The sequence below is a fragment of the Odocoileus virginianus genome, chromosome 12 (assembly GCF_023699985.2).
Source record: "Odocoileus virginianus isolate 20LAN1187 ecotype Illinois chromosome 12, Ovbor_1.2, whole genome shotgun sequence".
NCBI lineage: Eukaryota > Metazoa > Chordata > Mammalia > Artiodactyla > Cervidae > Odocoileus > Odocoileus virginianus.
The window spans coordinates 31,434,417-31,506,505 of NC_069685.1; the positions used below are offsets into that span (position 1 = coordinate 31,434,417).

At 38.0% G+C, this 72,089-nt stretch overlaps 1 non-coding gene across 1 annotated transcript; it reads left to right on the forward strand.

Annotated features, from left to right (window-relative positions):
- Positions 1 to 33,741: 33,741 nt before the first annotated feature.
- On the forward strand, positions 33,742 to 33,813 carry TRNAC-GCA (transfer RNA cysteine (anticodon GCA)). Its single transcript has one exon. It is a non-coding gene; the product is annotated as a tRNA-Cys (tRNA).
- The last annotated feature ends 38,276 nt before the right edge of the window (positions 33,814 to 72,089 follow it).

Below are 72,089 nucleotides of genomic sequence, written 5' to 3' on the forward strand. Positions count from 1 at the left end.
GCTAAGTTGCTTCAGTTGTGTCTGACTCTTTGTGACCCTACTAGGCTATAGCTCACCAGGTTCCTCTGTCCATGGGATTCTCCAGGCAAGAATACTGGAGTGAGTTCCCATGCCCTCTTCCAGGGGATCTTCCCAACCCAGAAATTGAACCCGAGTCTCTTATGACTCCTGCATTGGCAGGCAGGTTCTTTACCACAGCCCAGTTCTCTGCTTAGAATAATATAAACACATCAGGAAGAAATACTGACTGAAGTGGTGCTGGCAACCTTAACACGTAAGGGGCCACAGTGTCCGTGATGTGATGTGATTTTCTGAAATGATGACCTACTCTTTCTTGATAGAGTTCTAAGCAAAAGAAAATACAGTCTTTTCTCAAATTATACAGTTGTTGCATTTCTGGATAGCATAAAATATATGAAAGATGTGCAAAAATATTCAAGATTATTTTTAGCTACAGCTAGCTATCAGGCTCTGTTGCTGCTGCTGCTGCTGCTAAGTCGCTTCAGTCGTGTCCGACTCTGTGCGGCCCCATAGACGGCAGCCCACCAGGCTCTGCCATCCCTGGGATTCTCCAGGCAAGTGTACTGGAGTGGGTTGCCATTTCCTTCTCCAATGCATGAAAGTGAAAGTGAAGTCGCTCAGTCCTGTCCAACTCTTCACAACCCCATGGACTGCAGCCTACCAGGCTCCTCCGCCCATGGGATTTTCCAGGTAAGAGTACTGGAGTGGGTTGCCATTGCCTTCTCTGAGCTATCAGGCTCAGGTAGTTGTAAACAGGTTTTTCATATACACAAACACAGGGGAAGACATTTGAAAGTCATGAGTGCTATGGAACAAGTTTTAATTTTGCTGTACAGCGCTGTGTTTGCAGGATATCTAGCAAACCTGATTAATATCTTGTATTGACTACTTATTGCCTTCATGACAAATTCTATGGACCCAGCTGAAAATTGAGAGGAAAGTGTGACAGGAATGGATCTGAAGGCATAGAAATAATATTCTTTGACAAAGTCTGCCTCTTTGGCTACCCAAACAGACACTTATATTCTTCCCATCCATAGAACACACCCTTCCTCCATGCCCAAGAAACAACCCTGAAGTTTATCTGTGATTCATTCAGCTCCAGTCTGGAGATCTCCAGTCATAAAGTGCTTCTTGTGGTTTGATGATATATAAACTAATATGCAAGATATCTGTGTCCAATATGCCCATACAAAACACTGAGGAAAGAACAAAATTACCTTAGTAAGGACACTCTCTAAATTCAGTAAGGTTGTAGGTGTAATGGCTTCCAATCCATAAAAACTATCAAATCTTGCTAGGCAGGAAAGCAAAGACTCCAACCCCTAATGGAGGAATAAACTCCCCACCTAGAAGCCCTAGTTTACTTTCTCTGCAAATTTTCTGTATGGCAAATAAGTTTTTAAGTGGCCCCCATAATCTGGATTCTGGGTGCTCAGACCCTGGTGGAGTCCTCACTGCTAGAGTGTGGGTAGGACCTGCAATTTGATTCAAACCAGAATATGGCAAGTGTGATGGGATGTCTTTCCTGTAGTTCCATTCATTCTATAAGACTCCGTATTGCTAGCCGACTGACTTGTCCTCTCAGTTCTCTCTCCCTCCACTACAAGCTGTCATGAAATAAATGGCCACTCGGAGAAGCCTGCAGGTCAAGGAGTCACGAGCAGTCTCTAGAAGCTGAGACTGGCTTCAGCAATAAACTGAAACCAACAGTCTTGCAGCCACAGAGAAATGGATTCTGCCAACAATCTGAAGGATCCCAGGAGCAGATTCTCCCCAAGTCGAGTCTCCATATGAGGACACAGTCCAGCTTCCCCTTCAGAGACTCTGAGCCATGGATCAGCAAAGTCACGCCTGGTCCCCTGAATCACAGAAACTGTGAGTAATATACATGTGTGCGTGCTCAGTCACTTCAGTCCTGTCTGATTCTTTGCAACCCTATAGACAGTAGCCTGTCATCAGACTCCTCTGTCCATGGGATTCTCCAGGCAACAATACTGGAGTGGGTTGCCATGCTCTTCTCCAGGGGATCTTCCCAATTCAGGATTCGAACCCATGTCTCCTGCATGGGAGGTGGATTCTTTACCCACTGAGCCACCTGGGAAGCCCAAGTAATACATGTTTGTCACTCTAAGTCACTAAGTTCACAGCAATTTGTTATACAGCATTGAAAACTAATACGCACCCCTTTATCAGTTGTCCTTGAGACCAGTGGTTCTGCCCTCAGGAAGATTCTTGCTTCTCCATAAGTGTGGTGTGAACTGGGTGAAGCTCAGGGTCTGGAAACTGCTCACCTCTTAAACCTCCTTCCCGCAGCTTTAGGCTTGCAGTCCAGCTACTCTCAGCCAGGTTCTAGGCTTGTTTGTTGTGTATGTTTGGTTGGTTTTGTTTGGCACTGTGATCCTCTCTAAAACTCAGTACACTTCTTTTAAATTGGCTTTGATTCAATCCCATGTTTGAATAACTACAGCCAAGTTTCTTTCTAGAAGTGGAATTAAAACACAAAGTCTCTTTTCTTTCATTTAATGGCCTCTTAGCTCTCATTCTCCCAGCTGCTCCATAGAACCGCTACTGATTGGAGACTTTCTGAAATAATGGCTTTGCATGGAGAGGCAATATAGTTAATTTAATCTCTGCCAGTAGATTGTTTATAGCTTACATTGATCTCCTCCCTTTTATATTCATTGTTTATACCTGCTTCAAATTGGGGTACAGAAACAGTTGAATTTTTTGACCCAACGAGATGTCAAATTATAGGACACTTGAGCCATTTAGACATCAAGCAGAGTCAGATACAACCTGCCCCCTCCCCCCAGCAAAATCACGTTTTCTATTTCTGTTTGCTGAGTGGCGACTGTGACTTGAGTTCCTTTCTTTGCATATAACTTTGCTCCACCATGACATAATGAATCTTCCCAACACCTTTCCCTAATGCCATGGCTGCTGGCAGTTCTTACAGGACCTTCTATTCTAGGTGACAATCAATATCCAGGGGAAAAAAAGTGAAATTATTTTACTTAGTAAGAAGAAAGAATAGATGCTAGTGATGAATACTAACCATGACTGCCATGAGTGTTAGTTTTAGCTAGTATCATTCACTGCAGAGCAAATCATCCCATCAACCCTGAAGATTCATTGGAAGGACTGATGTTGAAGCTGATGAAGTTCCAATACTTTGGCCGCATGATGAGAAGAGCTGACACATTAGAAAAGACCCTGATGCTGGGAAGTATTGAAGACAGGAGGAAAAGGAGACAACAGAGGATGAGCTGGTTGGATGGCATCACCGACTCAACAGCCATTCAGTTCAGTTCTGTACAGTCTCTCAGTCGTGTCCGACTCTTTGCAACCCCTTGGACTGCAGCATGCCAGGCTTCCCTGGCCATCACCAATTCCCAGAGCTTACTCAAACTCATGTCCTTCAAGTGAGTGATGCCATTCAACCATCTCATCCTCTGTCATCCCCTTCTCCTCCCACCTTCAATCTTTCCCAGAACCAGGGTCTTTCCCAGTGAGTCACTTCTTCACATTATGTGGCCAAAGTATTGGAGTTTCAGCTTCAGCATCAGTCATTCCAGTGAATATTTAGGAATAATTTCCTTTAGGATGGACTGGTTGGATCTCCTCAGAGTCCAAGGGACTCTCAAGAGTCTTCCCCAACACCACAGTCAAAAGCATCAGTTCTTCGGCACACAGCTGTCTTCATAGTCTAACTGTAACATCCATACATGACCACTGGAAAAACCATAGCCTTGACTAGATGGACCTTTGTTGGCAAAGTGATGTCTCTGCTTTTTAATATGCTGTCTAAATTAGTCATAACTTTTCTTCCAAGGAGCAAGCATCTTTTCATTTCATGGCTGCAGTAACCATCTGTAGTGATTTTGGAGCCCCCCAAAATAAAGTCTGTCACTGTTTCCACTGTTTCCCCATCTACTTGCCATGAAGTGATGGGACCAGATGCCATGATCTTAGCTTTCTAAATGTTGACTTTTAAGCCAATTTTTTCATTCTCCTCTTTCACTTTCATCAAGAGGCTCTTTAGTTCCTCTTCACTTTCTGCCATAAGGGTGGTGTTATCTGCATATCTGAGGTTATTGATATTTCTCCCTGCAATCTTGATTCCAGCTTGTGCTTCATCCAGCCAGGTATTCCACATGACGTTCTCTGCATATGAGTTAAATAAGCAGGGTGACCATATACAGCCTTGACGTGCCCCTTTCCCGATTTGGAACCAGTCTGTTGTTCCATGTCCAGTTCTAACTTTTGCTTCTTTACCTGCGTACGGATTTCTCAGGAGGCAGGTCAGGTGGTGTGGTATTCCCATCTCTTTCAGAATTTTCCATAGTTTGTTGCAATCCACACAGTCAAAGGCTTAGGCATAGTCAATAAAGCAGAAGTAGATGCTTTTTCAGAAACTGTCTTGCTTTTTTGATGATCCAACAGATGTTGGCAATTTGATCTCTGGTTCCTCTGCCTTTTCTAAATCCAGTTTGAACATATGGAAGTTCCTGATTCATGTACAGTTGAAGCCTGACTTGGAGAATTTTGAGCATTACTTTGATGTGTGCAGTTGTGCAGTAGTTTGAACATTCTTTGGTATTGCCTTTCTTTGGGATTGGAGTGAAAACTGACCTTTTCCAGTCCTGTGGCCACTGTTTAGTTTTCCAAATTTGCTGGCATATTGAGTGCAGCACTTTTGCAGCATCATCTTTTAGGATTTGAAATAGCTCAACTGGAATTCCATCACCTCCACTAGCTTTGTTCATAAGGATGCTTCCTAAGGACCACTTGACTTTGCATTCCAAGATGTCTGGCTCTAGGTGAGTGAAAACACCATCATGGTTATCTGGGTCATGAAGATCTTTTTGGTATAGTTCTTCTGTGTATTCTTGCCACCTCTTCTTCATGTCTTCTGCTTCTCTTAGGTCCATACTATTTATGTCCTTAATTGTGCCCATCTTTGCATGATAATATTCCCTTGGTAGCTGTAATTTTCTTGAAGAGATCTCTAGTCTTTCCCATTCTATTGTTTTCTTCTATATCTTTGCATTGATCACTGAGGAAGGCTTTCTTATCTCTCCTTGCTATTCTTTGGAACTCCGCATTCAAATGGGTATATCTTTCATTTTCTCCTTTGCCTTTAGCTTCTTTTCTTTTCTCAGCTATTTGTTAGGCCTTCTCAGACAACTATTTTGCCTTTTTGCACTTCTTTTTCTTGGGGATGGTCTTGATCACTGCCATCCATCATTCTTCACGCACTCTGTCTATCAGATTTAATCCCTTGAACCTATTTCTCACTTCCACTGTATAATCATAAGGGATTTGATTTAGGTCATACCTGAATGGTCCAGTGGTTTCCATACTTTCTTTAAGTCTGAATTTGGCAATAAGGAGTTCATGATCTGAGCCACAGTCAGATCCCGGTCTTGTTTTTGCTGACTGTATAGAGCTTCTCCATCTTTGGCTGCAAAGAATATAATCAATCTGATTTCAATGTCGACCATCTGGTGATGTCCATGTGTAGAGTCTTCTCTTGTGTTGTTGGAGGAAGGTGTTTGCTATAACTAATGCATTCTTTTGGCAAAACTCTTAGCCTGCTTTGTTTTGTACTCCAAGGTCAAATTTTCCTGTTACTCCAGGGGTCTCTTGACTTCCTTCTTTTTTCATTCCAGTCCCCTATAATGAAAAGATATCTTTTTTGGGTGTTAGTTCTAGAAGGTCTTGTAGGTCTTCACAGAGCCATTCAACCTCAATTTCTTCAGCATTAGTGGTCGGGGCATAGACTTGGATTACCATAATATTGAATGGTTTGCCTTGTAAATGAACAGAGATCATTCTGTCATTTTTGAGATTTCATCCAAGTGCTGCATTTTGGACTCTTTTGTTGACTATGATGGCTACTCCATTTCTTCTAAGGAATTCTTGCCCACAGTAGTAGGTATAATGGTCATCTGAGTTAAATTCACACATTCCAGTCCATTTTAGTTCACTAAAATGTCAGTGTTCACTCTTGCCATCTTCTGTTTGACAACTTCCAATTTGCCTTGATTCATGGACCTAACATTCCAGGTTCCTATGCAATATTGCTCTTTACAGCATCAGACTTTACTTCCATCACCAGTCACATCCACAGCTGGGTGTTGTTTTTGCTTTGGCTCCGTCTCTTCATTCTTTCTGGAGTTACTTCTCCACTGATCTCCAGTAGCATATTGGGCACCTACCGACCTGGGGAGTTCATCTTTCAGTGTCCTATCTTTTTTCCTTGCCATACTGTTCATGGGTTTCTTAAGGCAAGAACACTGAAGTGGTTTGCCATTCCCTCCTCCAGTGGACCACATTTTGTCAGATGGACATGAGTTTGAGCAAACTTGGGAGATAGTGAAGGAAAGCCTGCTGTACTTCAGTCTATGGGGTCACAAAGAGTCAGACACAATTTAGTGACTGAACAACAATGACAAGAAATCGTGCCAAAACATAGTGAGTTTAAAATAATCAGTCATTCCACGTGCTCATAGTTCAGTGAGTCCATCTGGAAAGTCTTTTGAGTCTTTTCTAGCTAATTAATGAGGTCACTCATGATGCTACAGTCCATCTGTGGGTTGTGTAGGGCTGGTTGGTGTAGGAGTCTGATCAGGGATGGCTCATTTCCCAATTTTATCCTCCAGCAGGCTGGCCTAGACTTCCTCACATGGTGACCTCAAAGCAGCAAGAGAAAAAAATTGGAGCTACAAGGTGTCTCAAAGCTTAATATCAGAACTGGCTAGTCATTCTAGAACATTCTGTCTGTCAAAACAAGACTTAAGACCAGTCCAGAGTTAAGAACATGGTGAAGTAGACTCTATGTCTTGATGGGAGGAGTTATAATGTGTTCATTCTGAATCATTATAGATATTAAATCAATATATGTAGAACAAAGAAAAGGATTAGTAAATGGAGGAAGAGAACAAAGAGAAAAAAAGATGAGAAAGTGACAAAGAAGGGGGAAAAAGGGAGATAAAGAATATTTTCAGACACATTGAAAAATAAAATACAGGGACATATTCAGGGTATAATAAAATCAGTGCCCTTAAAGCATAGGAAAAAATTTAGTAAAGTTTAAATAAAGTAATGATCATAACTTTAAAAAACCATGAATTTCAACTATACTTGTGACATTCAACCTGTTTCAGTTGTCTAAAGTTATGCAGAAAATTAGCCTAAACTTTATGGCAACAGCAACCATCTATTATGCTCACAGATTCTATGGGTCCGGACTTTGTAAGAGCTTGGCTGAGGGGATTTTCATGGGCATCTATCAATTGCAGTCAGATGTCAGTTGGAAGAATTTTCTCAAAACTTGTCTGAGGCCAGAAGCTCCATTTCCAATGTGACTGACTCTCATGCCTGATAATTGGTACTAGTTGTTGGCCCAGGACCCCATTTCTCCACCAGTACCTCGCCAATGATAAAGAACTCAGAAGAAACCAAACCTGCTAACACCTTGATATTGAACTTCCAGCCTCCAGAAGTGTAAGAAGATAAAAATCTGTTGTTGAAGACACTTTTTGTGGTATTTTGCTGTAGCAGCTCTAGAAAACTAATGCTCCCACCAATATTTAAACTACATTTGAAATTAATGAGAAAAATGTTTGGTGACTTAAATGTAAAATTGGATTCCCTGTTTAGGGATTTAGATTCCTTGTCCAGTAATTAATCTTTTGTTGTTGTTCAGTTGCTAGTCATGTCTGACTCTTTGTGACCCCATGCACTGTAGCTTACCAGGCTTTCCTGTCCTTCACTATCTCCCAGAGTTTGCTCAGACTCATGTCTATTGAGTCAGTGATGCCATCCAACCATCTCACCCTTTGGGATGAATTTTTTGACATGTCTCGATATAGAGATAACTACGGCATAAATTGTAATAGCCAGGGACTTGGATTTGTGTTAATATTAAATAATCAATATTTGGCAATCTTAGCATTTCATCCAAATATCTCATATTTTTCCATGCCTTGACTATCTTTTTTTTTTAATTAAGATATATTTTTCAAAATAGGCTCTTAGATTTTCTGTTTTGAAGTACGGGTATGCTTTTCAAGCTCTGGCCATTATTGAAACCAGAGTTCTACTGCCATCTGAAAAGCTATAACAAAGGGAGGGCCGTTGGGTAGGAAATGCTTTTTCTGGTTGCCAGTGGAGATGGGAAACTGTCAGGCTGTTTCATGAGTGTACTGCCCAGCAGGTGGCCTTGCCTAAAGCTTCTTGTCTTCCAGACAATTGTTTTCAAAGAGAGCAACCTTCTTTTGCAAAAGTCCCCAGACTAGCAGAATTAGGCCCCTTTGATATACCTACTTCCTCTCAGTTGTATTTACCTAAGAAATTTTACGCACAGAAAGGAAAGAATAGAAGAATAGTCAGCTACAAGACAGGAGTGAGATTTTGTTGTCACTTTCTTTAAAGTATCTTAAAACACAGCTGAACGGAGAAGGATTATGGGGCAGTAAAATACTGTTCAAAATATTCAGTGAATGAATAGCATGAGACATTTATCATAAAAATAACACTAACCAAAGAAATAATTCCCTCACTGAAAGCAACCACAATTAACTTTAATATGGCTGTGAGCAATCTGCTAATAAGTGGCACTTTCATGGTCATAAAACTTTTCACTTTTGTTGAGTTTTAAGAGTCCCTTCATAAGGATAGTAGTCATTTGTCACTGGAGTTTTATTTGTTAACATTTGTCACAATTTTTCAGAAATAAGTCATTGTAGCTTATCATCTATCTTAAATTTATCCTAGGGTTAATTTAGTTTTTAAAGTCTAAACTTTGAGTGTGTTGATTTTACTCATTAGGACCAGAAAAAAAAAATCATTTTTGTCACAATATTCTAGTTTTTAGAGTCTTGTCTATGTGAAAGATGTGTGTTATTCAGATTAATTAGACCATTAGCCAACAGAAAAGAAATAAAGAAGTGGAACAGTTTGTATTTTTTAAAGTGAGATCTGGAGTTTAGAAAGTTCAATTCTGGTCCCAAAAGAGTTACTACCAACTATATGATGCTTAAAAACTCACTTTGCATCTTTCAATTCAAAGATTCTTCTTTGTCTAATATATCACTTGCCCTCAATAGAGGGCTTCCGTAGTGACTCAGTGGTAAAGAATTCGCCTGCAGTGCAAGAGCCACAGGAGATGTGGGTTTGATCCCTGGATCGGGAAGACCACCGGAGAAGGAAATGACAGCCTACTCCAGTATTCTTGCCTGGAGAATTTCATGGACAGAGGAGCCTGGTGGGCTATACCATCCATGAGGTTGCAAAGAGTCAGACATGACTGAAGTGACTTAGCATGCATACCCCCAATAGAAGAAGCTACCACATTAACAACCACTTACAAAGTGGCTGCTACTCCTGGTTCCAGCACTGTGCCTGTTGAAGAGGCAAAAAACAATTGTTATGTAGCTAAGGGGACCCAGTAGACAGCTAGAGGAAGGACACGCTCAAGGTCCAGAGTAAGAACACACACCAGCATGGTGCTCACACCATTGGAGGAACTGCTTGGAGGAAAGAAAAGATAATTGGTCCATAAAATAATACCCAAAATACAAAACGTATAAGAAGATGAATGATGGTATGTGAGTGTGCACACACACACACATACTTACACATATACACAAAACCCTTTCTGGGACTTAGGAAATAAAGCATGATTTTTTAATTAAAAAAATAGGATGGTGAATTAAAGAGGGAATGATAACAATACAAATGAATGATCAATTTGGGGTGAGATCTCATAATATAGAGGAAGAAATACAAATATAAGGCAAAATATGAAAAGATATACAAGAACTGGATGAAAAGAGAACATCATGATAGATTCAGGAGAACATAACTATGTTATTGATAAATATCCACAAGTAGCATCACTGACATAAAGATCAGGGCCAGGGCCACAACTGCTTGGGTAAATCAAACCAGTTGTGCTCATCTAAAGGATTCAGAAGAACATCAGAGGAGTCATAGTACCCAACAGAAAGATCACTTTTTTCTGAGGAAGACACACATCTCCTGGCCTCCAAAGGTCTTAGTCAAGCCTATATGGTTGTAGTTAGCATCTGAATCAATCAGGTTCACATCAGACTGTCTGAAAGCATACTTGTCCTCTTCTAAGCCTGGCCTGATACACATAAGCCGAGAGTGCTCCAGGATGGAGCATTGTCTGGAAACCTGCCAGAGACTTCTTCACCTGGATCAAGTACACCTCATTAATCTTGAGGTACATAATGCACCATATGATGGCTACAGGACCATACTCAATACTCTAGCCTGCTTGTCAGGCATGTTTGCAGCCTGTACAGCCTAACACAACTTGATCTAATTACCCTCTTGAATGCTGAGCCAGTTCCCAGGGGTTTCTAGGAGACTCCAACTATAGCACCTGTCATCCTGCAAGAGAACTGAAAATGGGAAAACAGGAGTTCCGGAAAGGGGAAAAGTAACAGATGCTGGAAAGGAAATCATTAAGCCCGTAACTTTTAAATTTTTCTCTGAGCAGAGAAAAGACTTGAATTTTCAGGCTAGAAGGGCTCAGAGAGCTCCAGGAAGGGATTATCAGAGAAGATGTGCGTGGCAGCTAAGTCGCTTCAGTAGTGTCCAACTCTGTGCGACCCTATGGGCTGTAGCCCATCAGGCTGCTTTGTTCGTGAGATTGTCCAGGCAAGAATGCTGGAGTGGGTTGCCATGCCCTTCTCCAGGGGATCTTCCTGACTCGGGTATTGAATCCTCATCTCTTCTGCGTTGGCAGGCAGGTTCTTTACCACTAGTGCCACCTGGGAAGCCTATCAGAAAAGACACATGTTAATTAATACTACATTCAAGGAGCTATTTTAAGCTTCCAAAAGAAGTGGTTATTTTCAAGGAAGAGCAAAAACATTTAGGATTGAACTTTTATCTGCTACACAGGAATTAAGAAGGGATTCAATCATTTGCCAGTGTCAAAAGAAAAAAAAACAAAACAGAGAGAGTGAGCTGTGTAGATATACAAGGATTCAAACATATAAAAAAAGGTGTGTTCCATTGGAGGCGATTACTAGGCAAAGGATTCTAACCAAACAAAAATTTAACCAGGACAGAAACCTCAAGAAAGGAGAATGCAAGATGAGAAAATTACTGAGAACACTCCCTCTACATTATTTATATTCCCTGATGGACGTGGGGACTGATGAGTCAACTTAAACCACGTACACAAGTTTCAAATGATGTTTTGGCAAAAATTAAAATCCTTTTGCAGCAAACTCAATGGCTCTTCATTCCCAGACATTTTATTTGATACTCGAATATCTCTGCTCTATAGCAAGACATTCCTTAACTTGATGTCAAAATGAATCTTTTAAAATGTGCCCCAAATACATTTTGCTTGATGATTAAAATCTTCCAAACACAGAACCTTGACAAAATAGCCCAAGTTAATTATAACAGGAAGAATAATGAAATGAGTAGCTCTCTCAAGCTGTAAGTATGAAAGAAAATGAAGATCCTCTTGTCAAAAGTATGTCGTACAAAGTTAAAATATTAGTCAGTGATCAGGAATGAAAAACAACCCCAGTCTTTCTCGGAGTACAATGTGAAGTTGTAGTATCTGCCAGCCCTGTTTCTTTTTCATTTGTTCTTCCTTTGAGAGAATTTGCAAAACAAATTCTTCATACATTAGATCTCCTTCAGAGACTCTTAAAAGTATTGGCACCATAGACACAAAATGTACCATAAAACATTCCTTTATATTTCACATAGTTCCATGGGAAGGAATTTATGCAAATCATAATCACAGACAAAACATATCCTGGTGACATCATGATCTCACTGAAAACTTTCCAACACTAAAAAAAAAAAAAATGTTTCTTCCATCATATCCTCCCCCACCAGTGACAACAGGCACTTCCAGCTGTTGTTTTTAGAGAAGGGAGACTATGTGTGTAAGCACCACCCTGTTTTTGCTGGGCTCATCCTCCAGCATAGTTTTAGAGTGCTAAAATCACTTCCTCATGTTATGGTCGAGGTTGGAGCTCTTTGTTCTATAACTCCCTTCTGATTAAGATTTTCAAGAAGTTAATAAAAATAATAAACAAAGAATTTTAAGCAAATGTTATTAAGAGATACACATATTCTTGCTCGCCATCCTGACAAAATTCTAAACAGTTGAAAGCTGTTATAACAATGAATCTATAATTAAAAGCATAAGGCAGATAAATTAAAACCATTAAGAATTTCATCATAGTAAGATATATCAAATTCAAAACAAGATTGTAAACTGATTTTGGTGGGGACATTGTAAACGTCATACTTCCTAACTTCATCATCGTGGTTTTAAGTAAAAATTTTTTTGGCCAGTGCAGATTTAAAAATATGGAATGTGATCATTTTCTTCTTAGAGGAAAATAACCCTATCGGTATGATTGTTATTATAGTGCCTCATAACAAAATCTTCACCGCTTCAGCCCAAAATCCTGAAGAGAATTAGTGAAAACACAGAAAAATGTTTTCTGTCCCTTTTAGGCCCAAAAGAAGTTTCTGAACTCCCTGAGTGGAGGCCACAGTGCCTAACACAGTGTCTGCTTTTACAGTTTCACAATGTGTAGTGTAACATAGATAAATCACACACCCTAATTTGAATATGCAGTGATTCTTGGAGAAACAGGTCAAATGTAGGTACATATTTTTTTCCTTTTGCATAAACAAAACCACAACCACAATCTGAAATAATGAGTCTCTGTTGTAAAAAGATTTGTTTTGCTTAATTTTTTGCTAAACATCTATTACATGGCAATTAATTAGACTAGAATTCAGAGGGTGAATTTCTATTGCCAGATGCTTCATAGGCCCATCTGTTTAACCAACAGTGACAAGGATAACTTTAACAGCCTGTTAAGGATGAGTTAGAAGATGACTGGTGGAAATACTAAGAAAAATTTAAAAACAGTAAAAGGCTTCACTTCTGATGTTCTCCCTTAGGTATTTGGTCACTTAACTTTTGTTTGGTTTCTTTTTCTGTACAACTAGGGAGTCAGACTTGAATTGGTGGTTTTTTCAGTTCTTTTAGTGGTACAGCCATTGTTCAAAGAGCCCGGACAAGACACAGGCAGTGGAGCCGCTGAGATTAAGGCAGCATCACTCTCAAAGTCCCAGCTGTGGGTCTAGCTGCTCTGGTGCAGAGGCTGAGAAGGTCCCAAACACAGTCTGACCAACAATGCACCAGACAATTAAGAGACTATAAACGTTTATAACTTTACAAGAAAGGATAGAAGGGGTGAGGAAACAAGTGCCTAATAGTGCCTATCTCCAACTTTAAAATGCTACTTTTAGTTTTTAGTTACAATATTTAGAAACCATGGTTGAAATTTGCTCATTGCCACTTTTTACAAGTTAATTTTTAATAAAATAGATGCAGAGGATTTTTATCATCTCCGAGTTGTAGCAGTTTCTTTCTATCCATTTCAGAGAGGTAACTTGGATGATACTCCTTGCTGCCAGTGAAAGAAAGTGTTAGTTGCTTGGTTGTGTCTGACTCATCGCAACCCCATGGACTCTAGCCCACCAGGGTCCTCTGTCCCTGGCAAATTCTGGAGTAGGTTGTCATTTCCTTCTTCAGGGGATCTTTCTGACCCAGGGATCAAACCCACATCTCCTGCATTGCAGGCAGATTCTTTCCCATCTCAGCTGCCAAGGGAAGCCCTTGCTGCCAACCATCTATTTCTCCCTCTTCCTTTCTAATAAAACCTGAATATTTTTCAGCATTTCAATGTGTCCCCTTGAAACTAATCACTTAGTTGATATGATCCACGTGCAAAATTCTGGCTAATGAGATGAAAGCAGAATACTAGGTGGTGGTTTCAGGAAAGCTATTGTTTTATTGATTTTTTTTTAAAAAAAGACTCATTTATCATTAATTTGTTGAGTGAATTGGTGACATACATCTTTTACTCCCCACCCTTTGTTGCTGAAGCAAAATTTAGGCCACTCTCCTGTATGTGCACAGTAAAGCCAATACCATCAGACTCTTGCTATACTACCATGTCCCCTAGTCCCCCCACCACATATACCCCTCATCAACCCACATCTGTGTTCTCACAGAAAATGCCCTAAGTTGATGGAGAAGGGAAAAATACAAGCCCGATTTATAGATTGCTGGTACCAGCCATAAGGGTACTATTACTGTGTTAATCTATTCAGGGTGGCCCCAAAGGACTGTGGTGGGGAGAAGTCTTTCCCCACAGGTGGCAAAACATAAAACACCACATTTCATTGTCTTTTTTCCCTGAAAAGGAGAAATGGCCTAAGGTGCAGTTCCAAACTGAGTCATAAGCAGTTGGCTAACAATATGGCAAGCGATTAGGAAATTGGAAGGAGGGATTCTGGACAATTGATGACAGGAATAACTGAGAATGGGCCTAATGTATTCGTGTCCCATAGAAATGTTCCTCAAAATACTGTCACTGTGCTAGAAGCTGTTAGTAATCAGAAATGGACAATGTGCCCTGTGTTCAGTCTGCATCCTGTCCATCCTCACTGTGTGCTCAACAAGATACTGATCTTTGCTATTCCTACAGAATAATGGTAGTCACATGTCCTATATGTTTGTCAAAACCCACAGACCGTCCCATACCAAGAGTGAACCCTACTGTGACTGTTGATGATGATGTGTCAATTTAGGTCCATCAGTTGTTAACAGATGTACCACTGTGGTAGGGGATGTTATTAGGGGCAGAGGCTTCTGTATGTGGGGGTAGGGGTATACTGGGAACTCTGTACTTTCTGCTCAGTTTTGCTATGAACCTAAAACTACTCTAAATAAAAAAGTCCAGTTTTTAAAAGTCTGGTCTGTTTAACACTTCTCTTCATAAAGATTGACCCATCTCTCATTTGGAACCATAATCCGGTGAGAACAACACCCACCACGTATCAGGTAAACCTCTTCTATCAAATAGTGGGAAGCAATTTGTCTTACCGGCTAATAGATAACTTGTGATTGACATTTGTTTGGTAAAAACCTTCATGATAATGCATACAACGTTGCTTTTTTTTTTTTGTATTTATTTTCATTAGTTGGAGGCTAATTACTTTACAATATTGTAGTGGTTTTTGTCATACATTGACATGAATCAGCCATGGATTTACATGTACATATACACCATGGAATATTACTCAGCCATTAAAAAGAATTCATTTGAATCAGTTCTAATGAGATGGATGAAACTGGAGCCCATTATACAGAGTGAGGTAAGCCAGAAAGATAAAGACCATTACAGTATACTAACACATATATATGGAATTTAGAAAGATGGTAATGATAACCCTATATGCAAAACAGAAAAAGAGACACAGATGTACAGAACAGACTTTTGGACTCTGTGGGAGAAGGCGAGGGTGGGATGTTTCGAGAGAACAGCATCAAAACATGTATATTATCAAAGGTGAAACAGATCACCAGCCCAGGTTGGATGCATGAGACAACGTTGCTTTGAACAGCAACAACAACAACACTCACTTTTGCTCATTACATAGCAGCCCAAACTGAAATGTGAAATTTAGCTCTAACTTTGAAAAACTGAATAAAAACGTGGGTGGATTAGAGAGACAGAGTTGTTTACCCCTCTCTTTACCCAAAATTGATTTCTTTGGAAAGAACATAAAGATATGGAAAGTTAATAACTGATTCTGAAGAGCAAGAATTGAATTTGTGGGCAATACTTTAAGAGACTGTAGCAATGCATTCTTAGCAAGTAATAAAGACCATCCAATAAGACCTATGTAGATCAAGTTTGGCTGAGGCCCCCCCCCCCAGGTAGCTAAACTCAAAACTTCAAAACTGAATTTAAAGAAAAAGAAGACAATTATGGATAGGAAACAAAGTGAAGAGAAAGAACTGTTTTCAGTTTTTATCTATTATAAATTATGCCACTCTGAACAGTTTTCTATAAACATATAATTCTATTTATTTTTTTAATAATATTAAGACTTTTATTCTAGCTTCCCATGCACAAAAAGGATAAAAACAGAATAATACATTTCAAAGAATAATAATGATGTATTAGAACAGGTTTTATAGTTTCAAAGCTTTTACTTGCTTGTCTTTGCTTTTTTTGTTTGTCCTTTTTACATTTTTATTGAGGCATAGTCGATATATGTTTCCGAAATATTATATGTTTCAGGTGTACAACATAGTGATTCACAATTTTTAAAGGTTATATTCCATTTATAGGTATTATAAAATATTGGCTATTGTCCCTGTGTTGTGTGGAATATCCTTGGACAATATTTTTTTCTGTACAGAGTAGTTTGTGCCTCTTAATGCCCTACCCCTATCTTGCTAGGCCCCCTTCTCCCTCCCTTCTGGTAACCTCTAATTTATTCGCTATATCTGGGAATCTGTTTCTTTTTTATTATGTTACCTAGTCTGTTTAATTTTTTTGGATTCCACATTTAAGTGATATCAACAGTATTTATCTTTCTCTGTCTGACTTATTTCACTAAGCATGATACCCTCCAAGTCCATCTACATTGTAGCAAATGACAAAATTTCATTCTTTTTTATAGCTGATTAGTATTCCATTGTATACATAGACCACATCTTCTTTATCCAGTCATCTTTTGATAGACACTTAGGTTGCTTCCACATCTTAGCTGTTGTAAATGATGCTGCTGAAAACACTGTCATGCTTAGTTGCTCAGTCGTGTCTGATTCTTTGCAGCCCATGGACGGCAGCACACCAGGCTCCTACTGGAGTGGGTTGCCATTTCCCCCTCCAGAGAGTCTTCCCAACCCAGGGATCGACCTAGGTCTCCTGAGGGCAGGTAGATTCTTTACTAGCTGAGCCAGCAGGGAAGCCCTATAAACATTGGGGTGAAATGTATATTTTTGAATGAGTGATTTGGGGGTTTTGAGGATATATACTCAGGCACGGAATTACTGGGTCATATGATAGTTCTATTGTTAGTTTTTGTGAGAAACTCTCATACTGGTTTCCATTGTGCTGTGCCAGTTTACATTCCCACCGGCAGTGAACGACGTTTCCCTTTTCTCCATATCCTCGCCAACATTTGCTATTTGTGCATTTTCTTAGTGATAGCTACTCTGACAGGTGTGAAGTGATACAGTTCCTCCTTATTTTGGATGGTTACTCTTGGCTATGTTACCCACAATAAATTTACTCATTTATAGCATATGACATCATTATTACTCTTTTTATTCATTCTAAAATGATTGTTTGAATCTATAATGCCAAGGGCAACAAAGAGGAATGCCAGTTTCAACATATCCTTCAGAGTATTGGGTCATACTGCCTCTTTTTACATTTATATCTGCCTATCTATCCATCTGGGCTTCCCAGAGGGCTCAGTGGTAGAGAATCGGCCTGCCAATGCAGGAGGTGCAGGAGAAACAGGTTTGGTCCCTGGTTCAAGAAGATCACCTGGGGGAGGAAATGGCAACCCCCTCCAGTGTTCCTGCAGGGATAATCCCATGGACAGAGGAGCCTGGAGGGCTATAGTCCAATGGTTTGCAAAGCATGCGACACAGCTGGGTACACACAAGTCTATCTATGTCTGTCTATCTATTATGTACTTATAATTCGATAGGCAAAACTTTATCTCACAGTTCTACTCATTCATTAATTTAATCAGTATTTATTGACTATCTACTATGTTGCAACCATTATTCAAGTTGCATTTCTTTGAGTTATAAGATTCTATGGCCCACATTTATTCTTACTATGTCTTTTCCTTGGATTTGACCATCATGTTTTTCTGTTTGTTGTTGACAGTCATTGTGCCATGAATCTAGATTTGTTCTGGCTGATTGAATAAAGTGTTAGTCACCTAGGAGGGAAATTCTTATGATCTTAGAAGCAATAAACAGAAAGGAAACGATGGTTCAATTGGATGATAGGTTTTAGAAAACTAATTTCAAAGGTTGAGAGAAAATAGAGCATGATTCCACTGTATCTTATCATCTGCTTTCACAGAGATTAGTGTAGTTCTGAACACACAACAGACCCTTGGCAAATATGCTATTTGCCTCCTTTGTAATCCTCTGTGAGCCTCTTTTACCCTGTTCTGAACCTCACTTTCTTTAGTCAGTAGTGTGGATGAAAATAATGCCTGCACAAGAGGAAGCATCAAGGAGAAAATGGGAGAATTCATTTTATCATCTAAACAGCATTTGAGGAATGCGAGGGATGAATAGTAGGAAGCTGTGTTCATGTTTTCCTTCTCAAATAAAATGCTGAAATTCAGAATGCTGGAAAGCCTTGCCAGTTCTCACTGGAAATTTTCTGTTGAATAAAGTAGACAGTCTACATGGTAGAAGAAGACATTTTCCTGAAGTGAAAAACATTCTTTTTCACTTTATTTTGAATAAAGTTTATTCATTTTGAATAGAAAAGATAAAGCTAGTGAACATTTTTATTTTTCCTGAGCTTGACTTCGTACGAAAAGCAGATGTTCCACCATGGACCAAAAAGGAGTTAAAAGAGCAGAGAATAACACTATGAATTACTGGCAATGACAAAGTTGCACAAGGCCCCTGACCAGACACCAGGGAATTTGAAATAGTAAAAGACTAAGCAATAATTTAACCTGAGTCCATGAAGTAACATAGTCTAGATAATTAATACCTGTTTTGTTATTATATATTATGCGTTTATTGTGGAATTTCATGTGTGAATATTTTCTTAAGGATTTTTATGAGGGAGATTGGTCTATGATTTTCTTTTCTTGTGGTATCTTTGTCTGATATCACAATTGTGCTGTCATCATAAAACAAGTAGAGAAGTGTGCTTCGTCTATTTTGGGGGAAAATTATATAAGATTGATACTATATCTTCCTTAAATTTGAGAGAACTTACCGTTAAAACCATCAAGGCTTAGTATTATCTTCATGTGGAAGTTTCTGAATTTTTCTGATGGATATAAGGCATTTATATTTCCTGTTTCACCTGGTATCAGATTTGGTAAGTTGTGTGTTTTTAAAGAATTTGTCAACTTTATCTACCAAGCCAGATTCATTCACAAAAAGTTTTCCATAGTATCTAAAATCCTTTTGATTTCTGTAGGATCTGAAGTAATATACTATCTTTCAAACCTTAATCTCAGAATTTTGTGATTTCTCTTTATCACTCTTTCTAGAATTTATACATTTTATTAACCTTTAACAAAACTAACTCCTGGTTTTGCAAAACTTTTCAGTTGTGTCTCTTCTCTATTTGTTTGAGTTTTGATCTAATTTCCTTCCATCTATGAATTAAATTTTTATATCTTTTTCTAGGTTCTTAAAATAATCTTATGATAACCTTAAGTTAATCACAATCATAAGGCTCCTTAAAATAGAAAATTATTAATGTTAAGGCTTTCTCTCATTCTAATATAAATATTTAATGGTATAAATTTCCCTTATATACTCTATAAGCTCCATGCCACCAATTTTGGAATGTTGCAATTTAATTAGCATTTGGTCCAAAATATTTTCTGATTAATGATTTCTTCTATGATCCATGTGTTAATTAGAAGTTGACTGTTAAATTTTCAAATATTGGAACTTTTCTAGATATCTTACTGAACAATAACTTAATTTCATATGGTCACAGAATATAATTACTAATACTGTCTTGTCTTTTGAACTTCACTGAGACTTACTTTATGGCTCGGTATGATTTATCCTGGATCATAGTTCATGTACACCTTTAACGAATGTGGATTCTCAGTTCTAATGAAATGGATGAAACTGGAGCCCATTATACAGAGTGAAGTAAGCCAGAAAAATAAAGACCATTACAGTATACTAACACATATATATGGAATTTTAAAAGATGGTAACGATAACCCTATATGCAAAACAGAAAAAGAGACACAGATGTATAGAACAGACTTTTGGACTCTGTGGGAGAAGGCGAGGGTGGGTTGTTTCAAGAGAACAGCATCGAAACATGTATATTATCTAGGGTGAAACAGATCACCAGCCCAGGTTGGATGCATGAGACAAGTGCTCGGGCCTGGTGCACTGCGAAGACCCAGAGGGATCAGGCGGAGAGGGAGGTGGGAGGGGGGATCGGGATGGGGAATACATGTAAATCCATGGCTGATTCATGTCGATGTATGACAAAACCCACTGCAATATTGTAAAGTAATTAGCCTCCAACTAATAAAAAAAATAAATTAAAAAAAAAAAGAATGTGGATTCTGAACTTGTGTTAAATGTTCTATAAATGTCTGTACAGTAGAGATTGCAGTTGTTCAGTCACTCAGTCATGTCCGATTCCTTGTGACCCCATGGACTGCTGCATGCCAGGCTTCCTTGTCCTTCACCGTCTCCTGGAGTTTGCTCCGACTCACGTCCATTGAGTCAGTGATGCCATCTAGCCATCTCATCATCTGTTGCCTCCTTCTCCTTCTGCCTTCAATTTTTCCCAGAATCAGGGTCTTTTCCAATGAGTCAGCTCTTCACATTAGGTGGCCAAAGTATTGCAGCTTCAGCTTCAGCACCAATCCTTCCAATGAATATTCAGGGATAATTGCCTTTAGAATTGACTGGTTAGATCTCCTTGAAATCCAAGGGACTTTCAAGGTCTTCTCCACAGTTTGAAAGCATTAATTCTTCAGCACTCAGCCTTCTTTATGGTCCAACTCTCACATCATATGTGACTACTGGAAAACCACAGCTTTGACTTGACAGATATTTGTCAGCAAAGTGATGTCTCTGCTTTTTAATACACTATCTAGCTTTGTCATAGCTTTTCTTCCAAGGAGCAAGTGTCTTTTAATTTCATGGCTTGCAGTAACAGTCCACAGTGATTTTAGAGCCCAGGATACTAAAGTATGTCACTGTTTCTATTTCTCCCCGTCTATTTGACATGAAGTAATGGGACTAGATTCCATGATCTTAGTTTTTTGAATGCTGAGTTTTAAGCCAGATTTTTCACTCTCCTCTTTCACTTTCAAGAGGCTCTTTAGTTCTTCCTTGCTTTCTGCCATTAGAATGGTATCATCTGCATGGAGATTATTCATATTTCTCCTGACAGTCTTGATTCCAGCTTGAGCTTCACCCAGCCTGGCATGATGTACTCTGCATATAAGTTAAATAAGCAGAGTGACAATACAAAGCCTTGACATACTCCTTTCCCAATTTTGAACCAGTCTGTTGTTCCATGTCCGGTTCTAACTGTTGCTTCTTGACCTGTATACAGATGTCTCAGGAGGCAAGTAAGGTGGTCTGCTATTCCCACCTCTTTAAGAATTTCCCACAGGTGGTTGTGATCCACACAGTCAAAGGCTTGGACTGAGTTATAACACCATCTTTACTGGTTCTTTGATTTATAATAACAGATTGTAGGATTTCTTAGTCTCCATTACCATCCATGAGAGTCAATTCCTATAATAAATCTCCATATATACATATTGCCAACAAACGTCAGTCTAGTCAAAGCTATGGTTTTTCCAGTAGTCATGTATGGATGTGAGAGTTGGACTATAAAGAAAGTTGAGCACGAAAGAATTGATGCTTTTGAACTGTGGTGTTGGAGAAGACTCTTGAGAGTCCCTTGGACTGCAAGGAGACCCAACCAGTCCATCCTAAAGGAAATCACTCCTGAATACTCATTGGAAGGACAGATGCTGAAGCTGAAACTACAGTACTTTGGCCACCTGATGTGAAGAACTGACTCATTTGAAAAGACCCTGATGCTGGGAAAGATTGAAGGCAGGAGGGGAAGGGGACGACAGAGGATGAGCTGGTTGGATGGCATCACCGACTCAATGGACATGAGTTTGTGTAAGCTCCAGGAGTTGGTGATGGACTGGGAAGCTTGGCATGCTGCAGTCCATGGGGTCACAGAGAGTCGGACATGACTGAGCAACTGGACTGAACTGAACATAAAACATATGAGCTTCCCTGGTGGCTCAGATGGTAAACAATCCACCTGCAATGAGGGAGACCTGGGTTTGATCCCTGGGTTGGGGAGATCCTTTGAGGAAGGGAACGGCTACCCACTCCAGGTATTCTTGCCTGGAAAATTCCATGGACAGAGGAGCCTAGCAGGCTAAAGCCCATGGGGTCGCAGAGATGGACACAACTGAGCAAATTTCACTATACTCTACTATGCTGTATATAATATACACATATATTCTATTGGTTCTGTTTCTCTGGAGAACACTACTAATAAAATAGTATTAATTATGTTATCTCTTTTCTTACTCTGATTATTTTTGGTTACTTTTATAACTACTGGGATAAATGTGATAAAATTTCCAAGTATGTTTGTGTTTTTTGCCTATATTTCTCTTTTTATCAGTAGTTGCTTCATTTTTGTCAAAACTGTTTTAAACACATACACATTGAAATTCTTTCTGATGTATTCGCCCTTGTTATATAGCAATTCAGGTCTATTATGAATAGTATGTCTATGATATATAGTTTTTCATCCTTTATAATTTTTAGCTCTTTGTGCCTTTATAATTAAAATACATCTTTTTAGGGACAGCATATAGTTGTGTCTTGCTGCTTTATACAGATCAATAATGTTTGCTTTTTAATTGTAAAACATAGTCCATTTACATTTAATGTAACTATTGATATACTTAGACTTAAGTATGCCACTTTGTGTCTATTTTTTCCCTCAAATGATTTCGTTGCTGTTATTATTGCTTTTCCTTATCCATTTCTTCTTTCCTGCCTTATTTTCAGTTAATCAATTGTTAGTATTCCATTTTTATTCCTTTTTGGTATATCTCCTTGCAATTTTTTAAAAGAATTATACTGTATATCTTTAAGTTACTGCAAACTTTGTGGAGTCAGTATTGAACTGCTTCATATAAAATATACGGGAGCCTTGTAAGAATCCAATTCAACACCCCCATATTTGTGCTTTTTGTGTATATATGCAAATATCTATATCTATATCCATCCATCTATCTATATACATACAGGTAGATCAACATGTCCAAAATAAATTAAATTTTTGTTTTATATGGTCTTTATACATCTTTTAAAGCAGCCGTACTCCATCAAAGACAATTTTGACTCCCCAGAGACACTTAGCAATATCTAGAGATATTTTTTATTTTCACAACTGTGAGAGGAGTGCTGCTGAAAACTAGTGGATAGAGGCCAAAGATGCTACTGAAAATCTTACACTGTTCAGAACAGTCCCCACACACAACTAATTATCCATTGCAAAATATCTATAAGCCTATGGCAATGAAGTTTAAACATATAGAGCTCACTTTGATTACTTACATTTCCAGCTAATTAAGGACATTCCTTTACCATACTCAAAGTTCCTCCAAACATAACATTTATATTCAAACTTAAAGCATTAAACTCCCTAAGCTCATACAAGGCATTTATTAGCTGATGATCAATCACTGAGTTTGCTGAGTGATTTAAATTTTATGTTGTGTGGTTCCACATAAGGAATTTAAAGGCAACTGGAAAGAAGCCAGAGTTCCAAATAAGGAATTCCAGTACCAACTGTCTTTTTTCTTCTTTTTCTCTTGGTGTGAAAATATCATCCAAGTAATTGTTTTAAGGTTTATCTTTCCTTAGGAAGAATAGACACACAAATCTAGCAAATTATGTTTGCCTTTTAAATAAACCCTGATAATTTAAACATTTTTGCAAAAAAATTGTTACACATTTCTTCAAGTACAGTGTGTGCTTTTCTTTTTCAAATTATCACCATCAGCTTTATCAGACACACTGATTAAAAATGATAATGAAGTAAAGTTGAGAAAAGGGCACAGAATTTCAAATTAGATCTGGATGTGAATCTCTGGATCTAAATTCAGAATGCTTGTCCTCTCAGCTCTCCTCTAAGCATTATATTACCATTTTTTTAATCTGTAAAATGGAAATAATGCCTATCTCATAAGGTAGTTAAGAAACACTCTATATGTAGTCTAGCACAAAAGGAGAATTTAGCCAGTCCAAGACTTTGTTCTAGCTTGGGAATCCAGTCTATTGGCCCTGTGACTTGGGTCCTGTGTATGAAGGATGTATTCCTAGTAAACTGAAGTCTGTGCTGAGCTATCTATTACAAGCAATTGAACCTGTGCCTCTAGAGACACAGATCAACACTAATGAGATAAGTCCAGATACACTCTGTCAGAGATCACTCATTTCAATTAAACCTACAGTGAGCAAGGGTAATGGTGAAGGGTGGTCACTGCATCTTTCCCATCTTCCCCGGGAAATGGATTTTGAGTTCATTCTTGGAAGAGTTTGGATAAACTGTAACCTGCAGCAAGTCAACTTCTTGTCCAGATGTCACCACGTTCTACAGCTCACCAGGGTTTCCCTGGTGGCTCAGAGGGTAAAGCGTCTGCCTGCAACTCAGGAGACCCAAGTTTGATCTCTCGGTTGGGAAGATTCCCTGGAGAAGGAAATGGCAACCCACCCCAGCATTCTTGCCTGGAGCATCCCATGGACGGAGGAGCCTGGTAGGGTCCAGTCTACAGGGTTGCAAAGAGTCAGACACGGCTGAGCGACTACAGCTCACAGACCTTTTAAATTGCCCAAGGAAGGCTTGGATTACTGGGTATTCAGAAATCCATACAGGAACAAAGACTGTAGGTCCAAGTAGTCAGCTCTTCATTTTACAGGGCAGCCTCAAAACTGGCAACAGTACTAAAGTCACTTTCATACCAGCTCCAAAGGTTGACTAGAGGGGGCCTTCTCTAGTCCTGGGAGAACCATCAGATTGAAAAACACTTGCTCACACAAGCACATGGGCTCAAACAAATGGCATATCTTCCACCTCATCCATTGACTGCCACAGCTGCTGTCCCGACAGGGCATTCAATCACGCAAATGTCTTCTGTTTGAAGGCTGTTTCCACCTCCAGTCAGGCAGGTTGTTTTTAGCACATCTGACAAAATAGGCCAGATCTGCACAGCAACCTTTGAGAGGAAGTGCAACAAAAGACATCCAGCTGTACCGAATTAAAAGGTCTTCATTCATCACCTTCCATCAGTCAAAAAGCAAAAGGAGGCTGACGTTATTTGTAAGAAATTTAAGGGTGTTATTATTCACCTGTAATTAAAAAGAATGGTTTGATTTGGCTTACAGCCTGGAGGAGAATGAATGCTTTTATTTTACCAGGTTATGAATTTTTCCAAGTAGTGAATAGGCTCTGAGAATGAGGCAATGAAATGGAGGAACTTCATAAAGTAGAATTTCCCTCAACCTGTATTCACTTGCTCTTTTTAAAATTCAGTGTTTCTTTACCTTTGCTCTTCTGATTTGGAGAATTGCTCCCAGAGAAGAGAAATCAAGTGTGTTTCAAGTCCCTCAACATCAGAAATTCCATGTAAAAGGTTTTAGATGTCTCAAGAAGACCCAATCTGAGGAAATTTATTACAGATGCACGTTACTGTTTTTCTCAGATATAGTGCATACTCAGATAGAGGAGAGAAATAAAGACTTCTGTGTTATATCATGAAAAAAATACACATTCTAAGAAAACTGAAGATAGTCTTTTAATATTTTTATGCATCCAGAATTCTGGAGGATGGATGCAAGGATTTGCCAAGAGATTTTTAAAATAAATGCTTCTTCAATCATGCTTGTTATGCATGGAAGTGTTTAAGGCAACTTGAAAACACATTAAAACACAGTGTTAATATTAATTGAATGAGAAGGAAATGCAAAGTAGGAAATCAAAGATGAAGCTGGGATTGAAGTACATATGTCACATAAATGTGTGTCAAGTCCTCATGTAAGCCACACACATAGATCTGACTCTCCTAACAGTCAGTGCCAAGAGGGCTCTGAGATTAATTACATGATTTGTCATGTGGACCAAAATTAAAACAGGAGAGGCACACCTATTTCTCAGGGCTTCCCCAGTGGCTTAGGCAGTAAAGAATCTGCCTGCAGCACAGGAGACCTGGGTTCAATCCCTGGGTCAGGAAGATCCCCCGGAGAGGGGAATGGCAACCTCCCCCCACACACACTCCAGTATTCTTGCCTGGAGAATTCCATGGACAGAGGAGCCTTGAGTATGCTAATTAGCAAGGTGTGATAGGCCTTGTGGATGGGGGTAATAGTTCCCCAAATTGTATATTGGGAAAGTTAAAATGTTTCAGTAGCAATTACAATTTTTTGACTTTTCAGAGTGTCCATATGTTTTTATTCGGGTATCAAGGAGGCTGAAAACAAAATTTTCTTTAGGATCACCAAAGTAGCTGTTGGAAGTAGACAGAATAGGTGGCCCAAAGGCAGGTCGTGGCCAGCAGGAGCTGCACGAGCACCTAAGATCAGTGTCAGGCACGGGTGTGGGAGGCCAGGGATTTGGGGGTTGACTACAGTATACCCCATCCCAGTAAGCCGAGTACACTGAAGCGGAAGAAGGGGAAGGTTGGGGCCACTGAAACTGAAGCTGCTTGGATGCCCTATATACTATTTGGTATTTTGAAAACACTTTACACTTGCCAGTAAGTAAATCCAGATGGGATTCAAATAAATTCAGCCAGTATTATTATCCTGGCTTGCTGATGCAGAGAGTCAGGTCTGATTGATTTGCCCAAAAACTCTCAATTCCTCCCGAGCCACCATACAGCTTTTTACCACTTCCTGTGTATGCAGTGGGCCAAAGAGAGTCCTGGAAGAAAACAGAGACTCAGATTTCCTGTTCTTGGCTCAACCCAGCAAGTCACAGAAGCTTCTAAACAAAGGAAAAATGTCTATCCTTATAACTTGGCTGCTTCCTTTTTTAGTGATTTCTTACAAAGCTGCCCATGGCCAGTTTTTTCAGACTTACTGCCTAATTTCTATTAGGCCATTTTTATTAGCCTCAGGTTATTTTCCTGAACTGTTATGGAAAGCAACTATTCCCAACTTATTCATAAGAAAGAGTTGTGTAAGAATCTGGAACCCAGAATAGAACATACATAAAGTTTGCATAGGTATATTTTCATTTCTAAGCAAAACCAAAATTGTTAAAATTTTCTGCAATATGTACATTTACATTTATTCACTGAAGTAAGTTTCCCGAACTTTCCTGATGGAGAAAATCACCTCATTTGGGTTGTTTGCTTAAAAACCAGATCCCCAGCCCTATTCAAACTTGCTGAATAAAAATCTTTCAAAAGGGTCTAGGCTGTGTCTGGAAAATTATAGCATCAAAGACTCTGGAACCTCATGAAGCCTCAATTCAATCTCACTTCTACTTCTTAAAAGTTGTATGACATTGGGAAAGTAGCTTACCCTCTCTGTTCCTCTATTTCTTCATAGGGAAATGTGAAGTGAGGGTCTGCCCCTTAAAAAAAAAAAAAAAAAAGCCCAAGTTTAAAGGAAGTTTAGTAAAGAAGTACCCAGCAAAACAGATCTAGGAGGAACTGTGGATAGTTTTTAGATCAGTATTTCTGGAAAAAAAAAAGAAAAAAGGGCGGGGGGTGGGGTGGGTGGTGTTAAGAAAAATCTCCAGCCTTCTGATTAGAATCATTCCAGTCCAAGAATGAGACTGTAATTTTCAGAAGAAAGGTGAATTTTCCAAGTGCTTTTAGATATCTAGAAGGAAGTGATTATCAATCCCAATCATACCAAAACTTGAGTACAATTTAGATATTACAAAATAAATAAACCACTTTAGCCCATCCCTGCTTCTAAATATTTCCAATTTTAAATCCATACATTAACTTAACCATGGTGGGACTTAATGAAATGTTTCAAGTAGCTCATTTTTAAATAGCCCGCCAAATTAAAGAAAAGACATAATTTGCTTCATATGAAAAGAATCTTCTACTCAAATGAACTGCAACATGATCTTAAGCTAAACCCTTTACAGAAATGACATGTTCAAGAAGACACAGACAGATCTTAATCTTGACCAACAGTGGAAACAGTGGGAAAATATATCAAAATGAATCCTAGAGCCAAGGTACATAAATAATGATTGCATTTCTTCACACTTCACTGGAGCTGGTTGTTGACAAGCTAGATGGCACAGGTCATTAGTGCCTTTCGGCTTTGGGTCCCTACTAACAAAACTCAGGACTAGAAACTCTGGACTGCAAGAGCACCACTATTGTTAGGGCCCCTCAAAGCCGAATACACTAACGGGCCCTCCTGGTAACTGGAGAACAATGCCCTAAAATTCTTTTGTTATTCTGCAATGCCTCCAAATTCATTAAATCCTGTCCTCTTTCACCCAAAGGCACTTTGGGAACTTAATTAAGTTATTGTTTGCAGACATGGGATAAATTCATTCACATCACAAAAGAAAGAATTCAGTTCCAAATGTTAATGCACACCTCCCTCTAAACTGTAAATCTAGATTCTGGAAACAGCAATGTAATTGTGGCTCTCTTTCTGAATAAAAGGGCCAAAATAATATTTTAAAAAATACAGGAACCTGTAAGCTGTTGATCTTATTATGCAACTTCTTTACCCAATTCTGATTTTTGTTTGATGTGTGAAAATAGTTGATGGTTTCGCATATTGACAGAATATAAGGCATTTTAGGTAAAAGAAAATTAAACAATGAAGATAAAACTCTACATCAGGATCCCACTAACACATGTCCTACAGGAGCTCCAGGGGTCAGTGGAGATTCTGCCACCAGGAAGCTCTAAAATGGATTGAATCTCTAAATTATGATAAAGGGTCCTCTTCTTTTTAGCCTAACCCTTCTCCAGCAGATCTTCCTGACCCAGGAATCGAAGCAAGGTCTCCTGCATCACGGGCGGATTCTTTACCAATTGGGCTATGAGGGAAGCCCCAAAAGGTGAAAGTCACTCAGTCCCACTCTTTGCAACCACATGGACTATACAGTCCATGGAAATCTCCAGGTCAGAATATTGGCATGGGCAGCCTTTCCCTACTCCAGGGGATCTTCCCAACCCAGGATCGAACCCAGGTCTCCTGCATTGCGGGCAGATTCTTTACCAGCTGAGCCACTAGGGAAACCCAAGAATACTGGAGTGGGTAGCCTGTCCCTTCTCCAGGGGATCTTCCTGACCCATGGAACCAGGGTCTCCTGCATTGAAAGTGGATTATTTACCAACTGAGCAATCAGGGAAGCCCGGTAATGAAACATATTTTTCTTATTTGATAGAAGTCAATATTTGGGTCTTGAAAAATCTCCCAAAGTGCTTAGAGCTTATGTAAGTAACAATCCAGAGCAAGGCAGGAAAACGGAGTAGGGAGTGATTCTTCCGTACAGGTCTGCTGAATGCCCAGGTTACTCTTTCCCTGTTCTCTCTCTTGGCTGCAAAGGCTAGTCAGAATAGCAGCAAACAGCACATTCCTGTCTAGAGCTGGCACTAACAATGTCCCGCCTATGTGATTGAAAACAATAAACACAATAACCAGTGGCTCCACCCCCAAATGCCTGTGCATGAAAACTTTCTTTATATAAGCCATGCCTTTTCATGGACAGTCTCACACACAACATTTAAAACCAAGTTTAAATCCTGGCTAAGGGCTCTATGGTCCTTGCATATTTTCGCAGGCTATTCCAGTCTGCTCAGCTCATGTTTTGTGTGCTGAAACACTTAAAACGCACCTATGTTTGCAAAGTCTTAAGCTTTCTCTAACACCTGCTTCTTCACTTAAGCCCCACCACCTCTGTAGACAATAAGGCAAAATTTGCCTCTAAAAAAGTGTCCCTTAACCATAAGCTTACCATAAAGGAAGCCTGGCATGCTGCAGCCCATGGAGTTGCAAAGAGTCAGACATGACTTAGAAATTGAACAACAGCTATAAGCTGCAATGATATCTCAGGGGAAAATCTTATAAGGTTTATGCCTAAATCCTAAAACTACCTGAAAACCCAGCCACACTCCACTATTTATACCATAGGAGGCTGTCCAGTATTCTCACCTGGGAAATCCCCGTGGACAGAGGAGCCAGAGGAGGGGTACAGTCTATGGGGTCACAATACATACAGCTTAGCAACTGAACAACAACAGCAGCAACAGGGGCTGTCCACATTAAAGGCACACAGTCTCCTACCAGAACCCAAAGCTCAAAGCCCTGACCCTTCCCTGGGCCTCTTCATAAGTGTTTTCGTCCGAAAATAACACACCCTGCCTTCTACTTCATGAAGTTCCCAATGCATGAAGCAGATAGGCCAAGATGGAGCTGAAGGCGGCCTGACAAAGAGCCTCCTTCTCACCCACTCAGTTTCTGTACCAATCATGAGATAAGCCTAAAGAGCCTGCTGATAAAGACTCACGCTCTCCTCTTACACGTGTTAAGCTGGAGGAGGCCAGTTGGTGAGGCAACTTGACTGCTTTGGTCTTGGAAAACCTACCCAAAGGAGATTTTGAAATTGACAGAACAAACAAACTTACCCAGGGCATTGCCTCTCTCAGAATCTGGTGGGGTGAGAAGGAGAAATAAGATATTGAGCCCCAATTTGCAAGAATTTAGTAATCAACCCCATGGAACCAAGAAGCAGTATACCAATAGCAGATGCCTGATAATCGGGCAGTCCCTTTTACTTCTCTGTGAGAAGCAAGGGTGGGCTCAGCAACCAGGAGTGTTACACTAATGAATGTTCCTCCAAACGGATAAAAGCATTGGGCATCAGAGTTTAGTATCTCTACCCAAACACTCAGGACACAGAAAAAAAAAGCGTTTCTTTGCTTTTGATTAATTGGAGAATTCCTTCTGTAATCTCGTAAGAAGCTTAAAGTGCTGTGAAGTTGGTCAATTATAAGAATTTCCTCTGCTATAACTATTTGTACTTAAGTACAGCTAACACAACAAATAAATTCAGAATCATTCCTTTATTTTATAAAACGTAAATCTTCTATAGTTTGAAGAATCATGAAATTCATTCTACTCTGAGTCATCAATCAAATGTGATTTACCATGATGGCACAATACAGGACAAATCTTCAAGGGTATCGGTATTTTGTCAATACAACATTACAAAAATACTATTGATAAATCCTAAGAATAAATAGGTGCATGTGTTTTTTTTAAATTTAGACTTTGGATTGTCATTAATCAGGGCTACAGATGAAAAGAAAGTAGGAAGGGATGATCAATAGCTGTGCATTAGAAAAGTTATATCAGTTTCAAAAGTGTTTTCTGATGTGAAATATCAGCAGAGCTCCTTTGGAGATGAGAAGCGAAACACTGGTGAATTAAAGATATAAAACCCCTCTTTCATTGCAGGTCAGGGTTTTTACACAGCAATAAGCTCATTCCTTTCTGAGAGTGACTCAAAATTACTTGGCTAAAATCAGTGATGAAAATAGACGGAATGAGACGGAAAAGGTCTTAAAATAAGTATATTTTATTTAAGCCCTTTGTGTTGGTCAAATGTCAGTGTGTATAGTAATATTTAGTCTTTCCAAGATTCTTCACAGTTTGATCCACTGACACCATGGCTTTCTTAATTTCCTGACCAATGGCATTGTATGTGATTGCTCTGCACGGCCAACAGCTGGTATCTTTAACCCAGCAGATGTTTTTGTGTCTCAGCTGTATTCATCATACAGACAGAGTCCAGGATTTTGTTTTCCTTTACATCCGTCTCCCACATGCAGAAACTTCCTTCAGAAGACAAAGGGAGTGTGCATAAAAACACACCACAGGGTGTGGATGGGTTTAATAAACCCAGTCTCCGGTGTATAAAGAGCATAACTCTTTCCTAGTAGAGCAGGATTGCACAACATCCATTGAAGTAATTTGAAATGGTTCCTATAAGACCAAAACCCACAGCCAACGAAATCACATAATCATAGAATATTGAACTTGGATGGGACCAGTACAGTGTGTGTCAAACCTGAGTAATATATGGGGACTTTTAAAGGAAAAAGTGATTTAAGTTCACACCCCACCACCCCCCATGTTGATTTAAACTATTTTTGTTATAATGGAACTTAAGTATGTGCATAAATAATAATGTACCATAAAGCAAAGTAAAAACTTTGCATGCCTCTAGTTTCTTCAACTCCAGACTAGACAGAGAATGTAGTGTCACCTACTATAAGTTGTAATGATCTTTCAAAGTGAGAACCATGCCAAAGTGTCAGCATTCCTGGGTGTGATTCCATTTCCAATACTCACTGGCTGTGTCACTTCAGATGTGCTACTTAGCCAACATGTGCTCCATCTATAATAGTGGAATCGAGCTTATAGGTTGTGAAATTTAATATATATATTAAGTATATATAAATGTATTTATATATCATTCAGTAAATGCAAACTATTGTTGCCATCGGTATTTTTTTTCAAAACCACATAATTCCCAAAATTCAAACTTTATTTAATATGATGCATAATGTGAAGTTTTTAATGAAAGTATCTATATGGAAGATGGTTTCACAGACCATTTCTCATTGGAATGTAATTGCTTTACAATGTGTTGTTGGTTTCTGCTATACATTTTTTAATTGGCAGAGGCCATTTTTAACCAGAATGACCTTAAGAACATCAAAAATGTATTCTTGTGTTCAGAATAACCAGACTCCACATATAACCCAAACTTTGCCAGTTAGCAAATTTAAGGCCAGTTTTAATAAATAAGACTCTAGAGGTGTCTTGTCACTTCAAGGTAAGTTAAACTCTGTCACATTGATATCTACATTAAATGCATAGTTTGGTTTAACCATTTCTAGAGTGAGGAGGTGAATTATATACTTCAGGTGTAGTATTGCCTTTAGAGCCAAAGAAAATTTTTAAAACTTTTGATGGATTTTTCAATTAGACTTTAAAAAATTGAAGTATAGTTAATTTTACAATGTCCTGTTAGTCAGAGTGTACAGTAGGAATTGTACTGAATCACTGAATCACTGATTCAGGAATCTCTGAAGTGATTCAGTTAGGAATATATTATGTATATATTCTTAATACTATGAGTTATCAACAAGGTTATTATTGCAGATCTTAAAAAATCACAAAGAAACTAAGGCATATCTGATACCCAGATTCCTTTCCAAAGTTTTTTTTTTTTTAACAAAGGGCTAAAAAATATACATATCACTAAAAAGAAATAGCAATTTGATAACTTTTTAATGTGTCCCAAAATAATCAAATTGGCTTTCTATGGTAATGAATAGAACTTTCCTACCTAATAGAAAAGTGGTAACATCTTTTAAAATAAATACTCACATTGATATGTAATATTTTCTACCACTACATCTTGTTGTATATGAAAATAAACCATTCACTTATCTCAGACAAAACAGCTAACCAATATGATCCCAAATCTGCTCTGCTTCATGTGGGATCTGAAAGTGATTTGAATGCTAAAATGAGCATAAAGACTTTTCTTATATGTAGATACAGGAAGCATCCCTAACATTTTCAGAAGTTCTAATCAGGTCAAGCAGTTGTATTTCATTGTTCATTTATAAATAGATGTTTTAATTAACAACAATATGAATCAAGGATTCCCACATCAAATCTTTCCAACAGTAAAATTCCAAGTTGCCTGGACATACATTATTTACATTTGAAGGCATTTTCCATATTTCCAATCACTGATATTTACATCTGATTTTTTTTGATGCTCTCTAGGCTTATGCTTTCCGCTTCCCTGATGGCTTGTTGGTAAAGAACTCACCTGCCGATGCAGGAGACACGAGTTCAATCTCTGGGTCAGGAAGATCAACTGGAGAAGGAAATGGTAACCCACTCCAGTATTCCTGTCTGGGAAATCCCCATGAACAGAGGAGCCCAGAGTGTTAGTCCATGGAGTCATAGAGAATTGGACGGGACTTGGCTACTAAACAACTTCCCTGGTGGCTCAGATGGTAAAGCGTCTGCCTGCAATGCAGGAGACCCGGGTTCGATCCCTGGGTTGGGAAGATCCCCTGGAGAAGGAAATAGCAACCCACGCCAGTATTCTTGCCTGGAGAATCCCATGGACAGAGGAGCCCAGTAGGCTACAGTCCACGGGGTCCCAAAGAGTTGGACACGACTGAACGACTTCACTTCACTTAGCAACTAAAGAACAATAAACATTCTTTAGGAATCCTCATATAATATGTGTGCTCTGTCATGTCCAACTCTTTGTGACCCTATGGACCATAGCCCACCAGACTCTGTCCATGGGATTCTCCAGCCAAGAATACTGGAATGTTTACCCATTCCCTTTCAAGGGGATCTTCCAGACCCAGGGATCGAACCAGGGTCTCCTGCATTCCTGGCAGATTCTTTTTTTTTTTTTTTTTCATTTATTTTTATTAGTTGGAGGCTAATTACTTCACAACATTGCAGTGGGTTTTGTCATACATTGACATGAATCAGCCATGGAGTTACATGTATTCCCCATCCCGATCCCCCCTCCCACCTCCCTCTCCACCCAATTCCTCTGGGTCTTCCCAGTGCACAGATTCTTTACTGTCTGAGTCACTCTCAAATTCGTCCATCTCTTTAATCAGGAAGATTCCTCAGAATAAACTACCATCATCTCCCATGGGACTGCTATGGCAGCTTTCTAACTATACTCCCTTTAAGTTTGCTTCCTACCTTTCAAGAATGCAGCCAAGCAACTTATTTTAATGCGTAGATATTATGAACAAGTCTTTGAAAAGGTTTCAATTATGTTAGGTTAAAAATCCAAGTCCTTACTATGGATTATTGTAAGACCTTGCATGTTCTTCTTCACACACCCCAAATAAATGTGGACTCCCTAAGAGTGAGCAAAAACAGGTACAGTAACAGAAGGGTAGGTGACTGGAGACCTAGACTAGTCTGAAAAGTTCTCTCAAGAAAGGAAATCCAGGTTGAGGTTTGAAAGATCTGGAAGAGGTAATTGGAATCAGTTAAAAAGAGATGGTGGATATTTGCATCAGTTGCAATTTCACATTCATTTCTATGATGTTACCTTTTGAAGGCTGAGATCATATCTATCTTTTTCACTGTTAAATCCCTGGTACCTATCAAAGTGATTGGCAGGTGCTTTAGCCCCAGTAAGAAACTTTAAGACAACAATATTACCTTTTGAATAGCAAGTGTGTGTGTGTTAGTTGCTCAGTTATGTCCAACTCTTTGCGATCCTGTGGACTGTAGCCCGCTAGGCTCCTCTGTCCATGGAATTCTCCAGGTAAGAATACTGGAGTGGGTTTCCATTCCCTTCTCCAGGGGATCTTCCAAAACTGGGATTGAACCCAGGTCTCCTGCACTGCAGGCAGATTCTTTACCAGCTGAGCCACAGGGAAACCCTTTGAATAGCTGTGCAAAGACTGGCATTTTAGATTTGCATGAACATCATGATATTTTAGAATCAAACTTCATTAAGGTTTGAAACCATTATGTTTAAGACATAAGACGTGTTTCTGGGATTGATAAAAGGAATGAGGGTTTGAGGACTAATTCAGTTATTACCCATGTGTTAAACATTTTTGGTCTCAGTTTCCTCATCAGTTGAGTGAGAAAATCTGTGGACATGGCATGTAAATTTCTTTCCAGCTTTTAATATTATGTGGTGCTATAATTCTGAGAATTAAAACAAGCAGAAAATCTTAGTATAGGAATAAGCTTCTGTCATGTGTGAATGCATTGTTCATTTATTGATATTAATTTGCTTTATATTTATAATGTGTCTTCAATTTAAGTAGCCAGAGGATATAATTATATGTAAAAATCAAATTGTTTAAAATGTTAAATGCAGACAAAATAAAAAATAAAGCATAGAATAAACATATAATATGTAAACAATAGAATGAAATAAAATTAAATAGCAATCCTTTCATCACAGCTAGTAGACTGTCCTAAATTTGTGAACTACTTAGATGTCTCATATTCAGAAACAGCCTGAATTGCCACAAATTTTAACACATGGGACCTGCTTATGAAGCATCTGGAAAATCCGAAAATCAAAACATGGATTTCAGCAGGACAATTTCAAAAGAGGATAACCCAGAGGCTATGTCCCCCAAGCTGAGTGTGGCAGGAAGTAGTTGGGCCCCCACATGTCAAGACAAAATTTCTGCAGCACTTCTCAATAGGACTTTTAAAAAGAGAAAAGCAAACAGGCAACGCAGCCGTAGGTATTTTTTTTTAATATATTTCAGACTTTACTCAAACAAAACAACATATGGGATTCTGAAGTAATTCTATAATGAATCAAATCAGAGATTTTGAACCTCTTGGAACCTAAAGTAATAGATTTTATTCTCATGATTTCATGAGACTTTTAGGGTAAGTTCTAGCTTATGGAGGAATATAACTGACCTATGTTACCAAAAAAGCATGGTTCAACTTCATCTATATGATGTGAACTTACTTTCTCAACCTGTCACATAAATGGAAAGGGGGTAGGAGAACAGACTCTAGAAGCTGTATGATGTTAATCCCTACACTCCCTCAGAAAAAAATGCATTCAATAATGCTGTATTTGATAGATGAAGTGTTAGGTATTTTGCAGAGCAGCCACTAAAGAATAAAAAGTTACAAATTCCAACTAAGGAATGGAAAAAATGCAGCAATAAGAAATAACACAATCACAAATGAAAACAGAAAAAATAAGAAAAAGCAATACACAACAGGTTGGACAAATAGCACAAGAAAGATGGTAAAATTTAACATTAGCAATTATATTAAATATAAATGAGCTATATGTGATAATTAGAGGGCAAAGATAAAATAAATTAAAAATGCAAAATCAAACTCTTTATTAAAGATACATACTAAAAATAGAAATGAAGAAAGAATAAAAATTTAAAAACTGGAAACACAATACTTTGTAAATAATAATCCTCCTTAAAAAATGACAGTTTATAGCAGAAAAAGAGATGTTGTGGCAAAAAATATTACTTTATTTCAACAGGGCCACTTCAAATGAGAAAATATGTCTATTACAGGTCACTAATAACTTACAATATTTTAAATTTTGCTGTATATAATAAAAAACTGATAAAACTAGAAAAATATATAAATTAAAATCAGAGTGGGAGGTTAACACAATTTCCTTTATAAGGATTATTAAAAAGAAAAAACAAGGATATAGAAAACTCAAATAGCTCAATTTAAAAATTTGTTCTAAAAATTTTTGATATAGCAGATTTTTACAGACCACTCCATTCAACAACCTTATACTGCATGTTCTTTTCCAATGTGAACACTTATAAAAACTGATCACATCCTAGACTAAAAGTATATTCAACAAATTTCAAATAACTTAAATCACATATCATTTTCTATGACTAGAAATTAAAAATGAATGGGAAAAAAAACCTAAATATGCCTAATGTTAGAAATTTAAAAACACATTTCCTTTTTAATGGACCCTAAAACTCATATTAAAATCAGAAATATTTTGTACAGAATACAAGCCAACCTATGAATGCACCCAAAGCAAGACTTAAAGAAAAATCGATAGCTTACTAGATGTTGGTTTTTTTTTTTTTTTAAGTAGAATAAAACTAAGTGAATATTCATCCATCTCAGGGCAGTAGGAAAAAGACAGTATAACAAATATAAATAAATAAGTAAATAAGTGAATAAAAATGAAGTATAAAGCAAAAGTTAAAGAAACACAAAATAAGGATGCCCTAGAGAGGTTCAGCAAAATCAAAAGTTGGCTTTTAAAAATAACTTATAGAATTAACTTCTGATAAGATTAATCAAGCAAAACAGAGAAGGCGCAAAACAATCAACATCAATAATATAAAAGTGAACATCATTATTATTGATATGCAAATTAAAAAATGAGATGATATTATGAACAAATTCATGTTCAAAAAGAGTGGAACATTTCCATGAAATGATCCCTTTAAAAAAATAATGTATCAAACGGACTCATGAGGAAATAAAAAACAGAATGTCCATTAAAAAAAACTGAATATAATCACAAACCTTCCCATAAATAAATCTCCAGGTCCAGCTGGCTTCAATAGCAAGTTTCACGAAACAAACAGGGATCAAGTAATTCCAGTGTTACACAAATACTTCTCCAGAGAACAAAAACAGAAGAAACGCCCGCCAAGTTATTTTGCGATAGAAAGTCTGGAAAGGAAGTTAGGAGATTACTAGACATTTCATTCAGGAATACTGATGCAAAATACTAAACAAACAAAGTGGGGAAAAAAATAATAGAAAAATGTATTAAAACAAAAATTAACAACCTGGGTTTATTCCAGGAATGCTGAATTGTTGGAACATTAGAAAAGCAGTTAGTATAAATCACCATATCAATGTATTAATCACCTCAATAAAAGCAAAAAATACATTTGATGATATGTCACATCCATTTTAGAAACCTTCTTAGTCAACATAATAAATGCTATTGACCGGACATGTAAAGGTAATATATTCTAATGAGGAAAAATTGATATACTGTCTCTGTGATCAGAAAAATTATTTAAGCATACATGTATATTTTGTTCAACCTTTTGTATATTTTATAATAAATTGTGAAAAAATCAGACATAGATTGCATGAAAATATTTGCAAGGACTAGGACAGATAAATGAATATTAACTAGGACACATAAAGAACTCTTCAAATGAATAAGTAAAAGGTAATAAATAGAAAAATTAATAATATAAACAGGCAATTCAGAAAATAAGTAAACTGAGTGGTTAATAAAAACACTTAAACAGTTTTTACTTCAATCAAACTAAAGAGCCTCTTGATGAAAGTGAAAGAGGAGAGTAAAAAAGTTGGCTTAAAACTCAACATTCAGAAAACTAAGATCATGGCATCTGGTCCCATCACTTCATGGCAATTAAATGGGGAAACAATGGAAACAGTGACAAACTTTATTTTCTTGGACTCCAAAATCACTGCAGATGATCACTGCAGCCATGAAATTAAAAGACACTTGCTCCTTGGAAGAAAAGCTATGACCAACCTAGACAGCATATTAAAAAGCAGAAACATTACTTTGCCAACAAAGGTCCATCTAGTCAAAGCTGTGGTTTATCCAGTCATGTATGGATGTGAGAGTTGGACTGCAAAGAAAGCTGAGCACTGAAGAATTAATGCTTTTGAACTGTGGTGTTGGAGAAGACTCTTGAGAGTCCCTTGGACTGCAAGTCCATCCTAAAGGAAATCAGTCCTGAATATTCATTGGAAGGACTGATTCTGAAGCTGAAACTCCAATCCTTTGGCCACCTGATGTAAAGAAGTGACTCATTTGAAAAGACCCTGATGTTGGGAAACATTGAAGCAGGAGGAGAAGGGGACAACAGAGGATGAGATGGTTGGATGGCATCACCGACTCAATGGACATGGGTTTGAGTCAACTCTGGGAGTTGCTGATGGACAGGGAGGCCTGGCGTGCTGCAGTCCATGGGGTTGCAAAAAGTTGGACTCCACTGAGCGACTGAACTGAACTGAACTGAATAATCAAAAAATTCCAATTAACATAATAACAATATAGCATTTTGGCTCAATCAAATGGGAAAAACTCTAAATGTTTTATTTTTCAAATTAAAGAAAACATGATCTACAGCAAACATGGGTAATATTTACATGGGTAGATTCCTATTTTTGGATCATAGAGATGTCTGGGGACATCTCCTTTTACAATATATAGCTTTTATATTGTCTTGATTTCTGATTTTGAAGTAATTCTTAGTCAAGAATTTAAAGCCATTTTAATATAGCTTTACAAAACATTTTGTATGCGGATTCAGAGACTCAACTTGAATCCATGTTCACGAGCTGTGTAAGCTTTCTGAAACTCATACACTTTCTAAACCTCCATTTTTTCACTTATTGAACAGGAACCTTATTATCTATTTTATGATGATTCATAAGAATTAAAAGGAAGTGAAAATAGGAAAGATAAGCTCAAAATATAATGTCTGTCCAAAAGTGGTCTTCTACAAATGTTTTCCTTTATTTTCTATAAGAAATCAATTAAGAGCAGATTGTTTCACATTACCTCAACTTTCAGCATCTCATTTCTTCATTCATAAGATGAAGTGACACTTCACACACGTGTACCAGGTAACTGTGTGAGGCTAATATGAGAACCACTTTGGCTGCCCATTTCATTTGGAGCCAAAGCAGGTTCTCACAGCACTGGAAAAGGCCCTTCCCGAGCTGCCCTTTCCCCTCACAACCCTCCCTATTACTTCTCCAACCTCTCTCTCCTCACTTGGTCTCAGAAACAAAAGAATTCTTGCTGCCCCTTGAACTTGCCAAGCAAGTTCCTGCTTAAAACCTCTGCTTAGAACACCCTTAACTATTAAAACTGTAACACTGCTCACCGAGAGATTCACTCTCGAATCCTCTTACCTTCTCTACTCATTTATTTTTTCCATAGCATATATCGCCCTCTAACAGACTACACAATTTGCAATTGATAATTGTTTTTTTTAATCTTTTTTTTTTCATTTATTTTTATTAGTTGGAGGCTAAGTTTTTGCCATACATTGACATGAATCAGCCATGGATTTACATGTGTTCCCCATCCCGATCGCCCCTCCCGCCTCCCTCCCCATCCCATCCCTCTGGGTCTTCCCAGTGCACCAGCCCTGAGCACTTGTTGTTTATAGTCAAACTCTCCTGGCCTCCAGATCAACCCAACAAGGACTGAGGCTTTTGCTTTCAGTGGCAAAAAATCCACCTGCCAAGTAGGAGATGCAGGTTCAATCCCTGAGTCAGGAAGATCCCCTAGAGAAGGAAATGGCAACCCACTCCAGTATTCTTGCCTGGAAAATCCTATGGACAGAGGAGCATGATGGACTACAGTCTATGGGGTCACAAAGATTTGGACACAATGTAACAACTAAACAACAACAACTCCATGTAACCAGAACAGTTCCTAGCACATAGTAGGTACTCAATAAATATTTGTTGAATGAATGAATGTATGGGAAAAACCCACACTTTGGGGGAAAAAATAACATGACCTTAGAGCTTAAGCAAGCTAAACTTTTGTTGCCCAGTAACTCTTGACTTAACTTTATAATTTATAGAATTACAGACAATTTTATAAATATACATGCAAAAGTATTCACAGAAGTAATTTCTAAAAATAAGCAATATTGACATTCATAGTTATTCAAATTAACTCCAAATACAAAATAAAACTTGTGGTAGAAGATGAACTTTTCTTAAGAAATTGTGACATATATCAATGTGTAGCTCTGTTTCAGAATCCCATGCTATCAAAAAACAGAAGAGGTTCAAGATGAATAGAACCAGTGATGTTATAAATGTGTCATGACAAATCCCCCAACTAGCGTCCCAGGTTTCCTGGAATAGTTGTTATCTGCTAAGTCCTAGATCAGTATAGTACTTCCAGAACATTCTCTAGATAGTCTCTGTAATAAGTACATTGGTGTCCTGTAACCACCCAGTAGGAAAAACACACTCACAGATGTTTTCCAGGGTGTTGCATCTTTCTACAATAGTTTGTTTACTTGACTAAAAATAATACATATATATGTATGTGTGTGTGTGTGTGTATATGTGTGTATATATATATATAGCTATTGTCCATGTCAAATAACATTCTGAACCATAAGTACACAAATAAATTTAAATAGGACAATCTACTATAATTTTAAACAAGTGTTTGAATCTCATCCCAAGTTTGGGACAAAGCTGGAGGTGATGACTCAGTCACACCAGTTGCCGTGTGGCAGGGAGAGCCTGTGACCTCCCAGCACACATGTGGTCATTCCGGCACTGCTCTGCCATGCCCTGTCCTCGCCAAGATCCTGCAAAAAGTCCAAGCATCTTGATCTTATTCACTTACTCTGCTTCTAACAGCTGTGACAATTCGAGATGCCCTCATGGTTGAATCAGAACATTTTCCAGTCAACAAAGTAAACAGTAGTGAAGCAATTTGACTTAGAAAACTTTTCTGGTCTGAGATGTGCGCTTTTCTAGGTTCAGGCCTCTGAAAAAGGCACTGACAATAGGGAATCCAGGGAAACTATAATCTAGGAAGGATTTTAGAAAGAACTAACTGGTAAACTAAACCTCTTTATAAGGCTCAAACCCAGGAAATGTTTTTCACCCTACATGGTTCTCTGTAAATCATGGTTTTAATTAATTTAGGAATTGTCACATTAAGTGAAGTAGGAAGATAAAAAAGAAATAAAAGTTGCATTCACTACTCTGGGTACATTTAGAATCTCGTTTAAGAGAAACAACATGAACATTTATATCTTACATACAATAACATCTGAATAATAGTTTCTAAATAAATCATAGAGGTGTTCAACAGAGACACCTAAGTGGTATAGAGTGCTTTGTGAAGGGGCTGGAGTGGAAAGCAGGGAAAGAAGGCTTTTCCATGGTAAGCTGTGGATAAAGGGGCAGGGAGGGGATAGGTAAGCTGGGATCCTACTGATGTAAAGGTTGGTGCTTCCGGGATAAGAATCATGTACTCTTAGCCTGACCTTAGCTTTAGGGAATTACAGCCTCTTGCCAGTGATTGCTTTGTTTCTATGGTATATGCACATATATGTCAGCTGACCTTTCCCGGCGGTGTATTGACATAATCTTCCTCATCTCCAGCCAAATGTCCAAAGCAGCTTCCACTCCCAGATTCCCACCAAATCCTTTACATGGTAATTATGACCCCAGAGTGAAATATTAGTACCTTCTATTAATTATGGGACCAGTTCAGTACACTTATTTCTTTTTTCAGATAAGATAGAAAATAAATGTTCAGTATAACAATGGGTTTGATCTAACCAGCTTACAAAGGAAGTGAGGGAAAGGTAGCCCATTGTGGTGGTCAGTAGCCAGGACTCCGGAGCCAGACTCCTGGGGTTAGAATGTGAGCTATCCCACTTCCTGGAGACCTGACGCTGGGCAGATCTCCACACCTCAATGCTCTCATCTGTCAAATGGAGATAATAATGGTACCTCACACTTTAGTTGGGAGGATTAAATTATTTAATGCCTCTAACATACTTTGAGCAGGGCCCTGGATAAGTGGTCATAATACTACAATTAATAACATTAGTCTTAATACTGAGTGAGCTTGGAAAAATAGTCATATGGCTTACACATAGGCAGAAAAAGCACAAATCTCGTTCCATAGGAGCCTTTTCCATTTTTAAAATTTATGATGTTAGTTTTGTTGGCAAAAGTAATTTCTTTAACATGGGTCTTCAGCACATGCCAGCCAAAAGCTAGGATTCAGAGAGAATGTCATGCCACTGAAAAACCAAAAAAAAAAACCTCTCAAACTGTGGATGAACCATCTTGTGGACAGGGACTGTGGTCATCGCCATATAGACTGATCAATACGAAAGACAGAATATTTTCAGAGGTTGTACAAAATCCTAAGACCAATTAGGCAACTGGGACTTTGAAGAGTTTCTTATCATTGTACCTAACTTGGGGGAATAAAAAGAATTTTGGAGGGGACTTTTTCTGGCTCTCTAAACTAAAGGTGGGGAAGATTTATTTCCAAGGAAGTTCGTCATTCAGACACATACGTCATAAGCACCTGTAGCTCCAGAGTTGTGTCCTGCAGCAGTTGTGGGGAGACCGCGAACTACCCACCAAATATCTGTGCTTTTACTTGCCTTGCGTGCAGTTGTGTCTGAGAAGCCCCTGTCCAATAAGAAACGACATTTTCCAACACCTTTTACCTTGGGTGAGACCCCGAGACCCAGTTCCACCGAGTGGAAAGTGGACAAAGCAATATTCCAAAAAAAAGAAAAAAATTCTGCCGAGAGACTCTGCCCTCTCTCTCTCTTCTCCAGCCTGCAGGCTGAATTTGAGGCTGAGCGTGACCATGGACACCAAATATTTCCTAAGCCTGATCCTTATGTGCTGCAGGGAGTAGATCCCCAGCCACAACTTAGACCTGATATGAGCAAGACATAAATTTCTATTATGTTAAGCTGCAAAGAATCTGGGCTTTATTTGTTTCAGCAGCTAGCATTACATTACTAATAAAAGGGTATAAATTAGAGGGCAGCCCTTGCCCAGTCACAACGAAGGCCAAGCCACAAGGCATAAGTCAACATTTGAACACAGCCTTAAAAAAGCAATGGGCATGTAGATGTCTCATTAGGTGGTTCGATGAGAAAGTATCAGGCTACTGTGAAAAGTTACCGAGCAGTTGGGTTTCATTGTCTTCCAATGCAATCTGCAACTACAAAGCTTACAAGAAGCTACTAAATATTCACAAATTTAAGCATGTTCCAGACCAATGAGGTTCAGATAAACTTTGAATAAACATCTAAATGTCTGGGTGCTTCTTTAGAAACAAAATAAATCTCCAACCCTTTTGAGGCCTTTGTGTTAATAAGGCTGTGTTAATATAGTGGTCATGAGATGAAATCATCTGTAGCAAGAGGAGTTCTAAAGCAGAGGCTGTAAAATTTCTCAGTAGAGGGAGAAGTTGTTGGGTCTTCCTCCTCTTTGTAATTAGTTCTAAAGGTTTACCTCATACCACCCTTCACTACAAGAGAAACTCAATTCTGCATGACTTTTTTAAAAAAGATACAGAAGAGAACCTGTCAAAAGCAATGATTAGAGTTAAGGCAGTTAATATCTGATTTTAGTTAAAAAAATCCTGAAGAATTTAGCAGATTTAATGCTACAATAAATAATGATTATACAAGACTGATGCCTGCAAAATCTGGTGAAAACATGTCATCCACCTTCCTTTGTAGACCCTGTCTCCATATAAATGCTTAGTAAAAAGTCAGATCACTTGAAAGGAAGGATTTTTACTGTCCTTCTGCTAAATCAGCTTTATGAGCCATTTGCTCAGCTTCTGTGTCTTGTCAGGCATGTCCTGTGTTTACCATACTTGTCAGCATTTGTTCTCGCCTTTCACTCAGTCATACCTTTTACTGCATTGACAGCTTCCTTCATCAAATTTAATGGCCTCTTCCAGACCAAGGGATAATTGACTAATCAGACCTTCTTATTTGCTATAACCCTAAGGAGCCAATTTCTTAGCAGTTCCTCAGATAGTTCAAAGCATGTGCCAGACCTGTAAATGATGGCAATGCAGAAATCATGAGTTATTTGTCATGCTCATGGAGCAAACGCCTGCACAGAGGCGTTTTCAATGACCTTTCATTGAAAAAAATTCCACCTCCATTCTCTTTATCTTCCCCTTGTTTTTTTGATGCAAATTGGTGATTTTTTTGTAAGAACTCATATATTATTGAAGACTATCCTAAGATTTAATTAGTATTCCATTGAGAAGACAGAGTTTTATGGATATTTTGCCAATATATGCATAGAAAAACATTTCAGACTTCAAATGTGTGGTATTTTATTTCTAGAGCACAAGTAAAGCTCCAGTTTTCTGACAAGAAAACACAAAATCAGATCTCCACCACTGCTATAAGTGCCTATTTATTGTTTTATGCTCCCTAATTCTGCTAACAACCTCTCAAATGTGTCCTAGATGAATCATATCCCTTCCCCCACTCTCCATCCACAGAATTCACAAAAAAATTGACATCATCCGGTCTCAAGGATGGTCTGAACAAAGCACTGTATCTCACTAGTGATAAAAATGCATTTAAGTCACCACTTCTCCATCTTTGTCCATAGTAGGGTTCATAAAATATACATATATTTTCCATATATATCATAAAAAATATACATATTTTTTTTTCTTTCATATATGTATACATGAAAGAAAGTGAAAGTGAAGCTCAGTCATGTCCGACTCTGTGATCCTATGGACTGTAGCCTACCAGGCTCCTCCATCCATGGGATTTTCCAGGCAAGAGTACTGGATTGGGTTGCCATTTCCTTCTCCAGGATATCTTCCTGACCCAGGGGTTGAACCTGGGTCTCCCGCATTGTAGGCAGACGCTTTACCATCTGAGCCACCAGGGAAGCCATATACATATATAATCATGCCACATTGAGACAACAAATGAAGCTACCCATCGCCAGAGATGACTAGCCTGGGTCTCTGGCTGCCCAAGTCCTGCCTTGCTACTATGTCCAGCACATACAGTTCATTCAAGGCACACTAGTATTTTTATGGTGCTATTACAGTGCTTGGGCACAACTGAAATGCTAGATTAAGGGAGGCATTCACAAAAAAAAAGCAGACCAATTCAAGATGATGATATTTGATTCCTATTTGGGCTACAGGAAAGCAGAGTCTCTATTTTTCTATGGATGTGCTAGGATGATGATGTGAACCTGGCAAAAGCCAGGACAACTCTGTGGCCAAGAGATGGTGACCTCATGTGAAATGTCACAATGAAGAGGAGACATAACTTAGAACATTTCATTTACATTAGCCAAAATATGACATTTTACACTTAAGCCACTTTCAGTGATAGACAGCTAAAGTTGTAATAGAACAGAGGTCTGTATATATCATATCTGTTCATCTGTGGTCTCCCTGGCTGGACTATAAATTTGTTAAGGGAGGAGCTGCATATTGGCCAAATTTATATGCCAAGAAAAGTGCATGGCCCATATGATGAGGTACTCCATCAGGATACATGTTTGTTAAAATGAATGTAAGAATGCATATTTCCAGTTAAAAACCATGAATGGAATGGAATCAAGATTTGGCCTATTACAATGCATAGACTGCTGACCTTAAGAAATTGGATGCCTTGGAATATAACATGTAGAGGAAAAGAGAATTAGTTAAAGAACTTCACCTAAAAATTTTATTTGCCAAATTTATTTTTCAGTCATTCAAATCTGTAAACCTTTCTATCCAAGTCAAATGGCCTTAAGGTTAAAGTAAACAAACAAATAACAGCACCAGAAATGCTAAAACTGTAACCTTTCCATTCTGTTTCCTGGTAATTACTTATTATGTTCCCTATATCACACAATCTAATTGCTTCCTTTTTTTTTATTGTTTCCTCTCCTAAAAGAGAAATCAATTTTTATTTCTAAATCTTGAACATGATGGGCAGATTTTCATGACGACCAAAACAAACCAATGCACAAGTCAAACGGGATGAATCTAATTTTTAGACTCTCTGCTTTAGCAATCTCCATGCATGATCTGTAGTGAAATTATAGTGGTTTGCTTTGGCAATTTTGAAGTTTATTCAAAGGTAAATCAGGATAAATTGGAACTGACTTTCTTTCACAAACAATATATTGAAACTCAGCTGAGAATTTAGGAATGAGGTCCAACTGGAAGATTCCTGGTGTTTTGAGCAAAGCAGGATGTCATTTACAACGCTCTGAATATGTTGATTGGATGGCAGACTAAAAGGGGGAAAATATGAGATAAGTTTCCAACCCAGAGATCCATAAGCTTAGCCCCCATGACTGTTCTTTTAGACATGTACCAGGCATCCCTGAACTGTCTTCAAGGGCTTCCCACCAGAAAAGAGTATAAAGCCCTCAGATTTCACTTCTTCAGTAAAGAGGTCTCCAACTCTGGACTGTTATCCTCTAGTTATCATTCATCCACTTGAAAAGAGAATCCCATGCCGGATGAGTTAATGAATAAGAAGTCTCTTCCATCCCAAAGAAAGCTCGAGCAAGACTTTCCCCCCTCTGTTTCCCATGCTACAAAGTATACCATCTCACTGGGAAAGGAATATTAGACAGGCAGTGAAGGACTCTAACTTCTGGTCTCCTCCATGTCATGCTAGACAAAGACCTTCCTTCCATCTTTCTCTTACCAGAATCTTTTTTTAAATTGTGTTTTTTATTTTTGTTTGTCTTTTCTCTTTTTCATTTATTTATTTTTAAATTGAAGGATAATCAAAGGATAATTGCTTTATAATATTTTGTGGTTTCTGCCATACATCAACATGAATCAGCCATAAGTGTGTGTGTGTGTGTGTGTGTGTGTGTATGTCACCTATGGGAGAGGGTCCATCTTTCTTATAAACTCTCTTAACTTCAGTTTATATATTGATCAAACAAGGATATGCCTCAAAATCTACTTTTATGTAGTTCAGTGATTCAATAGCATTGGTACAAAGGGGCTGAAGATATCTAAGACCAAGCTATACATCAGTATTTATTTCTGGAATGTTAACAAGCCTTCTCATTGGGGTTCACTTTGGTTCTGTACCAGTACATTCCATGTGCCCAATAACATGAGGGATATGCTCCTGTTAGAGGCATGGAGTGGTGACAGAATTAGGGGGAAGTACTCAATTTAATGAACTTATACGCAAGGAGCCTAACTACCAATTTATAATAGAATTTACTTACCAGTTCCTGGTAAAACATCTCCCAACTTCTCATAAAATTATCTTTGTATACTATGAAATTAATGGAATTAATCAAAATGTAGGATCAGCAATCAAATAGCTAACAGATTATAAGGAGAATTTCTATTGATAAGCTTGATAGAACTAGATTGAAAAAATAATAATATAGCTCACTTAGCTTATATTGCTTAAAGTAGGTAGAAATCCTTCATCCTTGCCACACTGACAGTCCTTGGTATCAGAAATGAAATAGCAGAACTAAGCAAAAAATGCAGGGATGTGTCTTGCTCCTTGAGATTGCTAGAGTACTGTTACTACATACCACCTTGAGTATCTCTTTCTTTATATCTCTTCCATAAGAAACTGGAAACCCAAAGAGTAACAGGGTAAGGAGTTTGACAGGATCATGACATATTGACATTCATGTCCAGATCTTGCCATTAAAGAGCTATCCAGAGAAATAGAGAAAAGAAGAGCTATGATGACAAACATTATGCTTCTTTTTTTTATACTAACTTTGTCCAAGCAGAGCAGTGAGGGTATCAGAAGCTCCCGTTCATTTGAAAAACACTGTTAAAGTCTAGAAGTATGGGTAACTGATCTTGGAATGTATCATCTATTTATGAATTGTGAAAAATGACATACCCAAAACTCAAAAGAAAACTGAGTAAGGCCAAGAATAGAGCATACACGTTCACTGGTGGCAAATTAATACTGGCATATATTAATTGAGAAAGAATAAATTTAAAATATATACCTGAGGATAATGAAAAAATTGGTTAAGGAGAAGAAAATATAAAAAAGATTAGCCAAATTCTGAAAATGACTAACTGAAGGAATCCAACCAGTAGAAAATTTCAGAGAATTTTATTCAATGTTAATAGGAAAAATATATATATAACTGGTATGTGACAAATGCTTAAAACTATAGAGAGGAGGGACTGAAATGATAATACTGTGAGAAGAGAATAAGGAGAAATTAAGAGACATGAAAGAGAATGAGGTGAGAAGAGATTGCAAAGAAACAAAAAAATGGAATATTCAAAAATGGAAAAAGATAGTCTTCTCAATAAGTGGATTGGGATAATTGCACATCCACATGCAAAAGAATGAAACTGGACTTGTATCTTATATCTCACACAAAAATCAACTCAAACTGGAGGGAAGACTTGAACATAAGACCTGAATCCATAAAAGTCCTAGAATAAAACATAAGAGGTGTCCTCCTTGACAGTGGCCTTGGCAATAATGTTTTAGATATGACACCAAAAGCCAGGGCAATACAACCAAAAATAAACAAGGGGTACTACATCAAGCTAAAAAGTTTCTGCCTGCCAAAGGACACCATCAACAAAATATAAAGGCAGCCTACGGAATGGGAGAAAATACTTGCAAATTTTATACCTGATGAAGGGTTAACATCCAAAATAAGGAGCTCATACAACTCAAAAGCAATAAACAAACAAAAATAACTTTCAATTACAAAATGGGCAGAGGTACTGAAAAACCATTTTTCCAAAGAAGACATACAAATGACCAACAGATACACAAGAAGGTGCTCAATAGCACCGATCATCAGGAAAATGCAATCAAAATGCACAATGAGCTATCACCTCACACCTGTTAAACTGGTTGTCATCAAAAACCAGAGATAATAAGTAACAGTGAGAATGTGGTGAAAAGACAACCCTTGTTCACTGCTGGTGGGAAGAGCATTGGTGTAGCTATTATGGAAAATGATATGCAGTTTCCTCAAAAGGATAAAAATAGAACCACTGTATGATCCAGCAATCCCACTTCTGGGTATATAACCAAATGAAATGAAAACAGAATCTCAAAGAGATATATGCACTCCCATGTTTATTGCAGTATTATTCACTAGAGCGCTATGGAAACAAACTGTCCATCAATAGATGAATGGATATAGGAGATATGATATGTGTACAATGCAATATCATTCTGCTTAAAAAAAAAAGAAAAGAAAATCCAGCCATTTTTGGCAACATGGATGGATCTTAAGGGCATTATAGTAAATGAAATAGGTTAGAGGAAGACAGCTAGTGTATATCACTTACATGAGGAATCTAAAAAAGTCAAACTCATAGAAGCAGAGACTAGAAAGGCTGAGAGTTTTGAGGAAAGGGAAGATGTTGGTCAAAAGGTACAAACTTTCAGCTATAAAATTAATAAATTCTTGTAAATACATAGCATAGAGATTATAGCTAATAATATGGTATTATACACTTGAAAGTTGCTAAGAGAGCAAACATTAAATGTTCTCACCATAAAAAAGGAATGGTAATTATGTGACATGATGCAGGTGTTAGTGCTATGTTAGTAATCATTCTGAGACATATAAATGTATCAAATCAATATATTTTCTGTAGCTTAAACTTACCCAATATTATATGTCAAGTGTATCTCATCAAAGCTGAAAAAAAGGAATATTTAAATAAAATCAGTACTGGAATCTATGGGGCTTCCCAGGTGACACTAGTGGCAAAGAACCTGCCTATCAATGCAGTAGACATAAGAGATGTGGGTTTGATCCCTGGAATCCTACTTTGATACCAGTTCGATCCTTGGCAACCCACTCCAGTATTCTTGTCTGGAGAATCCCATGGACAGAGGAACCTGGCGGGCTGCAGTCCACTAGGGCACCAAGAGTCAGACACAACTGAAGCAACTTAGCACACATGGACACTTTGGAGTTTATATTTGTCTTATAAAAAGCTAAGTCAATGACATGGAGGACAAAACTGAAAAGTCCTTCTAAACTGCAGAGAGGAAAAAACAAAATATTTGGATTTTGAAGATTAAGAAAAAATTCTCAATAATCCAAGATGATATAAAATCATAAGCTATCAATAAACAAAAATTGGTGATCATACCTTTTACCTGTTACATGTAATGCCAAAGGCAATAGATTAACATTTTAGAGGATTTTAGGGGAAAACATCTTAATCTCTTAACTGAGGTTATTAATAATTAATTGTATTTCATAACTGAAAATAAAATAATAAAATATGTAAGTGTTTAAAAATATATTATCCACCAACCCTTAAGGAAATATTACTTGAAGGCACATTATTGCTAACTGAAAGTTGAGTCAAAATTAAATATTTAGTATCAATACTTTAGGACATGGCCATAACTCTGGGGATCATTATAAATCTGCCACACTACAGTGAAAGTAAAGAGTAAAATTCCATTCATTAAAAGAAAAAAAGAAAAGCAAGTTTCAAGTTGGTATCAAATTAAATTAATTTCTCTTTAAAAATAAAACTTTATTAAAGTGATTTGCTTTTTAAGAAATAAATCCACATGGAATGAAAGAATAGGGGAAAAGGTAAACGAAGTTTTTATAATCAAGAAATCAGAAGACTGATGGAGCTTTATATAAGAGATTCAAGACAATGAGGAGCAAAGCCAGTGTTGAGGAGCACTCAAGAATAACCCAATTTAAACTGGAAAGTCTCTGAAAAGCTTTCGGATGAAGCATAATCTGGTAACTTCAAAACTGGAATGAAGGATGTAGAGTTAAAATAAGTTGGAAGAAAGGTTAGTTGATTCCTTAAAGCTCAAGATGCCTTCTCCTACTCCATGACTTTAGGTAGTGAAGAAATCCCAAGTTTTAATGTTTGGAAAAGGTAAAATTGAAATTATTTGGGTAGGCTGACTCCAGGTATAACACCAGAGCACCTAATGAAAATATGGAATTATCTGACATGCACACTGTCATTAGCCCTTCTAGCTCACACTGCTAAGAAGTTTGAAGCTGGCAGTTTCATCCACATACCTGATGCTTCCAATCACTTTTTACTCCCCTGCTCATAATCATGACCAGATATCCTGGACTTACCATTTGAAAAGAACTTCTCCAATAGAGATTAAACCAATCAAAAAGAATAAAATAAATTTGGAAGGAATGGAAACTATGCAGGAACATTTTTAAGATAGTTCTTCTGAAAGAAAAAAACAAAAAAAACTATTATTGACACTAGCCAAGAGACAAGACACCAAAGTATATCCAAAAAGCAAAATGGACAACTCCAAGAAATGTTTAGAGAATAAAAACAGGCTCTTATAAGGTAAAGCACTGTAGAAAAATATTTTAAAATACAGTATATAAACAAAACAATAAATTTTAAAAATTTAATTTAAAAATAAGTAAATAACATAAAGTTAAGGAAATTATCCCAAAACATAGAGCAAAATGATTTAGAGATATTAAAAAAAAAGGAGAAGAATATAAGAAAATTGGAATGAGATGCAACACCTGAATAGGGGTTGCAAAGTAATCAAAGGAATGTAGAGAGGCAGAGTGATGTGACAAAGAAAGTTATTACTAAAATATTCTAATACTACAATATTGAAAGACATGTGTTTCTAAAATGGATGGGTCCACTAATCTCTAACACAATATAAGAAAGCAGACCACAGCAAAGCACATCACTATAAAACTGTACAAAAATGCAGACAAGAACTTAACTTCCAGAGAAAAAAGAAAAAAAACTAGCAAACAAAAAAACAGGTCTCATTTAAAGGATCAGGAATCCGTGTGGCTTCTACACCCTACCCTCACCACCAGGAACTAACAACTATGCAGCAATACTTTGAAAATACAAAAGGAAATTTGTTTCCAATCTAGATTCCTATACACATTCCGAATAGCAATCAAATAGAGGAAGATTAGGATAAAGACATTCTGAGCCTTAAATTATCTTTGAAAGGTCTCACCTTCCTCTCGCTGTAAGCATCAGTGGGATGATACAAATGCGATGTGGGTATTGATACAAGAGCGAAGTGGGTATTGATACACGAGCAATGGTAAACACAGATACAAAACAGGAGTGCTGATGAAAGGGAATGCTCAGGATGGTTCTGAAGAGGGTAACAAGTCTGATTTCATGGCAAAGCCTCTCACCCTGCTCACATGTGCCAACATTCATGCACATGGAAGAAAATAATCCTCATTGCCACTGATAAGATTCATACTGATGATGGCCAGTATCTGAGATTAAACAGTGGGGAATAAAGACTGTTGCTAACTTCAGTGGTTGCAGTGATGTCTGCTATCTCCTCTTTTTTTCCCTAACTTTTTCTTTTGTATTGGAGCATAGCAGATTAACAAACAATGCTGGGATGGTTTCAAGTGAACAGGGAAGGGACTCAGCCAGACATTTACACGTATCCATTCTTCCCCAAACTCCCCTCCAAAAATCAGGCTGCCACATAACATTGAGCAGAGTTCCATGTCCATACAGTAGCTCCTTGTTGGGTATCTATTTTAAGTATAGCAGTGTCCCTCCCAAACTCCCTAGCTAATCCTTCCCTGATTCTTCCCCACAGAGAATGAACTTATGCTATCTCTTTTTAGCCAACAGCTTAGAAAACCTTTTGATCCCCAGAGACTGCCGCACAGAAGAAAACACACATCTTCCCACTGAATGAAATTCTTACACAATACATCTCATCAAATCTAAGCGACTGTCAATTGCAATTTGCAATTCATATAAGGAGGAAAAATAAACAATCAAGACTGAGAATCTAATTGATGACACACATAGAGCTGAGTCACCAAATTGCTACATCTTTGCTAAAGGGTAATTTAAAAGTAAACCCACTAGACAGAGAAAGAGCAGGAAAATTAGCATGTCTCAAACTTGACACTAGTGGGAGAGAGAAAAAGATTATCCTCCAGAACCACAGCCAGTATTCATGCAGGGTTTATAGACTGAGTTCACATCATCCATGTGATTCAAAAAACCAAACAGTTTTAACGTGGATAATTTAATTTAAAGTACTCTCAGATAGTTATCACCTCAGGTGACTGGTGGAAACCAATACAACTCCTCTCCAGAAGAACTGAATTTTAAGAACACTCCAAGGTAAGATGCACTCCAGTTTCACACCTAACTCATTATGCTCTCATACGCAAAAATCTATAAGGATAATTTTAAGTAAAAAAGGCAAGGCCCAGGGATAATGTGTGTGAAGTACTGTATGTCTGTACACTGGCTTATATACTCAGAGTTTATCTCTGAAAAGATTCAAGGGAAATTGATAAACATGTGTTAATGGAAAACTAGATCTAGAAGATAGTATTAGGAAGAAGGCACTTCACTATATACCATTGTGCATATTTTAGATTTTGTGCCATTTGAATGCATTGCTCAGTTAAAAATATTTTAATTTAAAATTTTAAAAAAACACTCAGATTAATATTTAAAACAAAGTTCATTTCAATTCAGTCACTCAGCCATGTCTGACTCTTTGCAACCACATGGATTGCAGCAAGTCAGGCTTCCCTGTCCATCACCAACTGCTGGAGCCTACTCAAACTCATGTCTGTTGAGTCAGTGATGCCTCCAACCATCTCATCCTCTGTCATCCCCTTCTCCTGCTGCCTTCAATCTTTCCCAGCATCAGGGTCTTTTCAAATGAGTCAGTTCTGCACATCAGGTGGCCAAAGTATTAGAGTTTCGGCTTCAGCATCAGTCCTTCTAATGAATATTCAGGATTGGTTTCCTTTAGGATGGGCTGGTTGGATCTCCGTACAGTCCAAGGGTATCTCAAGAGTCTTCTCCAACACCACAGTTCAAAAGCATCAATTCTTTGGTGCTCAGCTTTCTTTATAGTCCAACTCTCACATCCATACGTGACTACTGGAAAAACCATAGCTTTGACTAGACGGATAGACCTTTGTTAGAAAAGTAATGTCTCTGCTTTTTAATATGCTATCTAGGTTGGTCATAACTTTTATTCCAAGGAGCAAGCATTTTTTAATTTCATGTTGCAGTCACCATCTGCAGTGATTTTGGAGCCCCTAAAAATAAAGTCTCTCACTGTTTCCATTGTTTCCCCATCTAATTGCCATGAAGTGATGCGATCAGACACCATGATCTTAGTTTTCTGAATGTTGAGTTTTAAGCCAACTTTTTCACTCTCCTCTTTCACTTTCATCAAGAGGCTCTTTAGTTCTTCACTTTCTGCCATAAGTGTGGTGTCATCTGCGTATCTGAGGTTACTGATATTTCCCCTGGCAATCTTGATTCTAGCTTGTGCTTCATCCAGCCTGGCATTTCACACAATGTACTCTGCATATAAGTTAAATAAGCAGGGTGACAAAATACAGCCTTGATGTACTCCTTTCCTGATTTGGAACCAGTCTGTTGTTCCATCCATTTCTAATTGTTGCTTCTTTTCTTGCATACAGAGATCTCAGGAGGCAGGTCAGGTGATATGGTATTTCCATCTCTTGAAGAATTTTCCACAGTTTCTTGTGATCCACACAGTCAAAGGCACTGGCATAGTCAATAAAGCAGAAGTAGATGTTTTTCTGAAACTCTCTTGCTTTTTCAATGATCGAACGGATGTTGGCAATTTGATCTCTGGTTCCTCTGCCTTTTCTAAATCCATCTTGAGTTTGAACATCTGGAAGTCCACACTCGCATATGTTGAAGCCTGGCTTGGAGAATTTAGAGCATTACTTTGCTAGCATGTGAGATGAGTGCAATTGTGTGGTAGTTTGAAAGTGCAACTATCAATTACTTAAAATAATTATGTCTTGAAAATAAAAACAAGCCATTACCAAGAAAGGTACACTAGTGTATTTATGAGGTTAAAAAAATTTAAAAAAGAAGAAAACCAAGAGGCACTATTACATCAGACAGAGTAGAATTTAAGGGACAAATTCCAAGATCTACAATAAAAGAGTTATTTTATGTTGTTAATATAGGGGATTCCCTGATAGCTCAGTTGGTAAAGAATCTACCTGCAATACAGGAGACCCTGGTTCAATTCCTGGGTTGGGAAGATCTTCTGGTGAAGGAATAGTCTACCCACTCCAGTATTCTTGGGCTGTCCTTGTGGCTCAGCTGGTAAAGAATCTGCCTGCAATGCAGGAAACCTGTGTTAGATCCCTAGGTTGGAAAGATCCCTTGGAGAAGGGAAAGGCTACCCACTCCAGTATTCTGGCCTGGAGAATTCCATGGACTGTATAGTCCATGGGATCACAAAGAGTCAGACATGATTCAGCAACTTTCACTCACTCACTCATAGGGCATAATCTTCAAAAAAATCAGGAAGCAAAGTGTCAAGTAACAAAACATTGTACACATGTGTTCATAGATTATACAGAGCTTTATCCACAGAACAAAATAAATTTGAAAATAAGGAAAAATTGACAATTGTACTATTTGTTGAGAGAGGTCTGAAACATCCAAACCATTGTAATGCAAATAAAAAGTCAAATATAAACTTGGAAAATGATAATAAACTGGTAAGATTTATTTTACAAACACATATACAATTTCAACAGTGTTCCTACTCTCTGGACTTGAAAAACAAAAGTCCCCACAGAATATAATTTCCTTCACAAGCTATACTATTACAGAACAGTGAATATTTTATAACTCTTTACAGTTAAGGAGATCTATGGTGTGCCCAACAGCCCCGGGAAAGCTACCATGTCTCTTAAAGTCAGGGTATTCCATGAACAACTAGATCTATTTACTTCCTAATTCCCCTCTCCCTGTCCTGTAGTTTTATAACACATTAAGTTCAAATTTAGGTCTCAGAGAAATTGGAAAATAATAAATGTTATGCAACTGCAGGGCCACTCATAAATGTCAAGACCATAAATACCGAATAAGAGAATGCCAAGAATCTGGTGAGCATGAATAGAACATGCACATATAGCAAATATACATGAAGGACAGAAATGTAATCTCAAAAAAATGACTGAAATTGGAATTTGCACAATCTTTCTGCTCTGGCCACAGTGCAGTAAATGACAAAACCAAAACTAAACAAATAAAGGAGAAAACCAAAGCTAAAACATAACAAAAGTAAGACTACTTTTAGGAAACTTAAGGGGACAGGGCCCAGCTGGTCTTAAAGACAAAGCCACAGTTTTAAAATCATTCATGATTAAAAGAGAAAGAATGAATATAAGTCTCTCAGCAATCAATTTTAGAAACTTTAAAAGCCACAATAAGCATATTTCAAGGAAGCAGGACAAAATAAATAATAAATTAAAATGTTGATAAATTGTAAAATGCCAAATATGATCAAGAAGGAAAATCCAAATTATATCAAAAGTGAGAAAAAGATGCATATATGTACATTGTCAAGTTAGAATGAATAAATAGACTGTGAATAACATTTATATTTTCACACAGTGCACATAACACCGTGTGAATGAAGCCTGGAAAGACATTCTTTTTATTTAGGAAAAGAATTTCCATAAATATAAATGGGCTTTTCTGGTGACCCAGTGGTAAGGCATCCGCCTGCCAATACAGGAGCCACTGGAGACTCATGTTGCATCCCTGAGTCTGGAAGATACCATGTAGAAGGAAATGGCAACCCACTCCAGTATTCTTGCCTGGAAAATCCCATGGACAGAGGAGCCTGGTGGGCTACAGTTTATGGGTTTGCAAAAAGTGGACACGACTGAGAGGTTGAGCACACACAAAATGTAATAGAGAATTCAAGTTATTGTTAAAAGAAAAAATATGTTCATGGAATTCTCCAGGCAAGAATGCTGGAGTAGGTTGCTATGCCCTCCTCCAGGGGATCTTCCTGACCCAGGGATCAAATCAGAGTTTCTTATGTCTCCTAAGTTGGCAGGTGGGTTCTTTACCACTCGCGCCACCTGGGAAGCCCCATGTGTTGCAGGAGTCAGTAGCATTTGAGTTGGAAAAAAAAGAGAGGTGTGATTAAAAAAGTATCAGAATCCACAGTCAGAGATGAATTGGGGCTTGAGGTAAAGAGCATGCAGGAACAAGAGGCCACCAAAGATTAGAAAGGTTCTCTTCAGCTCTCTCTGACTCAGCTGAGTTTAATGGGAAGATGTTAAAAATCTTAGCTTTTCTTTAACCAGCCTCCATTAGAGGTTTCTAGAAAGGATTCTCTCACACCCCTTGAGAGAATGGAATGCAATAAGGGAAAGTACTCAGAATTCTCAACCTATGTCTGACATAAGGGATTCCCACTTAAAGAATCCACCTACCATGCAGGAGACCCAGGTTGGATCTCTGGGTTGGGAAGATCCCCTGCAGAAGGAAGCGGCAACCCAGTACTCTTGCCTGGGAAATCTCGTGGACAGAGAAGCCTGGCAGTCTATAGTCCATGGGGTCACAAAGAGCTGAACATAACTGAGCAACAGATCATGTATGTCTGACATACACATATATACCCTTAATTGGAAAAGCTGACCAGGAAAGAAGTTAGGGAAGGAAATTATTGGTGTACTTGAATTTGTCTTTAAAATCTAAACTTAGATGGCAAACCAAACCTGAGGATTCAAAGATTTTATGAAGAGTTCTTAATAGTTCAGTCATGTTGACCAAAGTTTATTGAGTCATAACATTCTCAAGAAAAATAATACAAGGAAGAAATCTAATAAATACTGAGTACCTTTTCAGACAAAATCCTGATTACTTTTCACATATTATCTCATTTAACTCACAAGAAAACACTTAGGTCCACTTGACAACTGAAACTATGTATGTGAGAATACATTGAAGTAGTTTACCTGAGTGTACAAATGTAGACAAAGTTACATATTTATCACCCAGTTCTAAGTTCAAATTCTATATTATTCCTTCTTGAATCAATCTCAGATTTATTGTCATTTAAAAGTATTGGTGACTTTTCCATTTGTTTTCTTTCTTTTCACCAGAAAAGCTTCTTATTTTTTACATTTTTTTTATTCTATAGACCTTAGTTTGGGGATTTAGTCTCATCTGATAATTCCGCCTTTATCTCCTAGCTGTTACTAAGATTTATTTCCTATTATAAAAGCAGGGACAGATGTAAGAGGGCTTCTGTGTTGTATACTGGCTATTTCTGGAGGGAAATAATGATTGAGTACCTTTGTAATGCATTTCACATCTGTTTGCAAAAGTAAAATCAGAGTAATTCTCATTTTTAAGTGGACTTTCCTTCAACAAATGATGTGTTTTATTCTGTTTCTCCTTTCCTGCATTTTAATGACCACATCCTTCAAGGGACAAATGTAGAATTATGTTTCAACCTCCATTTACCAGTCTAATGCCAATCTCCTTGTCTTTTCTTCAACTGCAGAAAATGTGATATGTTCCTTCCAAATGCTGTGTCAAATATCTCCACATAGAGAACCTCACAATATAGATTATGGATGGATGGAAGAGATGGATGGATGGAAGGGTGGATAGATGTAGTATACTTTTACAAATTACTTTTTGACCATTCTCCAAGGTGAAGGTATTCATAATAATCTGGCACAACAAATCTGGATACCAATACAAAATTGTTTTTTCCTTCAAGAGTAGGAAATATACAGACTCATGTATAAACTGTGATAAATGACATGGATATAAGATATATTGACCCATGGGTTCAATTTTCAGTGTGCTATACACATGAAAAATTTTCACTAGTGTTAGTAGCTTAGTCATGTCTGACTCTTTGGGACACCATGGACTGTAGCCCACTAAGCTCCTCTGTCCATGGAATTTTTCGGGCAAGAATACAAGAGTGGGTAACCATTCTCTTCTCCAGACAATCTTCCTGACCCAGGAATTGAACCCAAATCTCCTGCATTGCAGGCAGGTTCTTTAGCATCTGAACCACTAGGAAAGCGCATAGTAAGTAACTAGATATGTATAATAGATGCAATAATGAGTAAGTTTGGCTTTATAAACAGTGTTTATCCAGTTTGGATGAAATGTACCTTCCATTCAGGTAAAGAGACAAAAATCTTTTTTCAAGGATGATTTTATAAACTATTTCCCCAACAGTTTGGTACAAGTGTTGTCAGGAAAAAGAATATTGCTGGGAACAATTCACTACTGAAGAGGGGAATGTATAACAGGACTCTTGGTAAAATATGGCCTTGATCCAGAGGCAGGAAGGAACCTATGAATCATCAACCACAGGGGAGAAAACTGGATTTTTCTCATTAAGTTGCTGAAAATGTGGCACCATCAGGCAGGCCAGTCTATGATGCTAAAGCATTCACAGTTATATCATTGTGAAATATATACACTTTTTTCTCAAGTATCTTTAGTGCCAAACTTTAGTTAAAATCACTAAGTGATGTTATGAATTTCCAACCATTGAGGGCAACAACTGAAAGCAATAGAAGTTTTAGAAAAACCATATGCAATTGTGAAATGATGCATCAGGGAACTAAAAACTAAAATGATGTTAATTATATTTAGTGTGCTTTTCTCAGGAAGCCAGGATGGAGAGTGTTACTATTTGCTGTAAAAATAGATGCTAATACTTTTTGGGTTCATTAAAGTGAAAAACAATTGAATTCAAATTGTATCTCAGATAAATGCAAGTGTGATATTATAATTAATGAGGCTAGTAAAACTGGCAATATTTATCTATTTTTTTCCCTTAAAAAGGCAATTTTTATAGCAGCCTAATGTCTCCTACAATGCCTTTTACAAATTTAGAAGATGACCTTCACACCCACTTCCGAAAAGTATGTATTCTTTCCATATTTGATGAAAATTGTGTATCATCTCTCCTGTACCTAGCACCTATGGAAGCACTAGGTGGGGATAAATCTCTCATGCTATAGCAAAATAGGATAAGAGTTACAAGCCAACAAAAAGCATTTTTTTTTTACTAGTGCCAACATAAAGCATAAGAATACAGAAAAGGATAAGAATGGGAACAAGAATACCAAGGGAGAAGATTTTCTGAAAAATAACTACATCTTAAATATATATATATATATAAGTTTTAAAAAATATTAAAAAGGAAGAGCTCATGAGTGGTAGTGATACCAGATTTAAAGTAAACTCAAGCAGAAGTCAAAAACTTTGAAAGAACTAGGGAACATTTAGGATCAAACTTGAGCTATTGAATGGTGGTTCTTTTCAAACTCTGCTCTGCTTGTCTCTAGAGGATTTGAGAATTTGTGATTTAAGGCTATTATTTCTTTACAGTCCCCATGAGATTAAAATACAATGGAACCCAAGAAACAGACAGCCTGAGAGATAAGCATATGCACTCATTTCCTAGTCGCATTCAGGTGAAGGAGCATCTGGATGTTGTGAGCCATGAATGATCAAACTACTGCACAATTGCATTCATCTCACATGCTAGTAAAGTAATGCTCAAAACTCTCCAATGCTCAAAACTCTCTTCAACAATACGTGAACCATGAACTTCCAGATGTTCAAGCTGGATTTAGAAAAGGCAGAGAAACCAGAGATCAAATTGTCAACATCCGTTCAATCATTGAAAAAGCAAGAGAGTTTCAGAAAACATCTACTTCTGCTTTATTGACTATGTCAATGCCTTTGACTGTGTGGATCACAAGAAACTGGAAAAATTCTTCAAGAAATGGGAATACCAGATCATCTGACCTGCCTCTTGAGAAATCTGTATTCAGGTCAGGAAGCAACAGTTAGAACTGGACACGGAACAACAGACTGGTTCCAAATAGGAAAAGGAGTACATTAAGGCTGTATATTGTCATCCTGATTATTTAACTTATATGCAGATGAGATGGTTGGATGGCATTACCGACTCAATGGACATGGGTTTGGGTAGACTCCGGCAGTTGGTGATGGACAGGGAGGCCTGGCATGCTGCGATTCATGGGATCTCAAAGAGTCAGACACAACTGAGTGACTGAACTGAACTGAGAGTACATCATGAGAAACGCTGGGCTGGGTGAAGCACAGGCTAGAATCAAGATTGCCAGGAGAAATATCAATAACCTCAGATATGCAGATGACACCACCCTTATGGCAGAAAACTAAGAGGAACTGAAGAGCCTCTTGATGAAGTTGGAAGAGGAGAGTGAAAAAGTTGGCTTAAAACTCAACATTTGGAAAACTAAGGTCATGGCATCTGGTCCCATCACTTTATGGCAAATAGATGCAGGAACAGTGGAAACAGTGGCAGACTTTAATTTTGGGGGCTCCAAAATCACTGCAGATGGTCACTGCAGCCATGAAATTAAAAGGCACTCCTTGGAAAGAAAGTTATGACCAGCCTAGACAGCATATTAAAAAGCAGAGACATTACTTTGCCAACAAAGGTCCATCGAGTCAAAGCTATGGTTTTTCCAGTAGTCATGTATGGATATGAGAGTTGGACCATAAAGAAAGCTGAGCGCCAAAGAATTAATGCTTTTGAACTGTGGTGTTGGAGAAGACTCTTGAGAGTCCCTTGGACAGCAAGGAGATCCAACCAGTTCATCCTAAAGGAAATCAGTCCTGAATATTCATTGAAAGGACTGGTGCTAAAGCTGAAACTCCAATACTGTGGCCACCTGTGCAAAGAACTGACTCATTTGAAAAGACCCTGATGCTGGGAAAGATTGAAGGCAGGAGGAGAAGGGGATGACAGAGGATGAGATGGTTGGATGGCATCACAGACTCAATGAAATGAGTTTGAGTCAATTCCGGCAGTTGGTGATGGACAGCGAGGCCTGGCATGCTGCAGTTCATGGGGTTGCAAAGAGTCAGACACGACTGAGTGACTGAACTAAACTGAACTGATAAAATGTGGATTATTAAATCAAATAATTATTAAACTAAAAGCTTTTCTGTGCTAAATTAAATATTGCATTAGATTTGTGTTTCATTAGAGAAATGAAAAAAATTATTGAAAAATTGAAAAGCATAAGGTCATTTTTTATATTTCTTAACCAATAATTATCCTTCACTTGACTTTTACAGTAAAAATAACTTGATCTCATTTATAAAATGCTACAGTTGTATGCATCTGAGTTTCAGAACAAGTATCCCCAATACCTCCTCCTTCAAAGGATCATATGGAATTTGAAAATAATGACTTGTAAAAAAATTGCTTTCCTATCTTTAATTTCCTGTCATAGACTTTGTTTAGGGTTTTGCAATTTTTGTTTTAACTGGAAGGAAGATTCCCCTGTAAAAATATTCCCCTTTCAATATGAGTTCTAAACAAATATCCATTATAGAGGTATTATGGTTGCTAACTGTAATACCAAAAAAAAAAAAAAAAAAAGCCTCCCTTATAATGTATCTCTTCCCTTTACAAACTTTAAACTGGATATGAGGGTTTATTTAACTTAGAGGTTCTATATCATTTTCTTCTCTCTTCTCTTCCTAATTTATAACCCTACTCTGAAAAGCCGGCTGCTCAACTTGCTATTTTTAATGTGAAGGAAACTAAACAAAGACTCTTACAGTACTGCTCAAATATCTAAAATATTAAACAAAAGTCTATTGACACAGAAAAATAACCAAACAACTGCTAATGATTTTCCTATAATTTCTGTATTTTTACCCTATTTTTCCTAAAGTGCTAGCCAAATTCCAGGGGATGTTTTGGTTTTCCCACTCTGGCCATTAGAACAAGTTCTAGCATGTGCAGCTGCACTTCATTTACTGAGGGAGTATCCCCACAGCTAACCCACCCTAGGAAGGGGTACTTCTCCTCCGTGACTTTTCTGGTACTCATTTAATCAGCACGTGATTTTTTTTTAAAATTAATAAATAAAAATAATAAAAATTAAGAATAAAACAACCCTCCTGAGGTGGTTGTAATGGAACCGAATGGTAGTAGTTTGAAATGGAAAAGAAATTGTGTTCAAGTAGGTAATTATGTAAGACAAGTAAAGATAACATTTAATTAAATGAGCTCCTTCTGTTCCACTGGGGTTTACTATTGGCTGACAAAGAGATTAGTCTGTTCTGAGAGTCTAGTCAAATATGTAATAGAGGAAAATGTTCTCAAATTTAGGGTCAAAAAGCAATTATATTGCAATGCCCTGAAACGGGCACCAAGATACCTTGATTTGGCAGAAATATATAATCACTCATGGTTCTAATTAAGAACTTTTGGGGAAGAACAAGGCTCTCTCCTTGAAACCAGCTCTGTTCTTTCAAGCACATCACATGTCATGCCTGAATGCTTTCTTCTCTTTCCTGCTATTCTATTGTGGAGCATTAAATGGTTCTCTGTGTGGATAAGAGTTTACATTTCAATGTGTCATACTAAAAAAAAAAAACAATTCTACTATTGTTACTTGGGTGCGCACGAGACACTCTCAGTACATTGTTTTGACTGTATTGCTTTCAGACTAAATCACTATTTTCAACACACTGACCCATAATGGAGAAGAAGGAGAACAGAAAAACCAGGGCTGTGAGCACAATACTATGCCCCTAACCCCAGTCCTTGTAATTTAACAATAACAGAACCGCATTAATAGTGTCCTGGGCTACAGCGGCGCAGGTTTTTGGTACTGCTTTTATGACCTATGTTTGCAAGTCTGTGGATTGTAGTCACGTTAATGGCAAACACTTGGTGCCCTCAGAGAAATTTCACATTAATAAAACCTACAAAGCACAGTTCTGTTCCTTTGAAGTTGCTACTAAACATGTAATATTAGCTTGTGAAGCATTAGATGAGGAAATGAGCTTGATAAGGACTCTTTCAGTAATAGCTCTAAATTGATTATTTCCTTCCCAAAATAAACTTGCCAGGCAGCCCTGTGGGCTTACTTCCGAAGACTTGCTCTGCCCAAGAATCTTATCACAAGGAAATGAACAGCAAAATCACAGACACACTGTGATAAGGCACATTCACCAGACATTAATGTGGTTATGAGATTCAGTCTTTCCTAAATGAATCTAAGAGCTCATGAATTAAATATTCATTAATTGCATCCTCAATGTGAGGCAAAGAAAGAACAATGCCTTTTAATGTTATTATGTTAGTCAAACACATTTCTAGTTAAGCATGAAGGCAAATTGTGTATTGTGTGAAAAACATCACATTTAGAAATCATGAAAAGATTTATAAACAAAAAATTTTTGAAAACAAAAGACTTCCACAGAATACACCCTTGAATTTAACAATACTATATTTTGGTGTCATTCATCTCCATCTTATATTTGAAATCAGAGGCAAAAAGTCACATTTGCTGTTAATAATCCATTTTTAAAACTCTTTATTCTGATCTTTTGGATATGTATCTACATAAAAAATAAATATTTCTTTAAAATAACAAAGAAATAAGCCTATTCAGGAAATAGCATTTTCTGCATTCCTTGGACTTCTTCAATCAGTATTAGCCACAAAAGAAAAAGAAAGAATTTGGAACTAGGAATTCTCGTGGTTTTGGTTTCTATGTTAAAAAAAAAAAAAAAAAAAAAGACTTCTAACCCAGAATTACTATGTGACAAGGTTTACTCTAAGTACATTGTTCCTGCAATTGTTGTCAGATTACTGTATAAATATTGGCTTATATAATTCAGCTTACCTGATTTTCGTCTAAATTTGTAGTTCTTCCCACATTTATTCTGGCCCAAAATTAAATCCAATTTGTTATCAGGACATTTAGAAAGAATTGTAACGCTAATAAAAGAACAGAGATGAGGCCACTGGCATAATTATCACTCTTTTTTCCCTTCAGAAAATACATCTGTAGCCGTCTAAAAACATTATTATAAAAAACATGTTCAATAAAGTAAACCTAGATATTTTCCTACAATTTCTATTTAAAAGATTAACAGTCACCATACAATTCACTGCATGTTAGCCTTTGAAGAAGACTTGAGAAGTCAAAGTGATGTTTTTCTTCACTGTATAAAATTCATAATTTTAGGTAAATTTAAAAAATTCTATTAGCGTGTATTTTAATAAGTATAGATGAAAATATTCTTTTTCATTTTGTAGATAGAACTGTCCTTTTTCCCCTCTATACAAGGCACTTTCATTGAAAATTCATTTCTAGTTCACTGTAAAGTTACGAGTTTAAGATCTCCCTATATCAATGAGTTCACAATATATTCTGTGCACTAATTTTTAAATAGATGCCATTTGTATGACGTTTATCCCTTTAGTTCTATCAGCATTTTGTCCATGTTGAAGTATAAATTTCCTGTCTGTATTCTGGTTCTCTAAAATCCATTTGCCTTAGATCTCTGCCTAGGTCTCTGTGATACTTACTGTGTGTGTATTAGTCACTCAGTCATGGCCGACTCTGCGATTCCGTGGACTGCAGCCCACCAGCCTTCTCTGTCTATGAGATTTTCCAGACAAGGATACTGGAGTGGGTTGCCATTTCTTTCTCCTCACAATTTAATACCATTCGTTAAATCCACTTGTTGTTAAGTTGCACAGTCGTGTCCAACTCTTCACGACCCCATGGACTCTAGCCCACCTACCAGGCTCCTCTGTCCATGGGATTTTCCCAGGCAAGGATCATGGAGTGGGTTTCCATTTCCTTTTAAAAGGGATCTTCCCAACCCAGGGATTGAACCTGCATCTCCTGCTTGGCAGGTAGATTATTTACCACTGGGCCACAGGAGAATCCTTTAAATCCACTTACTTGCTACCCTATCTTCCCTCAGATAAGCCTATTTTTGCATAATCTGGAAATGGGTCTTAATATTCTCTTGGAATACATTTTACTAGTTATTCTATTTTAAACTATCATAGCTGAATTTATTTGACATGATCTCATAAAATGTTGTGAAGGGCTATGGCATGCTTTTCTAAAACACATATACAGAAAGATTTTTGGAAAAAAATTTATTTAGAGGCCTAACCTATAATCTGGAAATTAATACAATCCTTACTTCTCTCTGGGATTCCCTTGTGGCTCAGCTGGTAAAGAATCGCCAGCAATGCAGGAGATCTGGGTTAGACCCCTGGGTTGGAAGATCCCCTGGGGAAGGGAAAGGCTACCCACTCCAGTATTCTGGCCTGGAGAGATCCATGGACCATACAGTATAGGTCACAAAAAGTCGGACAGGACTGAGCGACTTTCACTTACTTCTCACTATTGTTTGACTTGGTTGAACCTACCTACATTTTTATATTTAATTTTTTATATTTACTGTGTGGATCACAACAAACTGTGAAAAATTCTTCAAGAGATGGGAATACCAGACCATCACCTTACCTGCCTTCTGAGAAATCTGTGTGCAGGTCAAGAAGCAACAGACAGTCAGACATAGAACACTGGACTGGTTCAAAGTTGGGAAAGGAGTACATCAAGGCTGCATATTGTCACCTTGCTTATTTAACTTATATGCAGAGTACATCATGCAAAATTCTGGGCTGGATGAAGCACAAGCTAGAATCAAGATTGCTGGGAGAAATATCAATAACCTCAGATATGCAGATGACACCACCCTTATGGCAGAAAGCTAAGAGGAACTGAAGAGCCTCTTGATGAAGTTGGAAGAGGAGAGTGAAAAAGTTGGCTTAAAACTCAACATTTAGAAAGCTAAGATCATGGTATCTGGTCCCATCACTTCATGGCAAATAGATGGAGAAACAATGGAAACAGTGACAAGGTTTATTTTCTTGGACTCCAAAATCACTGCACATGGTGACTGCAGCCATGAAATTAAAAGACATTTGCTTCCTGAAAGAAAAGCCCTGACCAACCTAGACAGCATTAAAAAGCAGAGACATTACTTTACTGACAAAGGTCCATCAAGTAAATGCTATGGTTTTTCCAGTGGTCATGTATGGATGTGAGAGTTGGACTATAAAGAAAGCTGAGCACCAAAAAATTGATGCTTTTGAACTGTGATGTTGGAGAAGATTCTTGAGAGTCCCTTGGACTGCAAGAAGATCAAACCAGTCAATCCTAAAGGAAATCAGTCCTGAATATTCATTGGAAGGACTGATGCTTAAGCTGAAACTCCAATACTTTGGCCACCTAATGCAAAGAACTAACTCATTTGAAAAGACCCTGATGCTGGAAAAGATTGAAGGCAGGAGGAAAAGGGGGCGACAGCGGGCGAGATGGTTGGATAGCATCACCTACTTGATGGGCATGAGTTTGAGCAAGCTCCAGGAGTTAGTGATGGACAGGGAGGCCTGACATGCTGCAGTCCATGGGGTTCCAAAGAGTCAGACACAAATGAGTGACTGAACTGATACTGATAAAAGAGGGAAGATTCATCTTTCTTAGGGAGACACGATCTTTGCTTTAAAATTCAGCTTGAAAATCATGCTTTGAAGTTGGGTTAAGAATTCTCAAGCAGTAAAATGATCTCTAAACTTCTTTGCTTAAACCAAGTAAAGGAACTGATTCTGAAAAATTAGAGAAACAGAAGTTGAGAATCCTGTATCATGGAATGAAACATAGAACTGAGAAACCGGTCAAACCCACAGGGCTGCTAATAGATGTTTTAGCAATTTCTTCCTTTAATGAAGGGTAATTGGGCATTTTACTGGGGCGGGGGGTGGTGTGTGCTAATTCATATCAGACTCTGAGACTCCATGGATTCTAGTCTGCCAGGCTCTTCTGTCCATGGGGTTTCGCAGGCAAGAATACTGGAGTGGGTTGCCATTTCCTCCTCCAGAGGATCTTCCCAACCCAGGGATCAAACCCACGTCTTCTGCATCTCCTGCATTTAAGGCAGATTCTTTACCACTGAGCCACTGGGGAAGCCCCTGGTTATATCGAAATGAGCAACTAAATAAATAGCTTCCCAAGAAAATTTCAATCTTCTGAGAAAGTCATACAATAAAACAAATAGTCAAATGTAGATAAATACAAACAGGCATAGATGTTAGGTACATAGATAGGTTTTATTGGCATAGATACAATTAGAACAATGCTAAGGAGAAAAACGTAAGCAGGGAATGTGGAGTCAAGGATGAAAAATATAACAACAAGATATCAGAGAAATGCTCCCTGAGATGGTGACATTTTAGAAAAGAGTTGAGGAAGTAAGGGAGGTTAAAAAGTAGGTATCTTGAGAAAGAGCATTGCCGGCAGAGAAAACAGAAGCATAGACTCTTCGAAGACAGAATGTGCCTGGTGTGTGTCAGGAGTTGTGAGGAGGCCTGGAATGCTGGAGCAGAGTGGTGGGGTCAGAGAGGGAATGATGGGCCAGATCACTTAAGAGAGGAGAGGTGAATTGGAGCTTGGTTGTTTGGTGAATGGGCTTTTGGTAAGTTAATCTAAATGTGAATTGCACAGGCCATATTGGAAGCTGTTACAAGTATCTCCTACATGAGGGTCATGGGCAACCATACTGAGATCCCTTCAGCTTCCTTACTCAGGAAATTCAGAGTATGGGGCCTCATAAAACTTAAGAACTGCTTGAGTTTTATGAGTGACATGTGTACACACACACACACACACACACACACACACACTCTCACACTACTTATCCTAATTTCCATTGGTTTCTGCCAGTACTGTTGCTGACTTTATTTACATAATTTTCCAATCTTTGAATTTATCATCCCATAGACTGTCTTTATTCATTTCGTTCTATCTTATTCCCAAAGATGCTTAGTAGATTTACTAAGTCAGATGGCCGTACACACAAGTGCAGCCAAGCTCAGTACCACAGGCAGACAGAAACTCATAAGCCAGGCCCAAACCCACCATCAAGAAGCTGTAATACAGAAAGTTCCCTGCCAATTCTATGTCTCTTTTTTACCTTCTAAATTATTCTCTGTAGGAAGATAAGGAGCAGAGAAAAAAAGATCATCACCCAGAGAAGCTGATAGAAGTTGGAAGTGAAGACATTCATGCTCAGCTGCAATGTTGTCCTAATATGAAAACTGCACATAACAAAAATAACTCTCTCAAATGCAATTGCCTTGAGTTCTCCTTCCCAAATTTATGGCATTTATATTTATTAATGTGAATTTATAAAGGTAAAAATTCATATTCAGAACCTAAGCTTATGTTTGGAAAGTAACTAGAATATTTGGTTTTGTAGGAGGTTGTTAGCCTTTTAAATACATAAAATGACAGTAAGAAGGCTCTTCCAATGCAGAATCCTCTAACCAATAGGCTACATGTCACGGCCAAGTTGAACTATTCTCTCCATTCATATTAATCACTTTCTGATAAGCTACCCAAGTCTCAAGAAATGAGATTTGAGTGTCTATTTCAAAAGTTTTCTACCATCTTGTCACCCTTGCTTAGGTTGCAGTCAAGTTAAACATAGGAATTTGTGACAGAAAACTCCCAGTGTTCCCTCCTACCCTTGAAACTTTCCAAACCCTTGCCTTGATCCTGAAGTTAATGAACCTACTTCTTTCTCAAGTATTGAACCCCTTTCTCTAACTAAGAATAACCAAGTTTTCCCCCACACAAAGCCAGTGTCCTCAACCAGTGAGATAGGCAATACTACAGTCCAGACACATGGACTTTCTGGACTTTCTCGACAGGACAAAAAGAAGCCACTCCCTCAGGCTCCCCAGAACTTTGGGCAGGCAGAGATGAGCACTAAAGCAATGCAGTAATGAGTAACTGCTCCTTTCAGAGTCACTCCTGGTTACACTATCTGCCCACTGGGCAAATCATTGACAGTCATGTTTTATGCAGGTAGTGGGCTATTATCTGGTGTGATGTGAATGTCACTTATGACTGCACTCTGTTGATTTTTTCTGAAGATAGAAGAGGGAGTGGGAGGAAGAAGAGAGATTCTTTGTTATTTGAGGGGGAACAGCGTTTATGGTAAAGTGTCTGTGATGCAGGAGACCCGGGTTCAATCCCTTGGTTGGGAAGATCCCCTGAAGAAGGAAATGGCAACCCACTCCAGTACTCTTGCCTGCAAAATCCCATGGACAGAGGAGCCTGGTAGGCTACAGTCTATGGGGTTGCAAAGAGTCGGACATGACTGAGCAACTTCACTTTCAAAGCTTGCACAACAAAAGCCTTTTAATTATCCTGGTCAATTAGCATCAGTATGCAAGTAATCTGTTTAGTTTCAGAAAGAGTGGTTATCAAGAAATTCAATAACTATAAAATTTCATAATACAGAATTAGTCTTGTTTTAATTGGAGTCATTCTGTGCTAAAAAAAAAAAACAAACAAAGCCCATTCTTTTGTCTTCTGTCCCACATCTGGGGTTCACTTCCCAGCTTCCTTTGTCTTAATGGGCAGAGTAAGAAGCCCCTGGCTGCCTGGCTCTTTTGCCATCTCTACCTAGCTATGCATTTCTGTCTTCCTTTTCCAGTTTCAAATTTTAGCTATTTTACTTAAGGGTGTTTATTGGATTTAAGGGCATCCATTCAAGGGCAGACTTCCCAGGTGGCTCAGTGGTAAAGAATCCGTCTGCCAATGCAGGAGACTCAGGCTCGATCCCTGGGTCAAGAAGATCTCCAGGAGGAAGAAATGGCAACCCACTCTAGTATTCTTGCCTGGAAAATCCCATGGACAGAGGAGCCTGGCGGCCTATAGTCCAGCGGGTCGCAAAAAGTCAAACAAGACTGAGCAACTAAGCATACACACATATTCAAGGGCAGACATTCCAAGCCTTCAAATTAATCTGACACATGATTCCATACTCATGGGTCAGGGTCATGGAGTCTCAGTTAATTCATGTAAAAAAGATTTTCAACCATAACTATTTGTCACAATGCATTTCAACCTGACTAGATGCACCCTTTCCTTTTAAATATGTATTTTGTAATGCTGCCTTTGAAAGTGAAAGTGTTAGTTGCTCAGTGATGTCCGCTGCAACCTCATGGACCGTAGCCTGCCAGGCTCCTCTGTCCATGGGATTCTCCAGGCCAGAATACTGGAGTGGGTTGCCATGCCCTCCTCCAGGGGATCTTCCCAACCCAGGGATCGAACCCGGGTCTCTTATATCTCCTGCACTGGCCAGCAGGTTCTTACCACTAACACTGCCTGGGAAGCCCATATTTAGATGGGCCAACCTTTTAATTTCGGGCTTGTGAGCCTGAGCAGAGGACTCTGCTAAATGTGTCCAGACTATTGACCCATGACCCAGGAAATACATTTATTGTTTCACCTTATTATATAAGATAATAAATATTGTGCCGTAGACTACTAAGTGTATGGCAACTTGTCACGCCACAAAAACAAATGCAGCTACATTCTTCATATATTCAATATGTAATTAAAAACATAAAAAATAGTGTATGTATATATGTAAAAAAAACTCTCCCCAAACTTCCCAAATTCCCACTTTGAAGACTTTATTTCCCTAGGTAGGACCCGGTGGCCTGTAAGGTATTAACACACTCCGGAGCCAAACTTCTAATTCGATTTTTGTTTTGTGTTGTTTTTG